The sequence below is a fragment of the Impatiens glandulifera genome, chromosome 5 (genome assembly GCF_907164915.1).
Source record: "Impatiens glandulifera chromosome 5, dImpGla2.1, whole genome shotgun sequence".
In the NCBI taxonomy this organism is placed as follows: domain Eukaryota; kingdom Viridiplantae; phylum Streptophyta; class Magnoliopsida; order Ericales; family Balsaminaceae; genus Impatiens; species Impatiens glandulifera.
In genome coordinates, this window is record NC_061866.1 from 39402689 (window position 1) to 39468993 (window position 66305).

General features: G+C 33.7%; 3 protein-coding genes across 3 annotated transcripts; all 3 read right to left on the minus strand.

Moving 5' to 3' along the window:
• Nucleotides 1-16080: 16080 nt before the first annotated feature.
• On the minus strand, nt 16081-17914 carry LOC124938477 (pentatricopeptide repeat-containing protein At5g43790). The gene has a single exon (XM_047478919.1). It carries the CDS (start codon nt 17900-17902, stop codon nt 16109-16111), a length of 1794 nt encoding a protein of 597 aa, XP_047334875.1. The 5' UTR covers nt 17903-17914; the 3' UTR covers nt 16081-16108.
• Nucleotides 17915-28956: 11042 nt separating this feature from the next.
• Nucleotides 28957-32214, minus strand: LOC124939912. The gene is made up of 6 exons (XM_047480373.1): nt 32034-32214; nt 30704-30777; nt 30438-30545; nt 29557-29627; nt 29424-29486; nt 28957-29353 (listed from the first exon to the last, which is right to left on the minus strand). The coding sequence occupies exons 2-6, from the start codon at nt 30765-30767 to the stop codon at nt 29108-29110; spliced, it is 552 nt and encodes a 183-aa protein (XP_047336329.1). The 5' UTR covers nt 30768-30777; nt 32034-32214; the 3' UTR covers nt 28957-29107.
• A 9675-nt stretch (nt 32215-41889) lies between these two features.
• On the minus strand, nt 41890-47278 carry LOC124938653 (pentatricopeptide repeat-containing protein At1g06710, mitochondrial). The gene is made up of 3 exons (XM_047479133.1): nt 44275-47278; nt 42366-42577; nt 41890-42119 (listed from the first exon to the last, which is right to left on the minus strand). Exons 1-2 carry the CDS (start codon nt 47254-47256, stop codon nt 42533-42535), a joined length of 3027 nt encoding a protein of 1008 aa, XP_047335089.1. The 5' UTR covers nt 47257-47278; the 3' UTR covers nt 41890-42119; nt 42366-42532.
• Between the last annotated feature and the right edge of the window lie 19027 nt (nt 47279-66305).

A 66305-nucleotide genomic window follows, 5' to 3' on the forward strand; every position in this document is an offset into this window, starting at 1 on the left:
CTCCCATTCCTCCGCTCTCCGCCACCGATTCCTCTGCAATCAGGTTAGTTCCTTCTCCTTTAAATCTTTCAATCTGCAATCAATTAGTTCTTCTATTTCAATCTTTGCAGAAATTTCTTTTTCAATATATTTCCATAAATCAGATTATTTCTATTTCAATCTTTGTAGAAATTTTAAGTTTTTGCCATGTTTGAAGTTGCCCTTGCCCCTACTGTCGCTGATTGTCTGTCGTCGATTCTCTTTCAAATCCAGTTTAGTTCTTCTTTAAAATTAATGTTAGATTGTAGATTGTTAGATTATAACATTGTTAGATTATTTGTATTTTAGGTTATTGATGTTAGGTTAATGGATTATTTGTATGTTAGGTTAGATTAGTTAGATTGTAAATTATTGTTAGATTATTTTATGTTAGGTTAGATGATTGATTGTTGGTTTATTTGATGTTAGATTAAGTTAAATTATTGGATTGTTAGATTAAGTTAGATTATTTGAATGTTAGATTATTGAATTGCTAGATTAAGTTAGATTATTTGAATGTTAGATTAATGGATTAGGTTAGATTTTGTTAGATTATGGGATTATTGAATTGTTTGATTATTGGATTGTCTATAATTGTATTTTAATATTAAGTTGTTGACTTTTAGGATCCTTTCGAGGTTGTGGGGAGGACATCAACACCTATCCCCGTCAAGGTCTACATCACGCAAAACAATTATGGGATAGATGGAGATGTCAATGGAACACCATGTACATTATAGCTCGCAATGGTGATGAGGCAACTATTATGGTCAATCCCCCTCCGGAGACCGCCCTCAGTGATTGACAGTATCTTCTCGATCGTCATTTTTTCACTTCGGAGTTCATGGGCGAGTCGTGGGTGTCACACCTACATCTTTTAGAGCAGATGCTTGTGGGGGTTCTAGCACACCGCGTAGTGACACACAATAGATCCGTGAAGAAAATCGGTCTTTACAAGAGGAGATGCAGAAAATGCGAGAGGAACGTGATGCTGAGAGACTCCAGTCACGGAGAGAGCGTGAGGAAGCACTAAAGGAGTGTGAGGAATCACTAATGGAGCGTGAGGAAGCACAAAGAGAGAGAGACAAAGATCAATGCAAGAGCGTGATCAACTGCGGAATGATATGATCGAGATGAAGGAGTAGATGACCTTCATATTATCCATGTATCCCGGTATTTCTCGCCCTCCACGTCTCCCTACACCTCCCACTAGAGATGATCCCACCACAGATGCCCCTCCCACTTGAGGAAATGATATGTGGTTTTTGAGTTCTGGTTAATTTATGGTTTATTTGGGTTGATGAATTGATAATTGTTGATTTATAATTATGGTTTTTGGATTGATGATTGTGGTTTATGAATTGATGATTGTGGTTTTTGGATTATATTAATGGTTTTGAATTATTATTGTCTATATAGGTACAAAATATGAAATATTTTAAAAAAAAACGATTATGTTTTTTAGTAATGGTATTAAGTTTGAAGAAATCGTTTCTAATATTATATCAGTAACAGTATTATGCATAAGAAAACCGTTACTAATACTTTATCAGTAACGATTTTAAGCTTAAGAAACCGTTACTATTAATTTATCAGTAATGGTATTAAACATAAGAAAATCGTTACTATTAATTTATCAGTAACGATATTAAACATAAGAAAACCGTTACTAATACTTTATCAGTAACGAATTTTACCTTTTTTAAAGTCTTATTGATGTTAATATAAGTAACAATTGTGTAGTCGTTACTAATATGAGTATCAGTAACAGTTTTCGAAAGCCCTTACTGATACTAGAAGAGTATCAATAACGCTCATTTCTGTAATTAATGATAACGATTATAAATGTCGTTACAAAAGATCATCAGTAGCGGTTATAGGGGCTTTCAGTAACGACTTTCGCCCTTACTAATGCCCTTTTTTTACTAGTGAATGTAACACATTTTGGTTTCATTTAGTACATACATAATAATAACAAAAAAAAACTATAATTTTAAATAATTGAACAATGACAGATAATTAGTAAAATTTAAATTCATACATTATCATTGTTATGTATTCCGACTTTTAAATGTTGTCATTAAGCTTAAAAATTATTTTTGTTTTAAATATTTTATTGAGGTATAAATTTAGATAAAATAATGTTATAGAATACCCTTTAATTATCTATATATTAACAAATTTAATAATATTTATTCGTTCCACCACACTCCAGCTCTCCAGGCGTTTTCAAATCGTCCACATAATTTTTTTTTCCTTTTAGAAGGTCAGCAATTACCTATCCAATTGAATTTTTTCTTTCTATATTCTCTCCTTCTTAATTTCCACGATTAATTCTTATGTTTTTTCGACATACTACCATACAATACATTCAATTTTAAAGACTGCAAACCAATATTACAAGAAAAATTCATAGAACAAACCATCACAAAGGAACAATATTAATTAAAAACAAATAAAATGTGCAAACCTACTAATAGTGATTCAAATTATGATGTAATTTAAATTGCTTCATTTGGTAAGAGAATGTAATTTTATTTATTTAGTCAGCCAATCTCTATTGAACCATTGTATGCTAAAGTTCGTTTGCCTTGACGTGTTTGTATCTGGTCGGTCTTGTTATATATCTACATGTCTATCTAATAATATTTACATCTTCCTAAATATCATCTTATTATTATTTGTTTCGATCTAACTTCTTAACTTTTCAGCATTAAAATAGATCAGACTCATAATTATAACAATGAACTCTAGCCTTTGTTGGATAATTAAAGTTTATAATAGATTAATTCAAAATACCTCACTAATGTTATTTTACGAATACGGTTGAACGTTAACGCCCCCATTTGGTAGGATCAAGACGGTAAACTTGAAGGCGCGACTTCGACAAAGGTTTTCAATCTCGTTAATTAATTAATTTATTTGTTTTATTATTTAATAAAAAATTTATCTTAAATATATATACTAATTAGTTATATATTTATTATAATTATATTATATCAACGGATTCTGCAATGGCTAATATTTTGTATTTTGTGATGGTAATTATTAAATATATTATTTATAAATTAATTAGAATAAAAATATATATAAAATTAATTTCAAATAAGCAAATTTTATTTGTTAGTTATATATTTAATTTATAATTATATTAGATAGTACCATTAATATTTAATGATTTTGTTGAGTTTAGCGTAATTACATGATTTTTCTTATAACAAAGTTGAGTATAACGTTGGAAATTTTCCACATTGAGGATAACGTCGAAAATTTGTCACGATCGAGAATAAGAATAATGTCGGATTTTGCCACGAATTTTCCAATCTAGGGTGAACAGAAATTTACCAATTAATTTAGCGTTGATTGACCACAAGAGTAAATATATTCGTAAATAAACAGAGAATGCTTTTCGCGTTTCAATTTGTCACAATATCCGTCGCATATTTCCGACGATAAATATCTATCGATAATTATTTGTTGCAATATCCGTCGCATATTTCCAACTATAAATCAAACGTTTTTGTGCAGTGATTAATGAGTTATATATAATAGTTTATAAATAATATTTTTAACAAGTTATTTTATTTCAAAATTTAATCAATAAAATTGAGATGCTTGTACACGATAAAAATCGTTCAACTTAGCTTTGGATTTTACACCGTTTTTTTGCTATTTTTATATTTTCGTGGAGAATTTATTCTTTTTAATGTGTGATTGAAAAAGTAAGACAACATAAACTAGACTCTATAGTTAATTATGTAACTAACTCTCACTGGTAAAAAAATGACCTTTACCGACGGTTTTTCCCGAAGGTTTTGTAAACCTCTCCTAAATACTCCCGAGAGGAACAAATCTTTCGCTATTAAAAATAGATTCCGAGAGGGGTGTAAAACCTTCGGGGTTATTCATTATTACCGAAAGTTTTACAAAGAACTTTCGGTTTTTACCTTCCCAAAAAACCAAAAAAATTCTAAGTGTTGGATGTGGGTTATTTGCGAAGGTTTTTGAAAAAACCTTCGGTTTTGAAATCCCTTGGTTTTTTAATTGCGAAGGTTATTCAAAGACCCTTCGGTTTTGCCTTTTTTGAAAATTTTATTTCCGAAAGTTTTACAAAGAACCTTCGGTTTTGCTCATTAAAAAAAATTATAATTTTTGAAATTGTTTTTTCCGAAGGTTTTTTAATAAACCCTCGGTTTTGACTAATGTCAAAACCGAAAGTTTTATGAAAACCTTCGGCCTCAACCTCTATAAATACAAACCCTAGCCCTTCTCTTTTCATTCCGCTCATCTCTCCTTTCTCTCTCTTCCGCCGCCGCCGCCGCCTGCCTCCTCCAAGCCGCGGGTTTTCTCCTCTCTTCAGGTAATTTGTTTGATTTGGTTTTTTTTGTTTTCTTTATTGTAAGATTTAGATTTCTTAAGTTTATATATATATATATATATTATATAGATCTAGATTTATGTTAGTTTACGTTATTTTGTTTGATTAATATATATATATATACATATATCTGAAATGCATTTAGGATATGGGTGATTCGACATTGAAGAGACTTCGGCGTACACCGGAGAAACTGCATCCGTGTTACCAGAATCTGATAACTCAATCAGAAATTGCGGCACGTGAGGAAGAGGTCAGAAAGATGACGCTGGAAATGGAACAAATCCGATTACGGGATGCCGAAAGAGGTCGTTTGCTCAGTGATATCAAAGCGGACCGGGCCGAAATGTCTCAGAGATTAGAGAATCTTGAACAGGAACTTGTCTTGTTGAGGAGTCGACTGAATCAACCACCCCCTCCTTCCACCCCATCTAATAATTAATTTCTAGATTTATTATGGATTTATTATGGGTTTATGACAGTTATGTTTTAATATTTATGAATTATTGTTATTATGTTTGTTTGGTTTAATATGTTTTAAATAATTATGTTTTGTTGACTTTTCACCTTTTTTTTAAAAAAAACCGCATCGTCAAAACCGAAGGTTTATTTGAAAACCTTCGGTTTTGACCCATTTTTTTTTAAATCTTGAGGTAAAAACCGAAGGTTTATTTGAAAACCTTCGGTTTTGACCCCTCTTTAAAAAAATCTGATTTTTTTCTAAGTATGGGGAAGGGTAAAAACCGAAGGTTTTCAAATAAACCTTCGGTTTTGACCCCTCTTTAAAAAAATATGATTTTTTTCTAAGTATGGGGAAGTGTAAAAACCGAAGGTTTATTTGAAAACCTTCGGTTTTGACCCCTGTTCAAAAAAATCTATAAAATTTCTAAGTATGGGGAAGGGTAAAAACCGAAGATTTTCAAATAAACCTTCGGTTTTGTCCCCTCTTTAAAAAAATCTGATTTTTTTCTAAGTATGGGGAAGGGTAAAAATCGAAGGTTTTCAAATAAACCTTCGGTTTTGACCCCTCTTTAAAAAAATCTGATTTTTTTCTAAGTATGGGGAAGGGTAAAAACCGAAGGTTTTCACATAAACCTTCGGTTTTGACCCCTGTTCAAAAAAATCTAAAAAATTTCTAAGTATGGGGAAGGATAAAAACCGAAGGTTTTCAAATAAACCTTCGGTTTTGTCCCCTCTTTAAAAAAATCTGATTTTTTTCTAAGTATGGGGAAGTGTAAAAACTGAAGGTTTATTTAAAAACCTTCGGTTTTGACCCCTGTTCAAAAAAATCTAAAAAATTTCTAAGTATGGGGAAGGGTAAAAACCGAAGGTTTTCAAATAAACCTTCGGTTTTGTCCCCTCTTTAAAAAAATCTGATTTTTTTCTAAGTATGGGGAAGTGTAAAAACCGAAGGTTTATTTGAAAACCTTCGGTTTTGACCCCTCTTTAAAAAAATATGATTTTTTTCTAAGTATGGGGAAGGGTAAAAACCGAAGGTTTTCAAATAAACCTTCGGTTTTGTCCCCTCTTTAAAAAAATCTGATTTTTTTTCTAAGTATGGGGAAGGGTAAAAACCGAAGACCTAGAAGACATCATTCTTAGTGCGGATATGAGCAAGAGAACCAAGATATATCATGAAACGCGAGGAGACAATTGGAACAAACTTAGCATTTTCTTCCGTCTGCCTTATTGGAAATCGTTATTATTGAGACATAATTTGGATGTGATGCATATTGAGAAAAATATTTGTGATAGCGTGTTGGGAACAATAATGAATGTGAAAGAGAAGACTAAGGATGATCCTAAAGCCCGTAAAGACTTAGAACTCTTAGGCATAAAATCATGGTTACATCCTATAAATGATGAAGGAGTTGTTCATTATCCAGAAGCGCCTTTCACTTTGACATCCGAAAATAAAATACGTCTTTGTAACTTCTTGAAAGATCTCAAGTTGCCTGATGGGTTCTGCTCAAATATCGGGGGTTGTGTAAATTTGGAAGAGAAAAAACTTTCGGGATTAAAGAGTCATGATTGTCACATTTTGTTGGAATATCTAATTCCTTTAGCAACTCGTGGATTGCTTCCAGAGTATGTGTATGATGCGTTAGTAAATTTGTCTCGTTTCTTTCGGTTGTTGTGCTTCAAACAGTTGATTCAAGAGGACCTGGAACAATTGTACATGGATATTACATTGACACTTTGCAAATTTGAAATGATTTTTCCGCCGTCAATCTTCGACATCATGATGCATCTCCCGGTTCACTTGTCATTTGAGGCTTTGCTTGGAGGACCTGTTCAGTATCGATGGATGTATCCCTTTGAACATTACATGGGTACAATGAAAAGATATTTACGGAATAATAACCACCCCGAAGCCTCTATAAGCGAGAGCTATCTTGTTAACGAAAGTATTAGTTTATGTGTCAGGTATATGGAGGAACAAGATCAAGAAAATGCACAACCTGAAATCTCGGGGATTTCAATATTTGCATCATTGGAAGACCTATCTAACGGAAAAGTATACAACTTGGATTATATCGATCGAGGTACAGCTCATTCTTACATTTTGAAAAATTGTCCCGAAGCAGAACCTTTTTACATGTAAGATTCAATGTTGCTGTTACTAATTAGCATTAAAGAGTGTGCTATTTAATATTCGATCTGTTTGCAGAGATTATAACAACGAGTTCAGTGGAGAAACGTTTGCAGCATATTTCAAGCATCGAGTGAGTAAATTACAAACCATATATCCTAACTCTTTTTATTCATATTAACAACTTCATTTCGGATATATAGGTCGCCCATTTAGTAGAAATAAACGACATATCAAGAGACCTCAAGATCTTAGGAGAAGGTCCAAGTATGTACTCGTCTATGTATGTTTGGTGTAAAGTAAACGGATTCAAATTCTGTACAGAAAAACACGACGAAGGTTTGACAACTCAAAATAGTGGGGTGGTTGTTGAGGGGTACAACGGATCTCAAACTATGTCATACTACGGAGTTTTGACGGATATAATCGAAGTACAATACTATTCTCACAAACGAGTTGTTTTATTCAAGTGTAAGTGGTTTGATACACACTCGGGGGAACTAGGAGTGAAAGTGGATAAATATGGCTTCGTAAGTGTAAATGTAAACCGAATTTTGAAAACCCAAAGTCAAGATCCGTATATATTGGCGAGTCAAGCAAAACAAGTATTCTACGCCCCTAATATGTCAGGCCGACCCGGTTGGAAGATTGTGACAAAAATAAAACTGCGGTTTACAAACATATAGTTCAGATTAATTAATTAGGTAGATTTAATTATGTTTTTAACTTTATATTCATTTTTATTACTACTTTATTTCAATTATTCACTCATTTTTATTAATGGTGTGAATTAAGAATGTCTGAAGGTCCTAAAACAACTTGGAAGAGTATGAGGAAGACACCCAAGAAATTGGATAAGAGTTACCAAAACCTACTTGCCCAATCCGAGTCGTTAAAGCGACGAGGATCGTCTTCTAGAGACCAACCATCGATTCCTGTGGTCCCGATAGCTACTGCGCCTTCCCGAACATACGAGACTGAAGACGATGATGACCTCCAAGAGTTTATAGAGAGCACATTCGCTGATAACCTGCCTAGCGATGAGGCTGAAGACGAGGGTCTTGAGGAGCCTATCGAGGAGCAGGATGACGAAGAGGAGCACGGGACCACTCCTGACCCATCATCGACAGGTATTTCGTTTACAAATTAGTTAGTGTTTCAATTGATTGACATATTTAATTAAGATTTTGATAATTTTGAAGAATCTTCTACCCGCAAGAGACGGGAGAAGAACAAGAATATTGCGCTGTCTAAGAGGCTAGCGGGGACGAGGATCCCTCTAACGTTTAGAGAGAAGGATGGGAGGCCAGGCGGTACAGACGTGGGAAGGACACGGTGGTCTAGACATGTGGGGTCGATTATCCGGGACCCCGCAGCCGTCTCACACCGTCTTCTCAAGTGGAAGGCTTTAAGTGCAGACCAATTGGATTCACTGTGGACTGCTATCAAGGTTAATAATTATTACTTGATTATACATTACGTCATTAAATAATTATTTTTAACATTTGGATGTTATTTTTTTCAGGATCCGTTCGAAGCGACTAATGGTGACATTGAGTCTTTTCGAAAGACGGGGTTGGGACACGCCAATCAGATATGGGATAGATGGCGGTTGGATTTGAACAAGAATTATATCCGCGTCCACAACGGAGACGAGGCGGCGGTACTGGCTAATCCTCCACCGGACTACGATCGAGATGATTGAGAGTTTGTGTGTCGCAACCATTTCTTCACAGAAACGTTTAAGGTACGGTTTCATAATTCAAATAAAAGTTGATATTAATTAATCTAACTTCATTTGTTATTTCAAATACAGAGACACAGTTCTACAAATATGAAGAACCGGAAGAATCTGAAATTCCCGCATCGAACGGGAAGTAGACCGTTTGCACAAATTGAAGACGAGTTGGTAAGTACATTATTTGTAATAACTTAATATAAAGATTGTTATTAATTATATAAATCATTTATTTCAACAGGCAATTGAAATGGGACGGCCACCGTCTGTAATTGAAGTATTCAAGAGGACCCGTACACCAAAACCGACACAAGAAAACCCAACACCCGTCCCGGACGAACACGTGCAAGAGAAAATTGTAAGTGAATTGAATATGCCTAGTTTTTTATTATAGAAATGATATTTTATTTGAATTGTGCAGGCTGAGATGGAAGAGGTTGTTAGTAACGAACCGGGAATATCGGATTTTGAATTGACGGAGAGGGTGTTCGGACAACAAAAACACGGGGTAGTGTTCGGAATGGGATCAGGCGTCCGGCCCACACACTTTCGTGAGGATCGTCGTAGTGGAAACAGTTCACAGCGAAACAATGAGCGATTGTTAGAAGAGAATCAAATAATGAAGCTCAAGCTGGAGGAACTGGAGAAGAGAGATGAAGAAAGAAGGCGCAAAATGGAAGAATTGCAATCAGAAAAGCAAGAAATTGTGGAAAGAATGGAGAGGGAGAAGTTAGAGATTACCGAAAAAATGGAGAGGGAGAAGTCAGAGATGAACGCAAGAATGAAGAGAATCGAATTATATATGAGGCAACAACCACCTCCTCCCCCCACAAGCTAAGATTGTTTCGATTATGAACATGTTTTCATTAGTAGTTGAATTTATAACAGATTGTTCGGAATATTAGTTTGGTTTCGAATTTTGTAATGTTCATGATCAATTAATGTGATCGTTTAATGTATGCTGCATTTCTTTTATATTAATATATTTGTTTGGCTGAACAGGTTTTGGTTGCGAGCAAAATAATCCGCACATTTTTAAAAATTTAGGGGAAAAAACCGAAAGTAATATTGAAATCTCTCGGATTTTCTCTTTTTGGAAAAAACGAGAGATATTAGAAAACTCTCGGTTTTTAGCCAAAGAGAAAACCGAGAGTTATATGACAAACCCTCGATTTTTATCCAAAAGAGGAAAACCGAGAGTTATTTACAAAACTTTCGGTTTTCCTCTTCGGGTAAAAACCGAGAGTTTTCATATAACTTTCGGTTTTCTTGAAAAGGAGAAAACCGAGAGTTATTGGAAAACTCTCGGTTTTTACCCGAAGAGGAAAACCGAAAGTTTTGTAAATAACTTTCGGTTTTTACCCGAAGAGGAAAACCGAAAATTTTGTAAATAACTCTCGGTTTTCCCACATAGAGAAAAATCGAAAGTTCTTTGCAAAACCCTCGGTTTTTCCACACAGAGAAAAACCGAAAGTTATTTGTAAAAAGAGGAAAACCGAAAGGTCTTTGTAAAACCCTCGGTTTTTCCACAAAAGAGGAAAACCGAAAGGTCTTTGTAAAACCCTCGGTTTTTCCACAAATAGAAAAATCGAAAGGTATTTGTAAAACCCTCGGTTTTCCGCAAAAAGAAAAACCCGAAAGTTTTCATATAACTCTCGGTTTTTCTCTTTATGGAAGTCCCGAGAGAGTCAATACCGAGGGATGGCGAGGGTAACTAAAACCTTCGGTAAGGTGTCTTCACCGAAAGTTATAGGGTTAAAACCGAGAGTTTTAACTCTCGGTTTTGACCCCTTTTTCACCAGTGTCTCCCGTCGAATCTCAACTGAGATTGGAAATTGACATATGTTTCTTTTAAATTTTGTTCAATTCAAAATAAACCTCATGATTAAAGAAACACCACCTAATTTTCTCGTAAAATTAGGAAAATAATTTAGGCGTATGAATGCAGTGATTGATATTTTACGTCGAATCGACAACTTGAAATTTTTTTTGGGCGTCACTATTTTTTTTTTACAAAATCACTAGTAGAAAAAGAGGTATCAGTAAGGGCGAAAACCGTTACTGAAAGCATCAAATGCCGTTATTGAAACATATATGTTACTAGCAGTCGTTACAGAAGACCTATTTTCTACTAGTGAGTGCATCGTTTGTAGAAAAAGTCAAATGTGAGAGGATTATTTTTAAGGTTTGAAAAATTAAAGTTTTAAAAAAATAAGGCTTTGTAGACAACTCCATAACTTACCATCCCGTCAAATTTGGAAGAGATTGTGATATTTAATGGGAAGTGTGTCATAGATCCACTTTAATTTTTTTCCAATTTTATTATCCTCGCGACTAGAGAGTCGTCACATAATTTATAAAAATTAGAAAATTAAGAGAAATAAGCACGACATTTGGTTACGTTGGGAAAAAGTTTTTTAGACGCAATGTCTCACAACGTCCCTAAGGTCTCTACGAATTAATTTTGACCGTTTTTTAAATTTCTTACGCTTTACAATGTTTAAATATTTATGCTACCCTAGGATCACAAAAGTCACAAATTACATAAATTAAAAAGACAACAAAATTTAATAAAGACCTAAAACTAGCACAAAACAAAAAAAAACATATGAAAAATACAAAGCAAAGGACCGTGGTTAGCCTCCACGGTCACAAAACCTGATTTCGGTCGAGGTATGAACCCAACTCGGTCGTCGGTGGAGAAAAGGAGCCAGCCTCAGTCGTGGTCCTCCTCTCAATCGAAATCAGCATCCTCGGTCAAACAACGCACAACAAGTCAGTTCTCGGTCCCCAGGTGCAACCAACATCGGTCCTCAGTCTCCAACAACAGCCATCATCAGTCTCCAACAGCAGCCATCATCAGTGTTGGGCTCATCGGGTGCAACAAACGTCGGTCACGAATTTCAGTAGCAATAGGTGAAGGCTCTCGGCCGCGGGTGTGCAACATCGTCCATCGGGTGTAGATTTTGTTGGTCCTAGCGTGCAGCGGCTTCCATCGGTCCCAGATGTGCAACATGTTATATTTTTTCGCTCCTAGGTGAGCATCGGGTGTAGAAAACGCAGTCAACATCAGATCCATTTTATCCCATTTTATCGGTCCTAAGTGAGCAACATGTGTAGAAAAAATAGCCAATAACATGTCCATGTTCTCAGTCATAGGTGAGCATCGAGTGTAGAAAGTACAACCAATAGGAGATCCATTTTCTCGATCCTAGGTGAGCATCAGGTCTCCACCGGGTCTAAAAGTATAGCACTAAGAGACTAACATAAGGGTGTGGAAAACGACAAAAGACAAAAATATATTAGTCTTGTTTGCTAAATGAAACTTAACCTATAGTTTCCATCATTCGGTCGGATGGAAAACGGCAGCAGCAGTCCTCGGGTGACGAGTCTTTAGTAGTCGGTGCACTCCTCGATCCTATGCGTTAGTAGGGGGAGTGGATGATTTTCTCAGTTGGGTGGAGTCCAATAGCGCACCCTAGGTCTGATTCATCGGTCCTAAGCGTCAGAAAAAACTAGTTCAAGTGCTGAGCCATGATAATTTTCTCGCGTCAGGAAATCTTCGGTCTTCGCGTGCAGAAATACTCTTCGGTCGGCTAGCATTCGCTCACGCTCCAGGTCTGTTCTTTTTGGTCTTGTGCGGGGTCTGCTCGCTCCAGGGTTCACAAAATCAAGAACACATCTCTTTTGTAAGTTCTTAATCTTTACCCTGTCTTTGTCTTTCTACATTAATATAATGTTTGTCTTTGCCTTTTCTATTATGTAATGTGATTGCATGTTTAAATAATTAGCTTAGGTTTTAATTATGTATCAATGTAAATATTTAAATAACATGACCATGTAAATAAATAATCACAAATAACAAAAAAAAAATGAAAGTTGAAAACTAAAAAAAAAAAATCAAAATTGAAAGTTTTTTTAGATCAAGATTAGTTTTGATAACCTTTTGGCCTAACCCCCTTAGATTTGTTTTGAACATGGGCAACTTAAAGCTTAAATGGTTTAACCTAATGTTAAAATCTTTTAGCTTTGAAAACCCATTAGCTTAATGATATATAGGGATACTTGGCTAAAAAAACCTTCAAACTAGCCCAAATCTAACCCTAAAAAATAAATAAATATCTCTTCATTCAATCGGATTGATTTTTTTTTTTATGAATGTTAGAATTAGGATTTTATCTTATATAAATGTTTATGTATGTGTTAATAATATATTTTTTTAGAATTTCTTGCAAGTTAGGATCCATTTGGATCACTAAAAGTCTACTTGGTTAGGGTTAGGTCGAAAGACGGAAGAACAACATGTATGTTGTCGTAGCGGCACTTAGGACCGAGACAGCGACCCCTGGAGCAAGCAGACCCCGCACAGGACCGAGAAGAACAGACCCTGGAGCGCGTGCAGAAAGGATCCTCGGTCGGCTAACATCCGCACACTCTAGGGTCTTTTCTTCCCGGTTCTATGCAGGGTCCCACATCTTATGTGTGGGAAAGGGCTAAAGGCGATATGTCCCACAATTCTTATCTAAAAGATAATCTTTAATTAATACTACAATTTTGGCTTTTTAAAAACATTCATTTAGACTTTGCATACTATTGATTTTCCTTTTATCATGTTTTAGTACTAAGTGTGATTGTCCACAGTTGTATGAATCTCTTTATTTTTTTGTTCACATGTCATACATACATATACAAGCATAAATAAAATATAAGAATTGCAAATCAACATATGTATAAGCATATATAAAATCTTGCAAAAGAGAAAAGTATTAGACAAAATATCACTACATTATACATCTCAAAATAAACATCCTTTAAACTCTTTTGAGAAAACGTTTTTGATCAATTAAAAATGTTTAGAAGATTTATAAAAATTGATTTGGGTAGGAAATATTTTGTGATTTTAAATACATCAATTCCATTTTTTTTTGTATGAGTAGTTTGAAAGGTATGATAATGCAATATTTTGGGGAAATAATGTTTTTCATGTTTTGGGTAAAAAAATCATTTTCATGCATTTTATTTTTTCTCGTTATTTTTATTTATTTTAGCAATTAATCAAAGCAATACAAATAAATAAAACACAAAAATAAACCAAGCACACACCAAACAACCAGCCTCAAAAGAAAATAAGTTGGTCGGGTCGGTTTTGACCGGATCTAGGTCGAAGACTAGACCATGGATCCAATTTTCAGTCGAAGGTGTGATTCCTCAGTCGGGTGCATGGATCAGCATGAAGAACACGGACAAGCTTCGAAAACACGGTCAAACACAAGAGGGAACACGACGAGATTCATGGAGAACCTCGGTCGGATACATGGGAAGTGACCCATTTTTTATCGGTTAGGCTGTCGGTTGGTTGGGAGGCTGGCTGACTTTTCCGGTCGGGCTCTCGGTCGGGCTCTCGGTCGGCCATAAGGCAGGCTGATTTTTCTAGATCGGGCTCTTAGTTGGCCATGAGGCTAGATGAACTGTTTTGGCCGGGCTCTCGGTTGACCATGAGGCTAACTGAGTTTTCTCGATCGACCTCTCGGTCGCTCCTCCAAAAACCGGTTAGTAAGTTAGCTAAGGATAACTTTGTTGTTGGTCGATCCTCAAGAACACACAAACATCAAGAACATGCACACCGAGAAAAAACAACCAAAAAAATAAAATATTTTGGACTCAAATGTTAATTTTAAATACAATATCACATCATCAATTGATCATACAAAAAAAATCACCAATATTCACTAAATAAGGTTCTTTTATTTTTTTAATCAAATCAAAGGTATTTTTAGGTACTCTAATTATTTTATTCATTTAATATACAACCTTAATCACCATTTATAATTTTTTTCCTTTTACATAATCAATTCATGAAAACTTTTTAATAAATTTAAGTCAATTTGAGGGTTTTCAATTTGATGTGAATTTGAATATTCTATTAATGCATTAATGTTCTAACATACTTTAATTTTCAGCTCACGTACCGCTTTAAGCTTTAATGTCACATTCACAACATCATTCTTGCATCATCAATGTTGAAAAATGATCGATTTGTCTTTTATTAAAATCGAAATTACAAATAACCTATTTAAGGATAAGATTCCTTATAGAGATTATGGATATCCTCATCAAGAAAGTCAACAATTTTCAAAACAAAGTAACCTATTTAAGGCACCAAGGAGACAAGGGGAGGTCTCGATGGTTCTAATTTTATAGAAGATAATTTGTTATATAAGAGCTACAGTAAAAAACAATAGGTCAACAACCCTAACCCAACTCTTAGAAACATATTTTTACTCCTTTGGGCCCAATTGCAATTTTGCACCGTTAGTGAATTCGTGGTTGTGCCCAGTCGAATTGGTTGGGGAATTCAAAATCTACTCTTCCATACCTTTCCAGAACACTTTATCAATTCAAAATCGAAGTTAAATTGAGGGAGAAAACCTGTTTTGAAGAAATAAAAATTTCTCCAGCAGTTTGACTAGGTTTTTCGGAAAACCTGTTGAAGATCTTGAAGCGCATGGCTCATTTTCTCGTATGAGCTTGATGGGACGTAAATAATTATTATTATTTTAATTCTCTTATTTTCTAAAAACATCTACAATTTTTTTAATAATAAATAAATAAATTAATCGAAATTAATTTATAACCGAAATTAATTTATAACCGAAATTAATTTTGTTCAGAGTCTGATTAAAACGAAAATTTCTCCAAAATTAATTATCTTGAATAGATTCAAATATATTAATAATAAATAATTTTTTTATAATTTAATTTATTATCATTTTAGAAATCGAAATTAATTATTTTTAGAGTTCAGTTGACACAATAATGACTCAAAAAAATAATTATTAATCAAATAATTCGTGTAATGAACCCATACATATTTTTTTTTACAACCATGTGCTCGAAATTTATTAAAATTAATCAACTATATACTAGATGAGTAAAAAGATGAATGCCTACTAATATTTCCATAGAACGGAACAAAAGGGTATTATAAATTCCTTATATTGAAAAGCGTGGGCATATGATGTTAATTTTATTTTTTAGTTTATTTTATTTATGATTGATATAGGTGATTTGGCTCACGTAGGCTATTTTTAACCATTACGAAAAATCATTTATATATGTTAATATGTTATAATTGTTGTTTTGATACATAGTTCATAATTGGTTTGTTTTTTGCAACAATTTGACCAAAAGTTTTTATCATATGTTCTATTTGATAGAGGTGGTATTCATATTCTCTTCTAATATCCATACTTAGTGTTGAATCGAAGCTTATGATAATCCTCAGCATCTACTATTAATTTTTGGCAATTGAAATTGAATATGTGATCATGAGCCTTCTTATAGATGCAACTCAAACCAACTAAATTTTATACAAGGATAATTACCAAAAATCTGAGCAAGAGCAGTTCCCCTCTTTGAAATGATGAAACCGAGTCCTGTCTCTAACAATGATCTCTCTATCGTAAATTCTTGAAATAACCTTAGTAATCGCATGACAATCGCTGCAAACCCGAAGATTTTTTATTATCCGAATAGGTGTTGAATAATCGCCTGCCTCGTCCGAAACAATAAGGGCAAAAGCAATAGCCAACCTTTCGCTATGGTAAGAAAGAGCATCTTCTTTCTCTTCTTCTTCGATCTCAAACAAAACTTCCTTGGTTTCTGCCTTATGTCCATACAATTTAACCTTACTAAATATCTCCTCAAGTTTCAAATATATATCAACTGACATCGAGTGCCTTCTATCGCCGGTTAAGAACTCATGCATCACGCCATTAATCTCAACCATACTAACTCCAGGCATTTTCTCAATCTTTCGATCTTTCATCAACTTCCTCAATCTATTCACATCATCCCATTTCCCAATTCTAGCGTATAGATTCGAGAGAAGCACGTAGTTCCCACTAGTCTCAGGATCTAATTCAATCAAATTCCTCAACGCAATTTCGCCACTTTCTAAATTACTATGGATTCTTGCAGCTGCCAATAATGATCTCCATATGATCTCATTGGGCTTCATTGGCATCCTCATAATCCTTTCCTCCGCTTCCTTAAACCGTCCAGCTCGTCCCAAAAGATCCACAAGACAACAGTAATGTTCAAGTCTCGGCTCAATCCCATGAATCTCCATCATTGAATCGAAAATTTCACAGCCTTTGTCTGTCAATCCGGAATGTGAACAGGCAGTTATTATCACAACGATAGTAGCTTCGTCGGGTGATAATTCTTCGTCTAGTTCCATTTCCTCGAATAGGTCAAGCGCTTGATGTCCATAACCATGAATAGCTAAACCCTTAATCATTGTATTGTAACAGAATGTGTCTCTTTCAGGCAATCTATCAAACAGTTGGCGTGCTAAATAAAGACAACCACAACTTACATACATGTCTATCAAGGAGGTACCCACAAACCGATTTAGGTCAAGTTTCTGTTTTAACACATAACCATGAGCCCAAATACCCTGCGAAAGAAGACCCAAATTGGCACAAGCAGTAATTAAAGCGACCAAGGTTAATTCATTGGGCATAACATGAGATATTTGCATTTCCTTAAACAAAACCAGGACTTCCAGAGAACAATTAGCATCACTATCAATACTAGAATATTTCCGGGTGTAAGCTGACAACATAGAGTTCCAAGTGACTAAATCTGGTTGGGTAATTCTATCAAACACCTTCCGTGCATTATCAACTCTTCCACACCTTGAATAGAAATCGACCAAGGAGGTTTGTATAAAACGGTCATAAGGTGGGTCAAGAAACTTGAAGACATGGGCATGGAGGGAACGGCCATGTGAAAGACAGAAAAGAGAGCCACATGCCTTGAAAAGAGAGGGATAGGTGTATTGATTTGGGTTATGAAGATGGGTGGAGATAACTTGGGTGTAAAGTGAGAAAGCAAGTTGAAGATGATGATTGGTGGCGAAAGAGGAGATAAGGGTGTTGAAGAGAAAGATTGATGGGGAATGGAATTGATAGAAGATGGTGAGAGTGTAGGTTATGGAGGCAATGGAGGAAGAGATGAGGAGAAGACGGCTGATTGGGTAAGTGTGGAGGATCAAACCCGTTGTGATGATTTGGGCGTGTGCTTGATTGAGAGAACGTAGGGTTTTGCATCGTTGTAGAAGATGAAGACTCCGGTGGTTGAAGATGGAATTTACAGGTGGTTTCAACATTGAAGAAATAGAGAAACATCCAGTTATACAAGTCTTTTATTAAATTGAAGTTCTATTTAATAATGTTAAAACAATTTAAAAAAATTAACAAGTTAAAATCGAAATTAAATTATAAAATTTTCTATAAACTAGCATTACTTATACTAGATTTTTCCGAAAGTTTTTTTAACCTATGGGTTAAGTAGCATCAGACACATAGGAGATGGACTGGGGGAGATGAAATGGAAAGAAGGGTTAGTTCGATGGGAGAAATTTGACTAGATGACCTTAAAGATTTGGGTATTTGACTTTTAGACTCCATAATAAAAAGCACTGATGACACTTTTATATTTTTTTTTTGGACGAAATTGCTCTGTCGCGAGACGTCTCGTTCGCGAGACGAATTTTTTTTTTTTTCAATTTATTTTTTCGTCTCATAATTGTCGGGTGTGTCTCGCAGGTGCGTCTCGCGAATGTTTGTTGCGAGATACAACCGGGATTGCGTCTCGCGATTGTAGACTTTTCACAAGGCATGGTCGACTTTTCACATGGCATCCGGTTGCGTCTTACGACAAGAGCAATTTCATAAAAAAAATATATAAAAATGTCATAAGTGTTTTTTATGAGGGTCAAAAAGTTAAATATCCCATTTTTAAGACCATTTAGTCAAATTTCCCAATACCTAATCTAATTACTAAATGACATATGTCAATCCTTATAATCATTTCTCTCACACTTAACTCATAAATTTAGCTTTGCTTGAGAATTTTAAAAATAAATAATATATTAAATTATTATATATTTTATTTTTCCTAAAAAATAATATAATCATCTTAAATTATTATTAATTATATATATATATATATATATTAAATTATTATTTATATATTTTTTATAAAAAATAACAAAATAATTTAAAAAAATTATTACTTGATATATATTTAATAACATACGATAAGATAATATTATTTTAATATATTTAATTAATAATAATTTAAAATTATTATGTTATTCCTCTTTAAAATATATATATATAATAATTTAATATATAATTTTCTCTTTTAAATTTTTAACAATATATTGATAATATTAATGTAATATATATTTAATTAATAAAAAATTAAAATTATTATATTATTTCTCCTAAAAAAATATATATAATAATTTTATATATAATTTTCTCTTTTAAATTCTCAATAACATATCATATCGATATTTAATTAATAATAATTTAAATGATTATATTATTTTTTTTAGTTAATATAAAATATATAATAATTAAATATATTATTTCTTCCTTTAAATTCTCAACTATAATTAAGTTTATGAGTTAATTGGGAGATAAAGGAATTTAAAGGTTGACATGTGTTAATTGGTAATTGGATTTAGACACTATCTGTATGGTAGCATCGAAACAAACCAGCCCTATTTGTTTGAATTCTTTTGGGGTTTGGGTATTCGTGCCTAAGACTTGTTTGTTTTGTTATATATATATATATATATATATTTTCAGAACCTGCAAAACCAAAAGACAAACCAAATTAATTAAAATTAAGATAAAATTCATTTAAATTCAATTTAATTTGTTTGGCTTATAAATAGTATTTAAGGAAATATATATATATATATATATATATATTTATATATATATAAATATATATAAATATATATATATTTATATATATATAAATATATATAAATATATATATATATATATATATATTATTCAAACCTGCAAAACAAAATTAATTAAAAGATATAAAGTGTCAATCTAAGAGATTTATGTAACTCATCAATGTAAGGTACAATTATATTGTAGGATAAAGTCCCATTCAAACTTCGTAATCTTTAAAATTCTTAATTGTAATTGGCATGCCTTTAATCAAATGATCAACTACCACTAACTCAACTAACATGTATTCCGTGTATTTGCACGAGTAATAATATAAAAAAACATAAAAAAATATTACGGTAAAAATATGATAACATTTTTAATTTTATTTTTAACTGTTTTAAGTTTATGGGCGAGTCAACTCACAATTCGACTCAAGTATTCATTTACTCTCACATTGCAGAACGATCTCTAAAACAATTGATACAGTTAGATTCTTCAACTCAATTAGTTTGACCTCTAGAGTTCATTTCTTCCTCATACTACGAGTGAAAGGGAAAATATAAAGACTATCATTAAAGTACCCCAGGAGAGACTTATTTTATCCATATGAATTATGTCTCCTATCTTTAAAAATATGAAGAGAGTCAAAAATGTGTCAAAAAGCCAATAGCAAGAACTATCAACGACGGCGAAAGAGGGAATGTCGTTGTTATTGATTAAATTATAAGCGACGGCGTAAGCACAATGTCGTCGCTATTATTGTTAATTATCAGTGACGGAATTCCCCATTCGTCGTCATTGATATTTTAATTATCAACGTCGGCCTATCGTTGTCGATAAAAGTCATTATCTTTAACAACGAACATTTTAGCGACGAATGGCGACGGTTTTGTTCGCCGACGCTAATATTTATTAGCGATGGCATTACGGGTTTTAGTGACGGTTTATGTCGTTGCTAATGATACATTTTCCACTAATGATAGTTTGTTTTTTCTCTTAAAAGTATCCCAACTTACAAAAAAGTGAAGCATTTTACGAGAAATATATTGAGGCCCCTTCCTCTTCTTGTGTTTCTTCTTCGGCCTCTTCCGCTCTTCCTCTATTAGGGATGAAGACTCTTAGGGTCTTGAGTTTTTGTTTTTCTGATCCTTGAGTTTTTGCTATTGTATAAATAATGCTCTTTGTAATTCAACTATGAACATATTTATCGTGTTTTTCCTTCTTTTATGAACACCACTACTTAGGTGAACATATTGGTCAAATTTCTTTGAATTTTTTTATATATTTATAGACACCTCATTTTTACACTCCAAAATTAAAACAAATGCTTTTTGGTCTAATATGATAATCATATTTGCTTATTGGACCGAGAGAACAAAAATTAGAAACACTTTTTAAAAATGCCTAGAAATGACCCTTGAAGAGCGGTCTAAACGTCAATTTTCAAATATACTCAGACTTTAGATGATCTAACACCTTCAGATAGACCGGTTTGAAAAATCATTAACTTTGAGTATAATATTGTTATTGGGCAAAATGTACATAACAACCATTTATAGGCATGTTCTTGCACCCTAACACTATTTTTCATTAAAAAAAGTTGGAATTCGAGAGATCTCATATGTTCATATTAATCGGTTTGAAATATTATGAATTTTGAGTATAATATTATTGTTTGCAACTTTGTGTAGAAGTCTTTTAAAAGGGCAAAAAAGTCAAAACCTAATCAAATTAGGCGGTCCAAAGCTAGGTCAACGCAGCACCCCGCATGCCCAGGATTTTCAAACGTGCGAGTGATGTCACCCCGACGTCAGCGCACGTTATTTGAAAAAATGTCCAAATCCCCTTTGATTTGGCATTGTTTTATTGAAGAAAGATCAGCAATGACCTTCAACTTCAAAATTCACCCAGATCGCTACACTCAATGATTTTGGATGATCTTGGATGTTTTGGAAATCTTGAAGAGTCCTTTACAAGGCCTTTTGAATCTTAATTCGAATCAAAGCTCTTAAACCCAAGAAATAGATGGTACAAGACAATGCGACCAAAATATGATCAATTTAGACATGTTTATGGTTAGAAATTCATAACTTGAGCCACAGGACTTCAAAATTAGATTGCTACATATGGTTGGAAAGCAAAGACATATCCCGATCGAATGGCACCTAATTTCACTTCAACGGTTAAGGTGGTCTGCAGCCCGACAACACGATGTAAGTACACCAACTTCAATCCTAGGGCGAACTAAAGTTATGTGTAAATTCATAAATTCATATCTTTCAACTCACTCAACCATTTGTTGAAAGTGAGCTACCATTGAAAAGATATTTGATTTGAATTTCTATTGGTAACAAGTAGCACTCATGGCTTGACCTACATCACACGCTAGGTTCTCGTAAGCCAGACTTTTCATTTCGCGGCCAATGTTGTTCCATCGCAAATTGCATGAACTTGTGGTATGTCTTGAACTTCATGGGCAAGACAAAATATTAAGCTAACCTCAATACCTTTCTAATGTACCCTAGATCAACCTCAGTGGTGATCTAAGTTAAAAATTATAGTCATTTGAAGTTTCGGTTTGAACAAGATGACTAAATACGAACACTGAAAATGTTTAACTTTAAAATTGTGTAACTTGGGCTACAGTAGACCATTTGGCTTGTTTCAAAGTTCATAGTGTAGCATGACCGATTACCTATAAGAAGGAACTCAGTCAATGCTCGGTTAAGTAAGGAAATAGGTCGTTTCAACTCAATAACTAAGTTACCTATTTCCAAAATTAAATGTTCCAAAGTTACCCTTGATCAAGGGTATATAAAATTCATTTGAGGCACGGTTAGCCATTTGCTAAAATTGGACTTAAGAGCTTAAGATACCTATTGAAGAACACTCCTAAGATGATTCCAGCGAGAACCTTGCTTCTCCGGCAAACTTAATTTCGGTGACTGTTTTTCTTCCTCTTCCTTGCTCCTTTAGGTAGGTTTCTCTCATTGTTTCCTCACTTGTACTTGTATAATTCACATTAATTGTTGAATGTATACATTCACGTTGAGTTCATTTCCAGTTCATTGATTACTTGAAATTAGTTGATTAATTGGTTATCACTAGCTGTTAGATGTTAAGTTAGTATTATTTGAGTCTAGATTAAGAAGATGATATGTCAATACTAACCTCAATCGTAATCAGCATCGATTCTTCAAACATTGGTCATCGAAGGAGAAATTGTCGAACTTTGCACTAGGTGAACTCTAGAATGCCTCCATGTGAACTCTAGAACGCCTCCAGGTCGTAGCAAAGTCTCATTCGTAGCTTGTAGACGTGAGGAAGACAACAACAAAGGCTAAAGAGAAGACGCATCGACCAAGGATGAACCGTAGGCGGAACCATCCTGATCCGCATGGGATTTCCGATTCCATTTCTCGTCCATTCTTTTCTAGTGAATCGCAACTCCAATTGATGATTCTCATTGCAACGACGAGTCTTTGAAGCGACGAACTTCGTAGCCTAAAGCAAAGGCGAAGCAAGATGAGGCGAGACGATTGGAGAATCGGATTTCATATCGGAAAATAGAGTAGTTATATGTTGTTAATTGTTGATTCCATTCGTCATCCTCCGAGAGCTAGACGACAGCGAACAACGGGGCAATTCCCGAGTAGAAGACATCCAATCCTCCATTGAACCTCTATAGAAGCTGTATCGGAACAAGCGACGAAGGAAGATTCCAAGCCGGAATGCGACAAAGTCCGGCTAACACATTTCCTGGGAATCCTCCTTTCCGAAATCCCAAACTATTGAGGAACATTCATTTTGGCCCTTAAAGTTTCCATTCTTTTAAAATTCCCTTGAAACTTTAATTCTTAAATAATTTAATTAATTATAGTTAAATTAGCCCTTTGACTTTACATCAATGTGCAATACGGTCCCTAGACTCTTCCAACGTCCAATTTCAATCCCAAACTTTAAATTTCGAATTATTTTCAATAATTCTAAAATATTTCGACCCTACGACTATTTGTTCAAGTCCAATTCGACCCTCAAACTTTTTATATATGTTTAATTTTTGCTATAAAGTTTCAATTTCATTTTTTTGAAATTCTGTATGGTTTGTTTGGTTTTTTTCACACCAAACCACCTTGTTTCATCAATTGGAGCCTCTAAATCACTTTTAAAAAATTCTAAAAATTCAAGGATGGTCAAAATATTATTTCCTCAAGAATAATATTTGTCCACAATTTTTAGGGTATGTTTGGAAAACGGCCTAATTTCAAATGCTCGTATATTAAGTTATACTACTCGAAAAATTACAAAAATTTTATAGCGGGTCTACAAAATTATTTTTGACCTCCACAAAAATTTTCAGAATTTTCGGAGCACGTTAAAAAAACACTAATTTTGGTAGCATCATATCGGGAGTCCTGTAGCGCTAAAAATTTCAAACTCAAGTTTAGTGTGCTCCTAAAAATATGTTTGACATGCACGAGAACTTTCAAAATAATTCAACATCTTTGTAAAAATTTCTTGATTTTGCTCGTTTCATAAACGGGGCTCCAATTCCTCTCAAATTCTTAATCTACATCCTCTTACACTCGTGAATTCGATTCTTACAAGGATTCACAGTTTGAACTCAATAAGTAAACTCTCAAGCAACATGCAAAGCAGGGAATTCACATTGTCGTTCACGTGTGCCCAAGGAACAATCAAGGTTTCATTATATCGTCTTTTGTCTAGAGAAAAATATAACGAGAGTTTAAAGTCATCTTTGAACTAAGAATAAGGTTATCCTTTTTAAATAGACTTAAGACCTGATAATGACAATCAAGAGAATTCGAGTGGTTTGATATCAACCTTTGTCTAAATCTAATTGAAATTTAGAGTCATCTTTGAGCATTGAGCATGGTCAATCCCTCAGATTAGACACAAGGTTAGAATATTCACAAACAAAATAATTTTGAACTCATAATGCATGTGTAACGAACCTTCACAAACACAATGACCAGCTACATTCGAGTAGAGACTATCCTTAAGACATGCACATAGGACATAGCGCTACGACCCTTTCTTAATGAGTAATCAAACACCGGACCCTTAATTCGTTAATACTCTAATTTTTTTATTTTAGTTTCTTTGTGTAGTAAACTAAAGTGGAGACTATTAAAGTCAATTAGATTATTATATTTTTATATGTACTAATCTAAAACATGTACGGACCAACCAAAAAGTCTATTTTATAGAACTCTACATTGGTTCCTCATCTCTAAGATAGGACAACATCCTTCATGGATAGTCTTCTTATCTATTTTGTGAGATTTAAGAGACATATAAGTCAATTGGTTCTATAACAAAACTCTTGTAGAAAAATATTTTCTAAAAAAAAGTGCACCGATTGCGTCTACCATTCAAGTCTTTTGTTGCATCTTCCATGGGTCGAACACTCGAATGAATAGGTAAGACATGGGATCAACCAATTTGGATCGCATCGATCGCCTTTAAAAAGCATTCGAATGGATAAGAAACTTAAACCCTTAAGAACTGGTCATTTCCTTCCCACCCATTAGAGCGAAAAGATCCACTAAAAAAAAGCCAAAGAAACGAAAGGAGCGACAAAAACAGACAAAAACAGCGTAAAAGAATATTTAATTATTTTTCATATCTTAAATTTAACGTCTCATTCTTAAACCGGTTATGTTCTTTTTGTGGTTAACAACTATGATGACCCAAAACCATTATTATAAACTTCATTAATATGCATAACAATTGGAGTTGAATTAATTAAAATATGTTCAAACAAATTATGGAGTCAAATCTAGTAATATATATAGCTTATATTACATGACTACAAGTTTAATTATTATTAGTTGGTTAGTTGATATAATGAAACTATACTTATTTGAATTAGGTATTTGTTCTTTCAACCATAGGTAGAATTCATATAATATTTTATTTACCAGATATCTTATAATAATTTGAATACAAAAATCTTGTTTACATTCATTTTGCGTTTCCTATATAACTTTTCAAAACTAGGATTTAGTGTTAACAAAATCTTGTTTACATTCATTTTGCGTTTCCTATATAACTTTTCAAAACTAGGATTTAGTGTTAACAAATAAGATTATTTATCATTTTGGGAAATGGGAGACTAACATGTGTTTATACTTGATTTTAGTTTTGACTTATAAAACTTATTAAAATTAGTACAACTTGTCTACAATTCCCAAAATAATAAATAATCTAATTTGTTAATTCTAAATTTTGAATTTAGTATATTATATAAATTTTGTATATGATTATGATTGAAAAAATAATACATAATTTATACCACCAAATTGTATATAAGTTAACCACAAAATCATAACTAAACTTCTAGTTATGTAATTTAAGCTATGTTTACTTGATTTGAATCCATAAAAATGAACATATTTTAATCAACCCAACTTCAATTGTCATACATATTAATGAATGTGTAACATGTTAGTTATGCTATTATAATTGTCATTCATACCATATTAAGGACATACACCGATTAAAAATGACACTTTAAATTTAAAATTTAATGAGAAATAATTAAGTTGATAAAATAAAAATAACATAGAAGTCTTACCAATGAACAAGAAGTGTAATCAAGTTGAATAATCTTTAATCATGTCATGCACCAAACAACAAGACAAAACGATACAAAATAGTATAATTAATATAACTGAGTCCGTTTGACATATAAAATATTATATTTGTTGATTGGATCAACTAGAAGCTCTAATAAGAAACCATTAAGGAAAACATATTAACACTCATTACATAATGATTACACAATCACTGAAATGATATATTGTCATTGAGTATATTATTATTATTATTTGAAAAGTGAGATATTTTTTAACTACTTACTTTATTAATTTTGAACATAGTGGTGTAAGGACATTATATTATATTATAAATCAAATCAATTTGTAAAAAAATAAATTAACTTAGGTCTTGTTCGCCCAACTCACTCAAACATCTTTTCACTCCCCCTTTCATCAATAACATCACACCATTCATTATCCAAAATACTAAAATACCTTTTATTTTAAATTATTATTTATTATTTTATTATTATATATCAATACCTTTTAAGTAATTTTACCAAAAATATTCTCATCTCCTCAAAATCATCGCCCGTCATTACTCATTTTCCCCCTCTAGGTTATTACAATAACCCCAATCCGAACAAGGCCTTAATTGTATATCAATGAAAATGAACAAAAAATAATTTTTTTTTTTTATTCCAACATGTAATTTAGTCAATTACCAAAAAAAATTGAACAACTATATGTAAAAAATAAATTGAGTCATTTTTAACTAAAAATAAAATAAGAAAGACTTACCCATTTTAGGGTCCACATAAAGATGTGGATTTTTGTATGATATTGAATGATGCCACAGCTTTTTGACCCATTCAATTGAACAACTAACAACTCCTCCCATAAAAGACGAGTCAGATCTGATGTACCAGTGCATGTTTCATTTGCTGAACCACCTTTTAAAAATAACAATAAAATTTACTTATTTATTTATTTATTTATAATGTATAGTTTATTTGTTTTTGAACGGTGGTTTAGCAAATAAAAACATGGAATGATTCAGGCAGATCTGACTCCCATAACTCCCATAAAAGATGGAGAGGGAATTTGTTTTTCCACAACATGGATCCTTGCCTGTTCCACAAGTTAAGAAGAGAGAGAAGTGTTAAGGTTGAGAGAAAAGAGAAAAGACACACACGTATTTATTAATTTTCAATGAAAATCGACTTAAACGAAACGCTTAACTTTGACATAATGCAAAGCAACGGGCAATTTGTATTGACCTATATCCAATTCAGGAAAAGAAATAAGATCTTTTTTCTATCCATCCAACATGTAATAGAAGAAAAAACAGTCTTCTTTACATTAAGAAATAGGAAAATACTTTTCTACTAGCTAGCTAGCTAGTCTTTTGAGGAAGATAGAAATTAAGTTAATTACTTTGAAAAGAGGTGGGTAAAAATAAAATTATATAGGGTGTTTATGATCTCGTGATAATTAGGAGGAGCGTGGATAGTGAGGCTAGCTCTAGTTCTGGTCAATATATAGACTGGTCGGTCGGTCGGTCGGTCATAGGTGGAATGGCCGTGCGAATCTCCTAAAGTTTCATGCATGCATGGAGCATGACTTTCTCAAGTACTGGCTCCTTTAATTTCATGAATAATTAATGAAACAATTAAATTATTTATATAAATTATTTATATTTTTATTTCAATATATTTAACCCATTAAAGGAATAAATAATACATTAAATTATTATTAATTAAATATATATAAATTAATATTATTAGTACTATAACATTTATATATATATTTATAATAATTAAAATTCTAATGATGAAGATCAACAATCTTGTAATTTCTTGAGGGTGACGAACAAACTAATTAAACGGTGTCGGAAGAATCTTAATTTACAAAATATTATTAGCGGTATTGAATTTTGTTCTTGACCGAGCGTTGGTAATTAACGGCGAAAAACATATACGTACATATATATGGTAAAAAATGATAAACTCGTAGAAATAATAATAGGATGCCCGACTGAAAGATCTTATTCGTTAACTCTTTATTGGAAAAATAAGAAAATAACTTCAAATTCGGTAACTTCATTTCTTTTGTTGATAAAAAATGGACGGATACGTACTCGAAAAACATTACCAACACAATAAAATTGTATAAATGGTAAATGATCCATCGAAAATTGAAAGAATTATTCGAATCACAAAAATACGGGATAAAAAATTGGATCGTGAAAAAAAAAAGTACCTCACAAATTAATTGAAAAGGGTAAGAGGAGTATATTTTTAATTTTATTTTTTTCATTAGATAGAGAAAAAACTAAATATTGTTGAGAATTCAAAAGAGAAATTGTACATTAAATCTTATATATATATTTATTTATTTATTTATGAGAAATAACATAATAATTTTAAATTAAATATATATCACATTAATGTTATAAAATTTAAAAAATATATATAACATTAGTGTGATTAATAAATAATATGAATGTGATAGGTATTTAATTAATAATATTTTTTTAAAATTATTATGTTATTCCTCGAAAAAAAATATATATATTATAATAATTTATAAAGGAATGTTTTATAAGTTTTGTACATTAAAATAATAACATAAAAATATAGAGTAGAATTAAAAAGAAAATACTTTTTACATAAGTAATATGTATTAATTGATTTTTTAAATATATATATATAATTAAAAAAAACTTTGATATAATTTATAACCAAGTCCTATAATTTAGGTTTATATTTAAATATTAAACGAATTAACCCAATTCATGTTAGATAAGATCAAAATTAATAAGTCAATTTAAAATTAAGTATTTGAAGAATACAATTTATATCTAGATTTTAGGCTTCTTTTTTCATACCTTTAGAAAAAACAACTCCAATCTATAACAACTTCATAAAACACAAAGAACGCATGAAATGCTATGAGTATTGAGTACATAGGTTCAATTAACCATGACATCTAACTTAAATAAAAAGAAAACTCTTCTTACTTCAATCTTTAGTTGATGAATCGTGTTCATGAGAGCTCAACAATCTTCTTCTGTTTCTTGTTATCAGACGGCTTCTTCCTCTTCTTACTCGAGGACTTATCCTCCTCTTTTCCATCAACAACAATATCATCGTTTTCTTCATCACTCTCAGAACCGCTGCTATCATCATCAGAATCTTCTAACGAAATCACCTGTTGACCACTAGCAATGGCAGCCTCGGCTGCAGCAATAGCCTCTGGAGTATGCAGATCCGCAACACCCAACATCAAATCCTATATTATTATTCTTATTATTATTAGAACTAATCAAACATCGATAGAAGTTGCTAATTTACCATTTTACCATTTCAATGTACTCGGTTTCGTTGCCATTGAGCATTTCAATATTGAAGTCCTTAGCATTGTCCTGAATACAAAATGAGTCAGAATTCTAGAAAACGCATATTAATAATAATAATAATAACACTTCCACAAACCTTTGCGCTTTTCTCTAGCATTTTGTTTGACTCTGACATGATACCCAGGAAATCTTTCACCTTTCCCAGAACTGCCATATTCAACCCGAGATATCGTTAGAGATAATTCAGATTAGTGGCTAAATCCGAGTTAAGGATAACTATCTTCTTAAGAGATATATAACTATCCTAGATTATTAACACATAATTATAATAGGAAGTGGCATTCTCTCGAGTATTCATTATCTCATTTTATGCTCTGGAGTAATATTAAATATATTGACACTTTATAGTTAATAGTTGAAGAAACACTATCAATCCTAATTCAAAATATGTATGGATATATATTGAAGGTGTTATTTACCCGCTATTCAATAAAACTAAATAACCATTGCTGAGGAAGAGAAAATTTTAAAATCCAAAATTCAATGAGCATCTGGATTTGTAAATGATATAAATGAATTTTGTGAAATCTATATGGATTTATTGAAGGTATTATTTACCCATTATTCAATAAAACTAAATAACCATAGACAATATAAAATTTTTACAACCATGGATTGAATGTCTATCTTTGTAAATGATATTTCAACAATCATGGATTTGGCGACATTGTTGGTTGTTCCTCTTCATCACGAGATTTGTGTAAACAGAATCATTGTTTACATTAACAAATCCAATATAATTTAAATAATGATTGGTTTTCACATCATTAATACAAGTTTATGAGTAATCTTACTCTTTGATTAGTACATGTGCATTTTTGCCAGGTTGAAAATTTTCATGTATAAACTTGCTTTTTTTATGTGTCATACCATTTTAATTTGGGAACTAAATTATTGTTTTTTTGAATTATAAAAGAAACAAAAGGCAAAATATTATGAAAATTGGCTCATGAGTACCTTGACTTGTGGGAACAGAAGAAGTTTTAGACTCGCCACCATGGCATTTTGATTCTGAGATTTGGCCTTTGCTAGATCCATCTTTTTTGCACACTAGAAGAAGAGATTCTGAAAAACCACATTCATAAGAAGATTTATCAAAGTAATCACACATGGGGCAACAATAGTTAAACAAAGAATAACAGACACAAAAAGTACAGGAAGATCAACTTGAGATCTAAAGAAGGAATAAGGTATGTCTGATAATAGGGAGGACAGGAAAATACCTACAGTTGAAGTAGAAGAATTACGAGTCTCCAACTCCAAAAGATCTTTGCTGCTTTCAGCCATCTCTCAGTTCCTGTGATAACAAGTAGAGGTACACAATTTGAGGGGAAAAGACAAACAGAGGAACACGATTTTGTTTACTTTTCTTCTTCAAGCATCTAAAAGTTATGGAAAATAAGATTTGTCTACTTTATTTGAAAAAAAACGTATTGCCTAAAAGGTTGTTTGAGCAAACTACCACAAAAGCATCGGAAAAATAAACAGCTGAACAACAGAAGCCAAAAGGCCAAAAATGAGAAGGACAGCAAAAACTATCAAAACACAAAAACAATCAAAACTGTCCCACAGTGCCAAAACCATAACAAAATATACCGAACTATCAGATCCTCAAGAAGATCAACTATTTCGCGTGCAGAAGAAACCAGAGAACTCGAGCAAACCTCAGCCAGGATCATAAAGATGGAACTCATGATCAAATGCGCACGGCAAGTCATGTTATAAAAAGTTCTCCTGTTTCTTAACTTTTTATTCTCAACCCAATTTTTTCAACCATGAGAACAAGGTATACCTTAGAATGCATTTGAGAAGAACTGTCTAGATTTATTTAAATTCAGTCATAATAACAAGGATTTTGCACCAACATGAACTAGAGCTGATTTTATAAGATCTAAATTAATTTTCTCACATATATGTGAAGAAAGAACCAACTTCCATTCAAGCTTATGGTCCATACTAGGCTTCAAATAACATAAGCTTAACTACTAACAATGGTGAACTACCAAAACATAACAGAAAGATGATATATATAACGCGCTTGAGTGAAATACACATGTTCACAAAAGGTTTTAAGAAGTACTTTAAGCAGATAAATAACATATCCAAAGATCTTATGTATAATAAATTAATAATAGAAGAGAAACACCAGATTTTGTTCATAAGAGTATATCTCAAGAGAGTGCAATGCAAACAGCCAAAAAAATCCTACAAGCAGGAAACATAACCTTTAACTTCAACTGTGGAAGAACATGTATCAAGAAGGATGTAGAATGAGATACAACTGTATCCCTCTCAATTGCTAGTTCTGGCTTGGTGTTTTATTCAACTAATGCAAATTGACAAACTCTCAATATACAATACATAACATAAGAAAACCTAAAATGTCATACTCACTATTTTCATATTTCCTTAAAATTGATACAACCATAAGAATCCAAACTTTAGTGACAGAGAAAACTAAGCTAGACATTCAATCCACTTAAATCACTATGTTAACCTAGGTTTTTTCTACGAAATCGGCAGATAGAACATAGTGAGGGAAAACAGACTAACCTGTACGGATGAAGGAAGATATCGGCTGAAGAACACAGTTGAAGCTTCACTATTCGGATGTGCTTGTGGCAGAATAGATGGATTTCGGCGTTCAGAGGAGCAATATCGGACGGCTACTGACGTTCGTTAATGGCGTCACCGATAGGGCTGCGTTTTATAGCCGCGATTTAAAATTTGTGCGGCCTGGTTCTATTTGGACAACATCAATTTTTCAAATAATCAAATTCTTAACAATTATATATTTCATCAACAAAAATAATAAAATACCTTTATTTTAAATTATAATTTTTTATTTTATTTATATATATTAATAATTTTAATTCTTTTTATTAAAAATAATTATTATTTTATTAAAATCATCGATAATCATTAATTTTATTTCCCGTTTAAGTTTTTTTTACTTTTAAATCAGAATTATATTTATATTTTAATAAAAGAAAATTGATATTTAGTAATGTACATTATATTTTATTTGAAATATATTATGATAAAACTTTGTATTGTTTCTTTCTTCTATACTAACTTCATGTATAAACTTCTTTATATATTTATTTTTATTTGATTTTACACCTTTATTATCTTTATTATTGAAACTTTCAAAATTTGTTTACAGCTAGAGATATTACTTGGCATTTCAATTTTTTTTAATTACAAACAAAATATTATTAAATATAAATAAAATTATTTTTTATTTTTAATTATTTTGTTTCTTCATTTTTTATCTAATTTTATTTAATTATTAAATTAAATAAAAATCCAAATAATTTATTTTGTTTTTATTGGACAAATTCTCAAAACATTCCAATAAAAATCAAGATCAAACAACTTCTAATATATGTAACTTTTTTTTAAATAATAAAATATTTATATAAAACTAAACTTTTAATATTCATATCAATCGTATACTTTTTATTATTATTTTTTTATTATTAAAACTTGTAGAAACTAATCAATTTATATAATTTGTTTTTTAATATTGAAATAAATATATTTTTTAATTTATTAAAAATAAGTTAAAATATTTTGAGATGGTAAATAATAATAAGAATAATCAAAATAAATTTTGGCAGGATTGAGTGACTGAAGTTTAAGTCAGATTCTAACTATTAAGCTTTTTAGATAATTCAAAAAGAACTTAGAAAGAGAAAGAGTTTGAGAATAAGAATTGTATTGATATAATATTTAGTAATTATAATTTAATATCTTTGAGATATTTATAGTATTTATGGCATACTAATTTAAGAATCACATCACAATTACAATTTATTTACATTAGGATATTTATTCCTTGACTAGAATATTCATTCCTTAACTAGAATATACTTTCTTAAATTAGAACATTCTTTCTTAAATTAAAATATTTCTTCTTTAACTAAAATATCTCTACTTAAATTAGAATATCTTCCTTAACTAGAATATTCTTTGAGTTGGGTCTACTTAGGCGATTGGGCCTCCTCTTGGGCTAGGAAGATTAGTGCAATGTGAGGCCAAGACTTTAATGAGCCTTGACATTCTCTTGAATGGGCCGTGACACTAATGGGTCGTAACATTCTACCTCACCTAAGTCGTGGTCGTCCTCGGCTTGACCTTGAACTAGTACTCTTCAATCTTCTACTTGAATTGCCATAAGTGATCATCTTTTTCTCAGCATCGGGTAGACCTTCCCCCCACGCCGTTCGATTTTAAACGGTCTCTCGTATATACGCACAAGAACCTTGAGAAAATATTGTAGAAACTTACATTGTTGCGGGAGTAATTTCCCCATTCCTCAGCCCCCTCCTTGAACCCGATTGCACGCCTCTTCAGATCTGTCCATTTCTTCATATTTTTGGTGTCTTCGTCCAAAGATGCCTGATCAAGATTTGTTTCCTCTCCTAAGGATTTGGCGAGAGTGAAGGTGAACTGACTTTGATCAACGTAACATGTGGTCAAACATTGTGGAGTAGATGGTTGTGTGGTGTATTTGGCCTTGAGCCCTCAAAGGCCTCCCCATACGCTATCTAGACTTCATCGGGTACTTCCTCTTTTCCCTTGGACCCGCCCCTATCATCCATCCTAGCAAAAGTGGAAAATATCTCATTCCCAAGTTTGCGACCTTAGCTGAACCGCATTGCCGAGAGCATGCTCATTCCCTCTAATTCTCTTCTTGTTTGTATCACACTAGTCTTCCCGTGATCCAAAATAATTAAGGAATTTGAATAAGGCATAATACAAGAACATATTTGATCGGACCATTTTAATCCCAACACTACATTATAGTCATCCATAGGGGCTAACATAAATGAGACTATTCCCTTCCAAACGTTGGTCTTGGTGTGCACTCCCCTAGCTTTTAAGGTGTGGTTCTCCTAGGAGTTGTTACATTGGTATCAGAGCGGGCCTCCGCGTTGAAACGTTTGTGCCTGGTTATGCGAGGGAGTTTCCTGGAACCTTGGCAGTTACTAGCGACTCAGCCTATGAATGTCGGGCGGCTAAGCGTGGGATCTCTAGGAGATTTTCGGGACCTTGTCCGCGTGGACGTTGGGTGGCTAAACATGGAGGATTGCAATTATTCTAAATGTTAAGGAATGGGACTTGAATCCCACATTGAAATTATGGGGTTCCTATGTGTGGCCCTATGACAAGTGGTATCAGAGCAAGGTTGTGTTTCCGCATTCAAGCTGGAAGAGATGGATTCATGTACTTAGGGGTGTCAAAAATGAACTCGACCCGCCAACCCGACACGAGTCGACCCGAAGAATATTGGGTTAGGGTTGGGGGTTTTCGGGTTTGAATCATTTCGGGTCAGACCTAAAATATAACCTGAAAAAGAAAATTGGGTTGGGTTGGGTTAACCCGGTTTGACCTGAATTAAAAAATCAGGTCACTCATCAACCCGAACCCACCCACCCAACCCGACCCACCTAATATATTAATAAAAAATAACTTGCCTACCTTACAAAAACCCTAACGGGCCTAACCCATATCCTTAATTTCTATTCATTTTCTTCCTTCCGTCTTTCTCACTATTCCTTTTCTTCCATCTTTCTCACTTCTCTTCAATATACATTCCTTCTCTAATTTTCATCTTTTTTAATCTCTTGAACTCCGCTAGTATCCAGCAATAAAATGAGTTCACAAATTAATCTTGATCTTGAGGAGGATAGTGTGGAGGGTTCACTTATGACAAATTTAGATGCAAATAAAGAAATGTGCATTGATTCCCAATATCAAGCCTCCAAAATTGGTATTGGTAAACGAAAGAGACCATTAAAATCAAAGTGGTGGCAGTATTTTGATATGCTTCCTAAAATAGAGGGAGAAGATTTGCGATGTAAATGTAAAGCATGTGGAATTACATATAAAGCTGATAGTAGCATGAGAATATGTAATCTTCGCTGTCATATCCTTAATCAATGTTCTAGATAGAAAACTCGTGATATTGCTTAAGCTTTGTTAGAACAAGGGAATAAAAGTCTTATTTCGGGTTAGTCAGGTTAGTCGGGTTGGTCGGGTTCGTCTGGGTTCGGGTTCGGGTTTGTTGTTTTCAGGTTGGTTCAGGTTTGGGTCGGGTTCGGGTTGAATTTTTTTTTATAATGCACCTCCTTCAACCCGACTCGAACCCACCCGACCCACCTGAATTGACACCCCTACATGTACTACCATCATTAAGGTTTCGACCGGCCAATATAAGGACAAGGGATCCAAGAGGGATAAGTCCGTCGAGAGAGGTGTTGTCATTAAAGCACGTCTGACTTGGCTTGAAAAAGGCATTAGCGAGCACCAAGAAGCTCTCGAAGTGTTTAGCGCGGTGTCCAATAGAGTGACGATGTTGGATGAGAAAAGTAAAAAGTTGGAGAATGAGGTCATGGGGATCATTAACAATTCGAATCGTAGCATTCGTGACGAAGTAATGGAATCGATTCTAGGGGAGATTAATGATATCCGACAGAAAGTACTTGAGACAATCCAAGGAGAAGCCCATGCGATAATCGAGGCACTCCGAAGGGAACTGATGGGGAGGCTCGATGCGATGGAAGGTCGGATTGGGTGGAATGGAAGGAAAATTCGAGGTGTGGCACCTCATTGAATGGATGTTCCCAAGCCAACTTCGTTCAAAGGCTCGAGGACTACAAAGGAAGTTGAGGACTTCCTTTGGAACATGAACGGTATTTTTGGGCATCAAACATCCTTGATGATCGCACCAAGTTATAGACGACCCCTTTCTTCCTAATAAAAATGGAGCTATTGTGGTGGAGAAGGTGTAAAGTAGACATTGAACGAGGTACGTTGGGATGGAAACATGGGAAAACTTCAAGACCAAGTTCAAGCGCCCCTAGAGAGCGTCGATTTTGAAGCACAGAAGCGGCTAAGTCAACTTGTGCACAACATGACCATCAAGAAGTATGTAAAAGAGTTCCAAGAATTGATGCTCGAGTTACCTAGTCTAACAGAACATGAGGCTCTGTTCACGTTTGTTAACGGCTTAAAAACTTGGGCACAGTTAGAATTAGAAAGAGCCAAGGTGCAAAACATCTCTGAGGCAATTGCGGTTGCTAAGAGGGTGATCGAGCTCAAGGTGTCTGTGGACAGGCCGAAGTTCATCAGAGATGATAAGGAGAAAAGTGGGGGAGACCGCCCACATGATAAGGAGAAAGGTGGGGGAGACCGCCCATCCAAGAAGTGGCAGCCAAACAACAATTTGAGAAGACAAACCGATAAATCGGGTAAGTCAAGAACTTGTCACATTTGTGGTGCTACCAACCAGATAAAGTTCATGTGCCCGTTCAAAAGTAAAAAGGTTACGGCAGTTTGAGAAACTGAGTCCTCCGATGAGGAAGAAGGAACTCAAATAAGACCCTTAAGACTACTCAATGTTGTGAAGGTTAGTATTGCGGAACCGATCCAGGAAACAAAGAGGGGCTCGATGTTCGTGGATGCCTTAATTGGGAGAAGGCACATCAAAGCACTAGTGGAATTGGAGCTACCCATAACTTCAGGCGTGAAGGAGTGGCTAAGGCGTTGGGTCTTCGCATCAACCCAACGAGAAGGACGATCAAGTATGTAAATACAACAGTCAAGTCGGTGGTCGGGGAGGCTAAGGAAGTGCACACAAGGATCAGAGACTGGAAGGGAACAATCTCGTTTACGTTAGTCCTTATGAATAACTGCGATGTAGTGTTGGGACTACAATGGTTCGATCATGTACGTGTTTGTATAATGCCTTATTCAGAATCCTTAATTATTTTGGATCACTGGAAGACTAGTGTGATACCAACAAGAAAAGAATTAGAGGGAATGGACATGCTCTCGGCAATGTGGTTCAGTCGGGGTCGCAAACGTGGGAATGAGACATTTTCCCTTCCATTCTCCGATCCTGGTGTGCACTCCCCTAGCCTCTCTGGCCACCAGCTTGACTGTTGTATTCATAGACTTGACCGTCCCTCTCGTTGGGTTGATGTAAAGACCCAACGCCTTAGCCACTTTTTCACGCATGAAGTTGTGGGTAGCTCCAGTATCCACTAGTACTTTGATGTGCCTTCTCCCAATCAAGACATCCACAAACATCAAGCCCCTTTTTGTTCCCTTGATCAGTTCCGCAATACTAGCCTTCAAAACATTAAGTAGTCTTAAGGATCCTATTTGAGTCATTTCTTCCTCATCGGAGGACTTAGTTTCTCGAACTATCGCAACATTCTTACTTGTGAACGGGCACATGAATTGTATGTGGTTGGTAGCACCACAAATGTGACAAGTTCTTGGCTTACTCGATTCGTCGATTTGTCTTCCTGATTTGTTGTTTGGCTGTCACTTATTGGGTGCGCGGTCTCCCCCACCTTTCTCCTTATCATGTGGGCAATCTCCCATACTTTTCTCCTCATCATCTATGATGAACTTTGGCTTGTTCACGGACACCTTGAGCTCGATCAACCTCTCTGCAACCATAATTATCTCGGAGACGTTCTGCACATTGGCAAGTTTTTAAACCGTTAACAAACGCGAATAGAGGCTCCTGTTTCGTTAAACTAAGTAACTCGAGCATCAATTCTTAGAACTCCTTCACATACTCCTTGATGGTTCTGTTGTGCATAAGTTGACTTAGCCGCTTCCGTGCTTCAAAATCGGCATTTTCTAAGAAGAATTGGCGCTTGAACTCAGTCTTGAAGTTTTCTCATGTTTCCATCCTCAACGTACCTCGTTCAATGTCTGATTCACGACTTCTCCACCACAATATCGTCATCTTTATCAAGAAAAAAAGGGTTGTTTGTAACTTGGTGCGATCATCAAGTATGCTTGATGCCCGGAAATATTGTTCCATGTTTCAAAGGAAGTGCTCAACTTCCCTTGCACTCCTCGAGCCTTTGAATTGAGTTGGCTTGGGAACATTCATTCGATGAGGTGTCGCACCTCGAAGTTCCCCTCCATTCCACCCAATCCCACCTTCCATCGCATCGAGTCTCCCCATCATTTTCCTTTGGAGGGCGTCGATTATCGCATGGGCTTCTCCTCGGATTGTCTCAAGTAATTCCTGCCGAATATCATTAATCTCCTTTCGAACCTATCCCAACACTTCGTCACGAATGCTACGATTCGAATTGTTAATAATCCCCATGACCTCATTCTCTAACTTTTCACTTTTCTCATCCAACATCGTCACTCTATCGACCATTGCGCTAAACACTTCATGAGCTTCTTGGTGCTCGCTCATGTCTTCTTTAAGTCGGGTCACCTGCGCTTCCATGGCAGCACCTCTCTCGACGTACTTATCCCTCTTGGTTCTCTTGTTCTTATGTTGGTCGATCGGAACCTTAGTGATGGTAGTACGTGAATTCATCTCTTTTAGTTTGAATGTGGAAGCACAACCTTGCTCTAATACCACTTGTCATTGGCTGAAATTCGACCCGTGTGGCACTAGGCTAGATCGACTCAGATTCTAGCTAGTAAGTCTCTTTAGACAATGCGAGAAGAACTTAGAGGGAGAAATAGTTTGAGAGTAAGAATTGTATTGATATAATATTTATTAATTACAATGTAATATCTTTGAGGTATTTATATGACTTATGACGTACTAATTTAGGAATTGTATTCCAATTACAAATTAATTACATTAATTTAGGATATATCTTCTTAACCTAGAATATCTCTTCCTTAACTAGAATATTTCTTCTTAAATTAGAATATCACTTCTTAAATTAGAATATTCATTTGTTAACAAAAATATATTTCTTTTTAAATTAAATATTTCTTCCTTAACTAGAATATTTTTTGGGTTGGATTACTTAGGCGATTGGGCCTCCCCTTGGACTAAGAAGATTAACGCATTGTGAAGGCCCAAATTTTAATGAGCCTCGACATTCTTTTGAATGGGTCGTGACACTAATGGGTCGTAACATTACGTTTTAAATTTTATTTAAAATTATTAGCCTCATCATCTTTTATATTTTAATAAAAATATATATTTTTTTTTTAAAATACAAAATAAATTTATAAAATTTTATCAAACAAATTAGTGTATAAAAAGATATTTTAAATGAAATATAATGTACAATAAACAAATCCTTAAAAGTTATACATTCTAAACAATGAATTCATGCTCAAAAGAATACCTAAATCTAAAACATATCTTATTGTCAAATTATTAAGTGTGTTAATTGACCTAATTTTTAAAAAAGAATATTGATTCTTGTTAATAATATTTTTGAAGTTACAAAAAAAAATCTTATTTTTAACAAAAAGATTAATTAATTTATAATGTATGTGTTTTCTAAAAACCAACCACATTAATATATACTTTTGTCAAGGAAAAAAAAACTTACATTTTTAAAAAAATATAGTTTTAATATGAAAATTTTATTTCTACAACTATCTTGATTTAATTAATTTATTTGTATGTTACATATAACATCATATTTGGGTCAAAATTTGATAAAAAGAAGTTAGAGAATCGAAAATAATTAAAAATAATGTTTTAACAAATCAAAGTCTATAGTCAAAATTTAACTCAAAATTAAATTAAAGAATTATTTTAAACAAATAAAAAAGTGAGAAAAATAAAAATAAACAGTCAAATAAAAAAAATATATATGTATAACAAAAAGAAAAAGTAAAAATAAAAATAGTTGTAAATTTGACAAATATATTATAGGGAGTTATAAATATATGTATGGTATTTACCTGAAACAAATCTCATTTATTCAATGAAATTCAATTGATTATACATATTTGACCAAATACTTTGAAAGTAAAATTATAGTAACTTTTCCTGTTTATGGTGAAATTTATAATCAGCCACAAGACAAGGTAACTCAAACTCACGGGTAAGTATCGACTCACGTTTAACCAGTTGCTTGGTCAAATCCATGAACATAACCCACATTAGACTATCTGGGGTTTAATGGTATTCATCCTAGTTGATCCTCTGAATAGGGATTCTTTAGATATGATCTTTAGAAATAATACTCGACGCAAGTAAACCTTCATAGTGAACTGGAACCTTCTTCGATTTGTTTGAGGTATTTCTTGTCTAAATGATGCAGTCCGAGCCTGTCTTCTTCATCCTTAATCAACTTTGTTCTCGTGATTCATCATATTCTAGTCGGGTCATTAATCCTGCCAAAACATTATGATTTACAAGAGATTCTCATAGAAAAGGCTCCAACTAGCTTACAACATGAGGTTCAGTAAAATAAATGATTTCCTATTTAAAGATGCATAATTCAAGAAATGATAATAATAATCAAGTATAAAGTTTGTATAGGAGCTTGTTTGAGGTGGGATTAAGCCACTATCCAATTTACTATCACATCATTCAAATCATCAACTAAATTACCCTTGATTTTTTATACCATTTAAAAATATTAAATAATAAAGATATTTTGATCATTTTACCCAAATAATCCACTCTAAAACCAAACAAAGTTATTAAAAATAACTAATTCAAATAATCCCAGATCAAACAAGGCCTCTTAATAAATTACATATGTTTTAGACCCCTTATTTAATTGGATGTTAAATGGTAAAGATCTACTCTAACCCTACTTGTTTTGATTTTATGATAAAATCTTTAAAATCAACCACATTAGAAAGAAGATATCTAATTGTTTTACTAAAACTACTTAAGAGGTCAGTATCGCTCGCCATTATGTATCAAAATCAGACTGGAAATTAAATGACAGCAAATCAGTTGGCTAAAAAGAAATATGAAATGGGCTATAGCCATAGATCTAACTAGCATTATCCTATAAATGCTAGATTGGTCTCATAGAAGGAACAACTAAATTTCTTTATTCTAAGACTTGATAATCAGACATGAAATCTGTGTAGCAAAGGAGTACACAGACAAACTAATAAACATTTCAAATTGCTATTCCAAGAAGAAGAAAAAAAAGGAAAGAACACTAGGGTAAATACAAAGGGAAACATGATACAAAGTCTTTCCCTATCTTCTCTAAAGTCTACAAACCCAATTTAGGGTCAGCATCACATTCATTTTAGGGTAACATGATATGTAGCAATAAAATAGGAAAAACATGAATCATAGAACTCTTACTTTGGCCAAACAAAGCAATAACAATATTCATCTAATGAGCTGCAATGACGCCTACAAAAGGAGAAAGGAAGAAATGGTTAATTGATGCATAAGAAACAGCCAAAGTCAACTACATCACTGAAAACATGCAAAAGCATAAAACAATACTGGAGATGTAAAAGTATCAGAGGAAGTTGGAAGCAAATAGATGGTGAGGTATACCAAGAAGAGTCTGAATCAAGCACAAGTTATTCCGGCCAATGACAAACTGACACGTGTCATTCAGCAAGAAACACAGGAATACTTTTCTTCAATTATCAGTGAAGTATGCTCTTTTCGATGTACTTGAGATTATGATCTGGGGATCCATTTCTGCTAGTACTTGATCTAATTGCTGTTGGTATCATGCATCACCATAATGGTCATGTGAGGCTTTTCACTTCCCAGTTTCAGACCCCAGAATGTCACATGATCTAAGAAATGGATGCCATAACCAGAGAATAGTGGAGAAATCCAGTGCAAATGTAACTTTCTCACTAGGGAAAAAGATTTCCAGACTTCGCCCATGGAGCCAAAACCTGCATCATACATGAAGCAACATAAGTTGCACATAAAGGGCTGTTTTGGTAATACCATTTTTTTCATGTTGACCATAATCCTGAAAAATCAACATCTTTTATGTTCGCGAAAAACTACAATGATCTAGAAAATAATTTGTTTCATGATCTAAAAAATAATTTGACCATGATGTAGAAAGAAATCTATTTGACAAATGCAGTACTAGATAATTACGCAGTCCATCTGCAAGAATGTTAATCATTTACCTTGTGCCACAACTTTTATCAGGAAAATAATTACTCATTAAGGTTCAAGCAAATGCCAGCAAAAATGGATGACCACTTCCATGTCAGTCTCCCAAAAACCATTGTGTGAGCATCTAGGAGCACTTCATTGTATTGGAGGTCCCAACTCCCAACTGCATTATAATGATTTAGGCATCCTTTAATGCAGCTTCACTCGAAACCCAGACAATATCCTGCACAATGAATCACCATTAACCAATAAGACAAATAAATATCAGGCACAAAGAAGAAATTTTGAAACAGGAAAAAAAAGTATTAACTTTTTTTCATTTTCAATAGTTCAACTGATAGTTTTGTTGCAGTATTAATTGACAACAGATATACATTCAATATGATGCAAACCATATTTAAAGAATCACGCCTACAAAAAAAACACGTAACAGATGAGAAAACCAAGTGGAGAAAGGCCTTCAGCAAAGAAAACCATTGTCAACAATGAAGTAGTAGAACTTCATAACAATAAATAGAATGATTCTGGTCGTGGGTTTGAGTCTTCATGACCATTTTCAAACAAAAATTAAATGCAGTGATCCTACTCGCCTAAAGTATCCAAAGTAGCTTTAAGATTCCTCCAACAACCAGACAAGATTCTCTTCCAACCTTCCAATGATGCTCATTTTATACAATAGCGTGGTTGGAAAGAAATCATAGTTTTAATAGTAATTTTCTATCATATTTTTTTGTTTAAAGGCATATTAACAATGCATATTGTAATTCATGACCTAGTTTTTTTATGTTCCTATACGCTATTAAGCAAGGTATTTAAATCAGATGACTAACCACCAACAATTTACACTATTAGAGCTAAAGCCTTGTGTGTTTGTCTCCCTCCTTCACCACTCTATTACTGCCACATAGTAAGAACATAGGATATGTTCCTTAGAACTTATGTAAAGTTTCAAGGACAAACCATCTAAATCACATATAAACTCATAGGGCCTCTAAGTAATATGGTCAAATTGTGTACCTATAAAATTATTTCTACGTAAAATGGTCCAAATTGTATACCTCTAAAACTCATAAGATTCGTCTTGATGTGTTCTCTCTCCATCTTTACTATTACAGCATGTAAAGGTTTCAGAACATCAGTGTAAAGCTTCTAGGAAACACGGAATAAAGAAAAGAAGAAAAAAAATAAGAGACAAAGGTCATTTTCTGCCCGAAGAATGAACTTTAAGACAGACTCAAAGGTCATTATCCCTTTTTTCTCAAGCTAGTATCCTACATAACCCTTAAACTCAGAGTAATTAGAAGGAAATAAAGTTCAGATATGATTTGAGATTTCATAACTAATGATAGTGTTATTTGAATTTAATTATTCAAGTGGTCTTACTTTAAATTGCTATAATCTGTTCCAATGAATGAGTGGATTGTGACAGTTCAAGGAAACAATCTATATTTCCTAGTTTTTTCCATTACCTCTATGTTGGCTTTGTTTTTTCTCCCTAACCAAATCCACAAATCATAACATGGTTTTCGCCAAATTTCCAGGACAAAAGGACATAAAAACAGAACAAAATAATCCACTTAAATGTATCAATCAACCGAATTTAGAATCAGAATCCTAGTGAGAAATGCACACATTGTCTATTAAAATATAAGCAAATAAGAATAATGAAGAAAAGTTAATCATTTAAAATAAATGATTAATAAAAGTAATGTTAGTGCAGAGTTCAGATGTATGCAGTTATTACGCAACAAACCCGTCAAGGGATATTTCATCATTGAGTGAATGCAAAAAGGAATCAAGTATGTATGGATGAGTCCATCTTATTTAAACTTATTGCAATAAGCTTGAATCATAAGAACATTATTGCCCTCAATTGTTCATTGACATTTTTACATACTTGATGAGATTGAAGTTACATACCATATGGCAAAGGCTATCTGAAAGCTGCAGTGCTTCCTCCCACATATTTGCATTAGCAAGTCCTTTAATCAGGTGGAAAAAGATACTCAAATCTGGTATACCACCCTTCCTTATCATATCGCTGTACAACTCGAACGCCCTATCAATCTTGCATGAGAGTGAGAGGCTCTCAATTAAAGATGAATACAGTTTCCTCTCAGCAGATGAGCAAACTTGAGAATTTGAAATTTCTCTATACAGCTCTAGAGCAACTTCCAGTCTTCCAGCTTTGCAAAAGCTGTCTATCAGTATACTATAAACCGAACTAAAAGCAAGAGAATAGGTCTTACCTATCTCATCTAAAAGCCCAAGATTAGCAATGAAATCTTGACTAAAACCTTCTATGACCTTACAATAGTTTGTCACATTTATAGGCCAGTAAGTTTGTTTCATCTCCTTTAGTAGTTGGTAAGCCTCATCAAGAAGGCCATTGGCACAACAATGTTTTATGAGGACATGATAAGTCACATGATTAGGAGCACAACCTTTATCGCTCATCTGTCTCAAGATTTCAATGCATTTATCCACTTCACCGATTTTTCCATAGCCATCGATCATGGCAGTGTAAGTCACGACATTCGGATTGCACCCTTTTTCTTCCATCATATTCATAAGTTTAAAAGCTTCGTTAGTTTTTCCAGATTTACATAAGCCATCTATCATTTCTGTATAAACAATAACATTGGGAGGACATGAATTATCCAGCATGTTAGATATAACATCCAAAGCCATTTCTATCTTCTTGTCCTTAAACAATTTATCAAGTATAGAGCTGTATGTATATATATTCGGACTATAACCATATTCCGACATTTTATAAAAGAATTCTCGGGCTTCATCTAGCTTCCCAGCCTTACAAAATCCATCAATTAGAGCATCAAATACAATATGGTTCGGTTCACACCCAGCAGCAGACATCGCATCTAACAAATTCCTTGCCTCTTCAACCTTATGAGCTTTGCACAAACCATCCACCAATGCTCCGTAAGTGATAACATTAGGTTCCCCACCGCTTTCATCACCAACAAAGTATAAATTTACATCCGAAATTCCCTTATTTCCCCTCATTCTTTCATAAATCTGGCAAGCTCTTTCAAGATGGCCAGCTTTGCAAAGACCATCAATTAACGCGGAATATGTAACAACATTTGGCATGCAACCTTCTGATAACATGCTTAAGAAAAGCTCGTTGGCATCCATAATCTTCATTGCTTTCAAGTAACCATGAATAAGAGCAGTATACGTAACCACATTAGGTATAGAACCAGCCTTTCTCATTTCATCTAGCAAGTTGCGAGCTTGTTGGATTAGACCTGCTTTGCAGAAACTATCGATTAAGATGGTATATGTATAGATGTCTGGAGTAACACCATTCCTTTTCATTTCTTCAAATAATAAGAAGGCCTTCTCTATTTTTGACGCGTGGCATAGAAAACCAATAACTTTGGAGTATGTACTACTGTCCGGTACAAAACCCTTCTTCATCATTTCATGAATAATCTTGTAAGATTTCTCAAATTTTCCAGCACTACACAGGCATCTTGCAAAACTGACAACATTTACTTTATTTAACGTTAAACCAGAAGCAAACATTTCACTATAAGCAATTTCAGCTAATTCTAATGCATCCGAGCTTGGTAACTCCTCATTGCCGCATATGCCACCAACAAAGATGTTGTAAACAACATAACCCGGCTTGCAATCACATGCTAACATTTTTTTAATCAACTTATAGGCATATGAATAGTCCCTGGATTGACAGTAAGCATGAACAAGAGAATTAAATAGTTTAGGACTTGGGTAACATCCTTCTGTAATCATCATCTTCACAATTCTCTTACATCTACTTAGCTGTTTTTTATTCAAACAACCACAAAGTAAAGTCCTATATGTTATAACATTGGGAACACAAGAATTTACCCGCATTATGTTCATAATTTCCATTGCCTCTTTAAAAAGAGAAGCTTCGCATAATCCAGATATCATGGTTGTGTAAATGACAGTATTTGGACCAATCTTTTCCTTCTCAATTAAATCAAGTGCTTCTCTCCACTTACCTGCTCTGCATTGAGTGTGTACATAGCAACCCATTGTTTGATCATCCATCCTAAAACCCTTCTCCGACATCTCTCTGTAGACTAAATATGCTGTGTCCAACCTCTCTGCCTTCAGGAAAACCTGAATTAAACAATTATAGGTCCCTCGTGAAGGTGTATAACCAAGGTCCTTAAGCCTTCCCAGCTCTTCCAAAGCGATATTCCACATCCCATTTTTGCAGAAGTTCCGAATCATCAAATTTAGTAACTTCACAAGTAACACTTCATCATCGTCCTTAATTTCCCTGACCAAATGGTCAGGCATCTTGTTGTTCCTTTCACACCCTATCAGTTCTATCAATGCGTTATACACAGGCAATGTATGTTGATAACCAATCTGCCGACCAACCCACAGGAAGAACTTCACACCCAAGTCAGCATTTTTAATAAGCTTCAACACATCTACAGCCAATGCCTCATTTAACTTCCCTCTGAATTGCCTAAGAAAATTCTGGGTTCCGATTCCAAAACCATCGGTACTGTTCTTAATCGCATTAGACATCAGGACAGCATCAGTTGAGGACTTACAAGACTCTAACTTTTCTTCCGAATGACTGCATTCAGCAACTGAACCCATCAAAGAGTCACGAAGAAAGGCATAACCGTCAGACCTGAATCTTCCATCTGACCCAGATTGTTCTTCTCCGGGAAGATGGAGGTCTGGATGGATTAAACCTTCGAGGTTGTCGGGCGAGGAATCGCTAATGAATCTTGGAAAGCATAGGAAAAGTTGGCGAGCAAAAGTGGAAGAGTGAGAAGAGAAAGGCGTTGGGCGACTGTGGGAGTGAAGGTAATCCGATCGAGAAGAGCCTACGGAGAGAGCGAGTCTCAGTCCTCGCCTGCTCATTTGAAACTCTACTAGTTGAGAGGAAGAATCATTTCAGGGTTTTAACCGGCGGCAGATATATAGCCTATATAATCTAAGACTTATACGATTTTTAAATTTAATGCCTCACTTTTTCTTTCTTAATTTGATAGGATTCAATAACAATTTCATTCGATAATAAATAATAAGTTTGCAACAAATTTTGTGAATCAAATATTTTATTTACATGTTAATGTTCAAAATTGAATTTCTCTATCTAGAAAAATAAAATTGAAATTATTATTTATTTTCCATTAAATGAATTTTTTAAATTAGAAGATGTCTTGTTTTTCTCTTCATCACTCAAATTTAAGTTGATATTGCGTTTTTTTGTTCAGCATCCTCATTTGGAAGATTGGATTTTTTGTCTCGGATTTTTATAATCCGAATAATACTATCAATCATTATTGGGTCGTTTGTAACTCGTACCTTTTAATTGTGTTGATAATCATTTCTCGAATTCGTGTTTTTCCACTTTATTAGCAGGTGGATTCAACAATGTTGTCCAAGGAAGAGGAGGAACAAGAGAAAAACAAGTAGTTAGATTCGATGGGACTGCCCGAGGAGGAGGAGAAACACAGTGAGCGAGAATCGACTGTACTGTCCGAGAAGGAACACGAGCAATTGAATTCGATAAGGTTGTCCGAGAAGGATGATGAGGAACACAAGGAGAAAATTTTGATAGTATTGTCTGAGATTTAACATGAGCAATTAGATTCAATGGGGTTGCCCGAAGAGGAGGAACACGAGTAGACATTTGTTGTGCACTCATACTTGTGGCAGTCGTTAACCTTCTCTTTTTAGATGAAATTCTTAAATTTACAATGATATTTGAACCACTGGACCTCTTTATTAGCAATCAATAAATTAAACGATATATAATCAACAAGCTATATCTTTATAATCATCAAAAATTCATCTTATATAATCAAAAAGTTACACCCTTATAATCATCATATATCAGAATATCAAATTATCTAACTATACTATTATAAAATTATCATCCATATGTAACTACCAGGATCACTCTCATTAATATATTTTCAACTAATCTTCACTCACTTCACTATCATTTCCATTCTCATGAAAGAGGTTTTCACAATTTTTCTCATATGGAATTATTCTTAAACCTTGAACTTTATCGAAGAGATTTTTCTCTTCCACCTTCATCTTCCTCTTCACGAATCTATTCTTCTACAATTTTAACATCTTCATCAATATTATGTTGATTTTTTTTATTATATTTTCTTAAAACGCTGGGTTCCGATTCTCTTTTGGAGTGAGACTAATTCTCACGGGTTAAACATAACTCACAAACATACTTAACTGATTAATCAAACGAGTGAAACTTATCGCTTGACGGACTCGAACTCAGGACCTCAAAGAGGCTGTAGATATCCACATCTTGTTATCGCTATGCTAAAAGAGGGGATGACGTTTGTTTTATCAACACCTTCTATTTGAATAACATAATATTCCTCTTCACTAATCTCTTCTTCTCTATGTTCAACATCTTCATCAATATTATGTTGATTCTCATCAACACCCTATTTTTCAGCAACGAAATTTTGCTCTTTATTTCCAACTTCAACCATTTCTTCAATATTAAGTTCAAATTCTCATATATATTCTCTTTAAAATCTTTAAACATTTATCTTGTAAATTTTCTTCTACCTTTAACATTTTAAGTTCAGATTCTCATATAGCCCTTTAAAATCTTTATAATATATATATATATATATATATATATATATATATATATTTCTTTTATGAAATTTTTTTAATTTTCATTATTTTAAATAAGGAGTTACATATCTAAAATTAAATTGCAAAATAATATCAACATAATCAAAACAACTACATAAAAATTTATGTGTTAAATAATATGACATATTTACAATAATTAAAATTTTAATGACGAAGATCGACCAATTTTATAATTTCTTGAGGGTGACTCTAAATATCCGTAACGACAAGTGATGAAGTACAACAAATCAAACAAGGAAATTAAATAGTGTAGGAAGAATTTCTACCAAAAATTTTGAGCGATAGTAAATTTTGTCCTTGACCAATTTTTGATAAGTAATGTCGGAAAAGGTTCTGCCAAGTGACAATTAATCATCTACATATATGGTAAAAAAAAGTGAGAAATCCATAGAAATAATGAGAGGAAACCTGTAGGAGGGCCTTCGACTGAAAAAAATATATATTTTAGTGACTCTTAATTAGAGAATTAGAAAACTACTACAAATCCGATAATTTTATCTCCTTTGTTGCTAAGAATGTGACGATACGGACTCCAGAAATGATCACTAAGACATTGGAGGGTATGAGTAATAAAAATTCTAATTTGATATATTTATATATATATATATATATATATATATATATATATCCTACGCTTTAACGTTCTTCCCCCCAAATATGTTTTGTTATCATTTAATTGCATAAGTTTTGGGGCTCCGATATGAAGATAGTATAAGAGATACGCCATTGGACGAAGTCTAGACATCTATTGATTACGTGCTAGGATTCTCAATGAGAAATGAAAGTAACAACTCGTCTTTGAGGCTTTTGTGTGATTTTGTTCGATGAGTATAAACGTAGGAAAAAAACTCGGATTAATCATTTCTTCCCTTCGTGGATCCCTGTTAGATAAATTAAACCGGTTAAATAAGAACTTAACAAAACAAACTTCCTGTGCAAGAACGATTAAAGAACCAAGATCGGTCAAGTAATCCAACCGGTCAAGTAATCCAACCGGTCAAGTAATCCAACCGATCAAGAAGACAAGACCGGTTAGAAGACAAGGCAAAAGATGTAACCAAAAACCGGAAGTCATCTAGTTAACCTGAAGCTATGAAAAACCTGAAGTCATCTGGTTAACCTAAACAACCGGTAGACATCCTAAACCGAAATGCATCCAACCGGAAAACCGATGAAGAAGCTACTTAGAGAAAGAAGCCAAGAACATCAAACTAAGTACAATCTACAAATCGGTGCAAACAAATATTTTGAGTATCTGCGGAAGACGATACTAAAGGAACAGACTGTAACATTGCCACATCCATACAAGTCTGAGGATACTCTGCAGGTTGTAGAAGACTGCCTGAAGAGATCTTTCCATTCCGGGATAAGTCATAGGCGCAACCTTCCAGGTGCAGGTAACTGCCAAGCCGACGGTTGCTACATTAAGTAAAAGACAAACCTAGCCGGTTTGACCTACGCACTGGAAACCTAAACCGCCAGGTCTGAATCACTGAACCTCTACTCAACCAATTAGATTCAAGGAGATGAAATGTGACCGTTGACATATTTCACCTATAAAAGAAGGAGCTGAAGAGGAGTAAATGCAGTTACAAGTTACAAGAGACAACAATTAAGAGTTACAACAACCCAAGTTATAAGATGCGTTTATCTCTCTAAGATTAAAGAGCTTAAGTGTGCATTTGAAGTGAGATTACAATTTCGGTGAAAATTGTACGAGTGTTTATCGAGCAACAAATAAGTCTCGATCGGATATTGTGTTTGTGTATTCCTTAGTGAATATCCTTCTCGCGGTTTCGAGAGGAAGGGGTGACGTAGGAGTTTTATCTCCGAACATCCATAAAAACCTGTCTTGTTCTTTACTTTCTGTCGGCTCTACATTCTAACCGATTTATACTAACTGACTCATCGCCCTAACCGATTAAACTTTACTTAAACCGATTTACTGAATCTCAAACCGACTCCACCCAAATCCGGCCTTATTCATCCTGTGTGCGTGTTGCTTCAACCTGAAACAAACCACTTCTGCACTTGAACTCGGTTCAAGGGTTTGTGACAGTTTGTGTAGTATTGAAACCCCGGTGTTAATCTCTAACCGGATTAAACACCAACCGTTAAGTGAAAGGTGCTAACCGGCCAGACCCCGGTCCACTATCAACGACCTAGATCCTAACAATCCCCCTACTTTGAAAATGAGGGATTTATGATTGACGGTGAGGGGTACACAATAGCACCCCTCTCTATTAATTCTTGTCAAACTATATAACAAAAATCCCTAATTCATTTCTACCAAGTCGTTGACTTGTCATGCCCGAGCAACAAAGTCACGTCCGTAAGCCTTTTGGTTTGTTATGTGACTATTATATATATGAATACGTGTAAACATATAGTCTTATATAGAGGCAATAAAGTACATTCTACCTATTTAATAAAAGATAATATGCAAAGAAATGAGAGATTGTGCTCAATAAAGATAAAATCCAGCAAACCAATACCCAATTGAATGTACACTACCTTAAGGATTGGAATTTACTGAAGAAGGAAGAGTATGAAAAGATAGTTAACTGGTCTTTGGAAATAATGAGAGAACCGATAAAGTTCCCAAAATCAAAGACATATACTATTAGGAGAATTTCTAGTTGGAAGGTAAATTAAGTCTGGAAAAAATGCAGAAAAAAGTAGAGGAACATGCATACAAATGTCAAATCTACTTGGGTGAGTTTAAAACAAAAGTCGAGATTCTCAACTCTCCTTTTGAATTTAAATTTCCCACTGAAGTGGAGGAGAAATGCGTCAAAGAATGAAAAAATGTAATTGCTGGGAACTACATAGGAAAGAACCATGTATCTTTCCCAGTCACCAAGGAAGCACTAATGAAACATTGGGAGTAGAATGGACTGAAGAAGGTTTCTCCAAATATCTATGATCTCTATTTTCTACAATTCAAAAAGGGAACAAACTTGAATGATGTTCTAAAAATTGGGCATACTTATATTAAATCCAACTGTATGAAATTGCATATATGGTCTGAAGAATTGAGTCTTCTAAGCAAGTCAAAGGAAACAACCCAAACATGGTTCAAGCTTAGGAACATCCCAGCACACATGTAATACAGAAACTCTAAGTCACTTTGCTAGTCTATTGGGAAAATCATTATATATAGACCCAATTATAAAGGGAGGAGAGAACCTTACTTTTGCTAGAATAAGCATTGAAGTGCATCCTCAAAGTACACTTCCAAAGAATATGATAGTTGTTGATAGGAAGGGAAAACCCACAATCATGGAAATGTCATATGAATGGAGGCCAAACATGTGTGTTTTCTGCAATACTTTACAACATGTTAGTATTAAATGTGCAAAAACAATTGAGGAAGAGCATAAAATTCTGAAAGCCTAAGGAGCGAAAAAGAATAAAAATGAAACAGAAAAATCAAGAATGGAATAGTATATTGTGGAAGTCAATGATAGTGATAAAGAAGACAAAATGAAGAAAATACATAGGAAGAAAGCAAGGAAGATCAGAGAAAGAAGAAGGCAATAAAATTAAAGAAATAGAGGATGATGAAGAAGTTTAATCTGAAGACAAAGAAAAGGAACAAACAAAAGAAGAAAGCAAAGAAATAATAGAGGAGAAGAGTGAGGAGGAAACTAGGGTTGTTGATCCTCAAACTCGCAAAACTGAAGTAGAGAAAAACATTGATAAAAGCTTTGAAATTCTTTAAAAGAATTCAGTTTATCATATCAGTACAGGTTCATATAGAGGTAGGCTAAACAATGAGAGTAGACAAACATCATCATCTTCTACAATTCAATCACCTTTCGTGAAGTATGAGCGGGGAAGGGGCATGGAAGAAAACAACATGGCCTACAATGCGAATATGGAAATAACAAAAAAGATTGTGAATGTTAATTGTAATCGTTGATTGTACTGTTGTTTGATTTCTACCATTCAGAAACTTCAAGGTCGTTTGTTTGTTATCTTATAATCAAAGCTAGGTTTGTCTAATTTTTATTCTCGACTCTCCATTTTTTGGGCTTCTTAATGAAATGATTTTAAACCGTTTTTCAAAAAAAAAATAATAAAAAAATACAAAAGAGAAAAAGTCTAAAAAAATCTAAAAAATAAATAATAAAAAAGTAAAAAATAAAGTTTAGAGAGAAAAAATATAACTTAACTAGTTCGTGTTTTGTGTTGTTAGTTCATAGATTATTAGCATAATGACTCTAGATACTAAGTTAATAAGTAGATCGAGGAATCCAAAGATAGATGTTTTATCGTAGCATGTGCGGAATGAGCGACATCCTTTGATTTCGAGACACACGAGTGCACAAAGAAGAGACGTGAAGTCAAGAAAGCTAGGAGGAAGAATAAGACTTAGATTAGATTTCTTGATCTTTTGTATTTTCTTTCATTTAATTTTTCTTTTGAATTTTTGAGCGACTTTTCATTGTAAACGTGAGGATGAGGGATGTATGTGTTTGTGATTGGATTTGGTTTTATCCACATCTCTAAATAAAACGTAACTCCTTTTAACACACTTAGTTCTTTTATGAATAGAAAATGAGTGTTTATACTTTGATCCTAGGATATACGTGCATTTAAGTAAACAAGTTACTTTTATTTCTAAAGATCTCAAACTCACTTCGTTTTCTTGACATAGAGTCAATGTTCGCCATGAGGACTTTATGTGATCTAATATCCGACCGCTTCACTAGGGCAATGTCTGATGACAAAGCATACAATTCTTCTCCAAGATGAAGGCCGACTAGATTCACGACCATCAAAGTTAAAGCGATGGCTACTAAGGTCGATTTAAAGGCCATCGAGGACAAGATAACTAGCTTCATGGATCAATTCGCATCGATGGTACCCCTTTTGGTTCTCAACCACCACTATTTTCATCCTCTCATCTACCACCATTTCCATCCTCTCAACCACTACCATCTTCTCAAACACCAGTTCAGTCACCTACTTATGGTACTTCCTACCTCAATCCTCTATTCCCACATAAGAGAACTCTTAGTAATACTAAAAGAGTTGAAGCTAAAAAATTATATGATTTAGATGAAAAAGTCAATACTGAGGGAGATAGACAGTTAGCATAAATCAATTAGATTAGAGAAGGGGAAAGGGTAGTAGCAGATGCTGAGACTAGAGAGGTAATGAGGAAGCAAATGCGACAAGACAGTTTAGAAGAAAGAATTTTGGAACTAGAGCCTTTGGGTCTACGGATGGATAGGCTGGTTTAGGAAAGGCTTATGATCCTTTTGAAGAGGTAGCTAGAGGAACCATCGATTAGAGGCACCTCTTGGGCCACTAAGACGTGGAGATACCGATTGGAAGTGGCTAGGAGAGCTACTATACCACACAAACTAAAACTGCCCTTAGTATTCCTATGTACACATGAAAGAATAATCCTTTGGCCTTTATGAACGAATACATCACAAACATCATGCCATATTAGCTTAGGGAGGCCACAATGACTCAACATTTCCCTAGATACTTGGCAGATACCACTTTAGAGTGGCATACTCATCAGTACAATGCTCAATATCAGATTGTAGAAGAGCTAACAAAAGTGTTCCAAAGTCGTTTCTCTATGTTTGTTAAAGTTGATAAGTTAGAGAGAAAACTATGTACGATCCGATAAGGCCCAGTGAATCGTTTGAAAGCTACTCGAGTAGATGGAAAGATATCACATCGGAAGTGGACGAATTGTCCAACAAATAGGCTCAAGTTGACATGTTGTATATCAACATGAGCGTGCAATATACAAATAAATTATATGGAATCAAATATCGGTATTTGGAAGACCTCATCGGTGCTGGAGAATGCTAAATATGATGCCCTCAAAGAAGAGTCAGAAGAAGGAAAGAAACCCTACTAAGCTGCTTCTAAATATAACTAGAAGAAGAATCCAGAAGTTGGTCACGTTGCTAGTATTTGAGAAGATAAGAATACAATGCCATGATGCCTACCAAGGTAGTCGATCCCTCCTAAACAAGCTCAGTCTCCTCCAAAACAAAGGATCGTCACTACCTATGGTACTCGTAGAAGGTTTGATGATGTGTGGATGTCACTATCAAAAGTTCTAGAAGTATTATTACAAAGGAATTTGGTCCAATTAGTAACGTCAACGCGAGGGAGAGAAGTAATAGACAAGTACATGAATGAGTGGTGCCAATATCATTAGGTTAAGGGGCACCTCTACCGATCATTGTTTTTTTATCAAGATTTATGAAAATGATTCAATTTTTTGTTATGTTACATTATTTATAATAATATACAACATACAAGAATATAGTATCTTTTCAACCCCTAAACCATAAACAAATGAGTATATTTTTAACCCCTAAACAATATATAAATAATTGAGTATCTTTTCAGCCCCTAAATAATATACAAATCTGGTATCTTATCAACCTAAAACAATATAAATGAATAGCAACAATCATCCATTAAAGAAATTTTAAAAGACAATTTAAAGAACCATAAATCACACAACCACAATAAAAGCAAAACAATGCAAATTTTATTAAGAATTGAAGGAAATTGAGAAAAGGATAAAGATTCTTACAAATATTCTTGGAATTTTGAAAATACCAAATCTAAGAAATACAAAACCAAAATTTGGAACTTACTAACAAGATAGATTTTCGGTTTTGAAGAGATTAAAAAATCAAGAGGGTTTGCCTAGGTATAAAGTGAAGTTCTCTAGATTTTGGCTATTGAAGAGGTGCTTAAGGTCTTGTAGAATGGGTACCTTAAACAATGACATGGGGTGGATATATTTATAAGATAGGTCAAGGAAACTCTAGGGCCAAGCTCATGCTAACTTCCTTTACCTATTCTTGAGGAGGTTATCTAAGACTTCTTCTAAGTTGAGAACTCTCCAAGGACTAGATTTTGAATTTTAATTCAAGTTGGCCCCAGTTAGACTTTGGCGTGACCAAGTCTTGGAACATTTATTGAAGACCAAGTCAAAGGGCATCCAATTCTTGAATTCTTGGTCGAGCTCTCGGACTCTAGACCGGGCTTTCAAATTCTTTTGTTTCAAAATTCATCCCTCGATTTCAAAAAACTACTAAATGAAAAAAAAAATTATAAAATCAAATCAGGTCAAGAATCAATTATAACTAACTACTAATTAAAAGAAAAAGACTTTTAGTTTCTTTCTAAAACAAATACAACAAATTTATTTTTAGGAAAAATCAAGTAAACATTAGTGTAACCCCTGAAAAACTCTTTGGTATCTAGAGCAAACTCGAAGTTCGAGAAATTTTAACATCGGTTTGCGTGTCAAAAATCTTCTTTAAAATAAAATATTATTTTTAAAAGATTTTTAAATGATTCCTGACCGCTTTAAAATTAATTATAAGAATATTATCTAGAAATTTGCATTTAATCAAATGATAATTTGATTTTCTAGAAATCCATTGTTTAAATTAATTAAAAATAATTAATTTAAATAAGATTATTTATTTAAAAATAGAGTCGCCAATTGATTTTTAAAAATCAATAAAAATGGCATACGTATACAAACGTGTTGGCCATATGTTCTTTTAGTTCGTAGTTTAGTGATACTCGAAAAAGGGCTTTCGTGCTTCATTCTCCGTACCCGTTTAAAAAACAGTCTTTACTTATAAATTTGGCTTTTGAAAATCGGTTTGTATAATGTTTATTTTTACCGATTATTCTTTTGGTCCTAAGCATGCATACGATTTGTGCGTTATTTAAAAAATTGTAAAAACAATTATTTAAATGCTAATACATGTTGATGATGATAACTTAGGGAGGAAAACACTTGAAGAACATTAGTCATTTAAATACATTAGGGTTTAAACATAAATCTCAAACAAGCCATTATCAATATATATTTTGTGGAAATATCCCAAAAATATTTTGAAATCATTTTCTAATTTTTTCTGGGATTTTTAGAAAATGGTTTGATGTTCCAAAATTACAAAAATAATTTTGGAATTTTGAAAAGGGAACCAAACAGGCCTTAGGATCAGTGTTCTAAGCCTTGGGTTCATTTTCATTGGTCGGGGTCGAGGACCCTCAGTCGGACCCATCGGTTCGGGCTAAGAAGCCTTAGTCGAAGTGCTAAGGACTATCGGTCCTTAGCTGGGATTATAGGTCGGGTGTACAAACCGCTGTCCTAGGTTATCCCTGAGCTAATTTTATCGGTCCAAGGTTTGGGGATTCTCGATCGAGGTCGAGATTCCTCGGTCTTAGGTGACCTCTTGGTCCTAAGTGGAAGCCATCAGTCTTAGGTTCAGAGTTCTCAGTCCTAGGTCTGACCTCTCGGTCGGATATAAAAATACTCAGTGGACCTCTTGGTTCTAGCTGGAGAACATCGATTAGACCTCTCGGTCTTGGCTAACAAGCCTTGGTCGGACCTCTCGGTCATAGGTTAGGTTTTCTCGGTTGGACCTACCATCCTAAAGAACATCAAAATTGCAAGTTTTATAATTTTGATGAGGGCTTGGAATCTTCAATTCAAGGGCCTGGGTAACTTCACAAAACTCTCAGGAACATTTAAAATATTATCCCAATGTATCAATCGACTTGGGTGATAATCAATTTGTTGAAAATAATTTATTTTTTTTGGAAAACGACTTAGTGCAATTTCATTAAAAAAAACCCAGAAGAGAGAAAAAAATACAAAAGTTTAATATCAGATCTAGACAATTTCTAGATTTGACAATAAAATAATAATTGAATTACAGACAACAACAACAACAATCAATTAGCGCCTATAGCATTTTTACTTTGATTCTACTATGACATTCTCAAACGAAATATTCCATATCTGACAGATCTTTTTATTCTCTTCATTCTTTTCGATTCTTCTCCAGGATTGAATGAGTTCATTTCCATCTGAAGTTATATCTCCCCAAATATCTTCAACAGTTCTACTTCTTCCACTGTGAGTTCTTGAATTTCTTTCTTTCTAGATATTATAAATTACTGTTCCAAAGTAGCATTTCAGCATACTTACATAGAAGGATCTTCCTTTTACTTTATTTTTCATCCACTCTTGGATTTCTTTCCATGTTCTTGGAAAGTTGATGATGTTCATGTTTATAACATACCTCCTCCAAATTTGTATTACAAAAGAGCATTCCCCAAATAAATGGTTTATATTTTCCTCAACTCTCAAACATAGGACACAGTTGATATTATGAATGTTTATATATTTCCGAATTCTGTCTTTTGTTGTCAACATTTTCATGTATACCAACTAGAGAATAAATTAGTGACGAGAAATAATCTTTGGAGACCATACCACATTATGTCAATCTACATTCTGTCCTCTTGTTCTAATTATTTCTCATGCCTTTCTTGTAATTACTTCTCGTTGCTTTCTGTTTTCCAGCATATTTCATCATTTTTTTCATTGAATTGCTTCTATCTCATTAGGTTTAGGATTCTATCACCTTTTAGAATACGCCTCAGAAGTGAATCACATTTACCTTGCATTTCTTCTTTGAATATAATGGGAATATCATCCGGCCAAAGATCATGTCAGAATAGTACCCCTCTTCCATTTCTAATTGTGGTTTGCATCACACATTTTTTCTTGTTTTTAGGATCTTCTTCAATGACCATGACATACTTTCATTGATGCTTCGTGTCCAGATACTCTGCTCTTTTTTCATAAATCTTGTATGTACCCATTTGACCCATAGGGAGTCCGCTTTCTTCTCCAACTCCCATAAGCTCATATTGGTGAGGGCTTTGTTCCATTCAACACAACTTTTTATTCCTAGTTCGCCTTCTTCTATGGGAGTGCAAACATCCTCCCATTTGACTTTTTTGCCTCATCTGTCTTGTGTTTCCCAGATGTAATCTCTCATGATTCTATCGAGTTCAGTCATTACTTTCTTTGGGATGACTATTTGTTGTGCCTAGTAGCCAATAATTCCAAAGATGACTCTTTTAACGAGCTTGATTCTACCTACATAAGATAGTTTTTTCATGGCCAAACCCAAGACATAATTTCTAACCTTTTCTACCCGTTGTCTAAAGTGATTATATCGGAGTTGTTTTGATGACAAGGGTACTCCAAGGTATTTCACTAGTAGTTCACCTTCCTTGATTCCCATAATATTGAATATGTTTTCCTTCATTTCTTCATTAACCCTCCATAGAAAGTCGGCCTTTTGTCCTCATTAATGTATAAACCCGTAATACTCGAAAAGATTGTTAAAGCTTTTTTGATTATACTAACAGATTCAACATCCGAATAAGCTATAAAAAAATAGATCATCTACAAAACATATATGGGTTATTGCTTCTTCTTTGCAGTACAGGTGAAATTTAAAATGATGACTTCTCATCATAAGTATTTTAAAAATGTAGTCAAGAATTTCCATTATTAAGACGAATAGGTAAGGAGATATAAGGTCTCATTGCCTTACTCCCCTTTCACCCTTGAAAAAGTCTCCATGAATACCATTCACGCTCACAACAAAGTGAGGAGTGGAAACACATTGCATAATTCAATCAATGAAAATGATTGGAAAACTTGCAGCAAAGAGGAATTCATGGATTGATTCCCATTTGATCGAGTCAAAAACTTTTCTAATGTCAATTTTGAAAGTCACACGTGGCGATATGTTTTTCTTTCCATATCCATTCAATAAGCTCTACATGAGTAGAATGTTATGGAAAATATATCGTTTAGGAATAAATGTTTATTGCCATAATCCTACAAGCTTATCAATAACTCTTTTTCAAATGTTGCGAAAGAATTTTGTAAATAACATTGCAGCATGAAATAGGACGAAAGTCCTGAATTTTTTTCCAAAATTGAATTCTTAGGATTCAAATTCAACACTATGACGTTCCATTGCTTCAACATTTTCCTATTTTAGAAGAATTCCAAAACCCCTTCGCTTACATATTTATCCACTATTTCCCAGTTTACTTTGAAGAAATTCGCGTTGAAACCATCTGGCCCTAGGCTTTTATCCCCTTTCATCGAAAACACTACTTTTCTGACTTCTTCCATACTAACTCTTGTAATCAATTAGTTACCACTTTCTTCATTGATTTTATTTTGCACAATTTGTTGAAGCAATCTTCGGATGTCCTCTATTATTGTGCTCGTTTTTGTTCCAATTAGCTCTTTGTAGAAATTTATCGATTCCTCGTGAACTGTCTTTTGTCCCTATAAAACATCTTCATTTGAGTTTGTGATCCTTATGACCTGATTTCTGAAACTCCTTGATGAATATTTTTTATAGAAGAAAGAAATATTCTTGTCTCCTAATGAAAACCAATTTTCTTTAGATTTTTTCTTAGCAAAGCTTTCCTATTTAGAATAGAGGTCTCTGAATCGCGTAAGAGCCTCTTTTTCCCCTTCCTTATTATAAGGTAGATTCGGGGCTCTTAGTGCCTTGCTTTGTATTTCCTCCAGTTTTGTTCTAGCTTCCTCTACAATTTTAGAAATCCCACTATATTTTTTCTAGTCTAGCTTATTCAGCTTTCCTTTCAGTAATCTTAGTTTCTCACAAACTCTGAACATCTTTGTTTAATTAATTTTGATGTTCCAAGTTTCATTAAAGATTTCATTAAATTCTTCATCTTTCATCCAGAAGTTGAAGAACTTAATGGGTCTTTTCTGTTTTTTCTCCCTCTCCTAAAAGAATTTCAAAGGGTAGTGATCAGAGATATCTGGCTGCAAAACCTAGATTTGGCTTCTTGGGTAAAACTCCACCCATTTTTCATTTACTAGGCCTCTATCAATTCTACTCTTTCTCATGTTGTCTTCTCCTCTTGAAGTTGACCATGAAAATAGATTACCCGAGGAAGGCGGTTCAATGCAGCTTATGTCTCGAATGCATTCATTGAAATCTTGCATGTCTTGTGTTATGTCTGTCTAAGGCTCCCTTTCATTCTTAAATCTTGTAACATTAAAATCTCCCATAATAACCCACGATTCGTCGTCTGTAATGCTTCTTCTCAAATCATTCCAAAGTGTTTTCATCTCTGTCCCAGAGTTGCTTGCATAGACTACCACAAAGAAGATTTTTACTCTTGTCACTAGATTGATAACCTCTGACAAAATAACTTGTTCTCTTTCAAAAAAAATCTTGATTTCAACCCTTCTTTTATCTCATCCTACCCAGATTATGTTTTAACCCCATCAGAGTTATGAATAAATTATCATTTTTCTTTGAAGCAACCCTGTACAACGTTCTTTATTTGACTTTGTCTGACTTTTGTTTCAATAATTCCAAATACTGTGATTTCATTCCTTTCTACTATTCTTCTAACCTCTCTTCTCTTTATAGGGTCATTTAACCCTCTAATATTCTATGTCATTAAGTTCATTAATGAAAAGAAGATGTTCCAACTTTTCTTCCCATTCTTTTACCTTTTCTTCCTTTCTGTTTTTCCCATATAGCAGGGCTATAAGGAATTGTATTTTCCTTTATTTGCTTACCTTTCTGTTTTGGGATTTTCGTGTTTCTCTGATAAATTTTCTTTTGAATTGAAGATTGCATAGTTTCACCTAATTCAGTTGCCTCTGTTTTCTCTTTCCCATTTCCTTCTCACTTCCCCTTTCTTGCTTTCTCCCACGCTTTCCCTTTCCACAACCTCTTCGGTATTGATTCTTGCATTTGGGTCAAGTTTCTTTGTTACCTCTTCATTCTTAGACTTTGATTCTGAATCTCTTATCACTCTATCTTCCTTCTCATGTTTTTCAAAATCTTGTTCTGAATTTCCCTACTTATTTTGGTCCTTCTACTTACTCAATACTAATTCTTTAGTAACCTCTTTCTACCTTTCATTCTCAGCCTTTTCTTTTTCTTTTTCCAACCTTTCTTGTTCTTCTTTCTGTTTTTTTGTCTCTTGCTCGATCTTCTTCTTCCTTTCTTCTTCAATCTTTTTCGGGCACTTGTAACAGATATGTTCGAATGTGTTACAGTCAAAGCATCTATTAGACATCCACTCATATGAGATTCTCATAATTGTGGGTACGCCTTTTCTGTCTGTTACCGTCATCTAGTATGAAAGATTTGATCTCGGGTGTATCTCAATGCACATCCTAACATAAGTCATATGCTCACCTTTTTTTGTAGTTGGGTCCATGTATATTGGACTCCTCAATAGGCTCGCAAAGTGACTTGATGTTTCAGGATTATACATGTGGGGAGGGATGTTGCGCAATTGGAACCAGATTTATGCAGTTTCTTTGGGTTTGCTGAAGAGGTTCATACCTTATACTCATTCTTCGAGTTTCATGCAGTTTTTCTCAACAAATGTGTGCACGTTGATCAGAATACTTTCGAGATTTGATCCTTCTTTGAATATGAGAAAGTACAAGTTATGAATGTTTGATGTTACCTAGTCTAGACCATTTTCCCCCATTGTTCCATTAGGATTTTTTGGTTACTAGAAATGGCACCTTGTTTATTCCAATGAAGTTGCCCACTATGACATTCTTCCATGACTTTACATAGCTTTCATCAACTTCTTGGGGGTAGTTTGAATTCAAACGGGGAACCGGTAATTTCAACCTTTGGCTTAAATGTTCCAAGGAAAAATTTTCCCCTTTCTTGAACTGGGTTATCAGCTTTTGTTTCTCCTTTGTTCTTCTGCCCTGCATTCTGTTTTTATTGTTCATTCTGCTCGTTACTTTGATTTTTCCTATTTTCAGATCTTTACTCTACTTTTGCTCTGTTTTCTAATCTTTCCCTTGAGTTTTGCTCTGTTCTTTAGCTTTCTTCCAAACCTGGTCTACATTCCAATTAGAATTGTTCTTGATGAAGTAGACTCTGATTTTGGGACATTTAGAGAGCTCTCTCAAAATTTCAACAGACCAACTCACAATAGTATCGTATTCCTCGTTTTTTAGGAGATTTTAGTCTTGCAGGTAATGCAGGTGGAGTTGTTCTGTGTACTATTGGATTTTCTCTTTGCTTAAAATGATTTGTTCTTTCTTGCCCAGTATCTATAATTTCGTTATCTGATTTCTAAGCCCTTTCAAGTTGGCCCTTTCATTAAAACCGACCCTCCATTTCCTCGGGTCTGTTTCTTTACCCAATGCTTTCGCTGCCGTTCTCTGCATTTTTCCTGTTTCGCACAGATTTTTTGCATTAATTCTTTCTCTTTTCAATTCTTTCTGGATTACTTTCCCCGCTTCTTCATCTGAGTTAGGTATCTCAATAGTCTCAAGTTGAATTTGATTCACATTGGAATCCGAGTTAATAACATGTGTATTTTTATTTCCTAGACTATTTTCAGAACTACTCTATTTTTTCCTAGAGCATGTCCTAGACTATCACAATCTAAGCTATTAGCATGTATTCTACTAACTGTTCTATTATCATTTGCATTCATCTCATGAGTGTTATTGGGATTGGTAGAAAACATACATGACGTGTTGACTGTAAAGTCCTCATCATTTCTCTTACTCACGTTAGTCTGATTTCCACCTTTTCCTCCTTGGCTTTGCGGATCTATGATTTTTAAGGAGGATATTCGTGAGATTCTCTCCTGAGCCTTTGTGGAGGTTAGTTGCATTCGAATTTTCTGTCTTAGAATTAGGGGAGCAGGTGTTGGATTCACCCATTACCCGATTAAGAGAGTTGGTCAGGCTTGTACTAACTGTTGACAAAGAGGGAATTTCTCGTATTGCTAAAGCTACGATATTTTCAAAAGTCATATTTAAAGTGGTCGACACGGATGGATTCGTGTCAGCGAAGCTTTTAATAACTTTACAGTACACATAGATTTGAAATTTGTAGAATTTCAAGGAAATTGATTCCTAATATACTATAGTATTGACCGAGAATGGTATCAATTGTCAATCGAGAGTAATCGATGAGGAGATTTAGTAATTTTCTGCGAAAAGATGACCCTTCCGACCGAGAGATGAAATCTCGACGCACACGGCACACGGATCGCACATATCGCACATATGACACAATTCACATGACAACGAACGTTGTGTGATTTCTTTGCGATTGCGACTGAAGGTTTCTTCAACGACGATTATTACCACAACAATATTGTCGGCATATCGCGGCGCACACGACACACTAATCGCACAGATCGCACAGTTCGCACTTCACTTAGGGTTTTGTCTTCCTGATAGTGTCAAAATCTTTACTTTTTGTTGAAAATAATTTGTAGCCAAAAATCAGGTTTTTGGTTTTAAAGTTGTTTTGAAGTGTAAGGAGCGAGCCAATAACTTCCTTATACTCCATATACTTAATTGGTACAAAAACAAGAGCACTAGTTGTTCGTTTGGACAATTTCAAGACTAAAAAACATCAATTATTTTGAAAATTTTATTTTTGATAAAACATGATCCAAACAGTTGCCCAACATTATTACAATCATGATGAGAAGTTTTCTGGGCTGTGATCCTCAAGGATTAGCCCAAGAACAACAAACCCATATTTTTGATTTCTTAAATTTAAATTTGGGTTTTTCTTTTTAAGACCGATTGATTAGTTCTAGCTTTCACAAAATCTCATAAATGATCATAAGATCGATTTCTAATCATCAAATTCAAGAATAAGACAATATACAAGCTTATGAAACTGAAATATAAAAATTTCAATTTCAAACTAGAAGTATGAACTAAAGGATGATTAGAAACTTACCAAGTATTGGAGAACACTCCTTAGACCTTAGGGAAGCTTTTGAGATGTCTGGATCCAAATTTTAGAACCTCATACAGAAAATTCGAAAAATCTAAAGCTTTGAACTTCAATGGCAGAGTTTTGATTCTTTTGATTTGAGGCTTGAGATGTTATCTCTTGCCTTTAGAAGTATTGATGGAGGCTATTATCCCACTTGCTGGAATAGGGATCGAATTAGTGGAAAAGTCATAAATGGTGTTTTTGTTGTTCTTCATCCCACTTGCTGGAAAAGGGATGAATTATCCCCATTAATGTAGAGAAAATGATCATCGTGGTAGGGTGATCATTTCACCCTTCGAATTAGCCGATTGGTTGTTTGTGGAGAAAGTTTTATCTTTTAAAAATCAAAGATGGGACTTCATGCTTATCTTTCTAGAGATTGTGATGAAGGAGACGGTGGAAGCCAAAACAACGTCGTTTCGAGGCTATCTGGTGAACGTGGGATGCACCATTGGCGTTCCATCAAGTCGCGGGCATTCCGTTGCGTTTTGATGGACGGAGCTAACGTCCGCATTAGCTGATCCTATGCATCTCGGGCACGTGCATCTCTGACTACAACGGGCTACTCGCGCGTGTCTGGGCGTTAGATGAAAATACAGTGCTGATCCAATAGGTGCGGTCGTGGTTGTAGCTTTATCTCCTGATTTTAGCTACACCCGATTACTGATTTTATTTTTTATTTTAAAACCTTAAGAGTTTGTTTGAAATTGATTTTTCTTTCACCATTTGGGCTTTAATTTTGATCCTTTTAAATACACAAAATATTAAAATAAATATGGCAAATATTTTACCATTTTATTTTATTTCATATTTCAGGGTTAAATAAATAATTTTTCATCCTTAATTATTTATTTTAATCCCTTGATTTTTTATAAAATTAATTTAAAATAAAATAAGTACAACATTTATCTCAAATAATTTTATTTTTTATTTTGAAAATTTTCCATAATTAATTGGTTTTTAATTATTCCAATAATTAATCTAATTAATTATTTAATTAAGTTTTGGCGTTGAATTTAATTATTTTGATTTTATTTATTTAAAAATAAATCAAAATAATTATTTTAATATAATAAATTAATGTTTAGATTTTGAGTGCTTACCATTAGTTTTATAAAATTAGTTGGTTGGTTTAACTCTTCTTTATTTTATTTAAAAAGAATAAAACTTAGTCTTATTCTCCTATATCTTTTATAATTTTTTCAAGTGATTAACAATTAACCCCAATATAAATCATTTAATTTAAAAAATGAAAGACCAAGTCAACTTTTATTAAAATCAACTTAAACTAAGGATTTCATTTTTTCTTCTTTTCTTAAAATCTGTTTTAACAATTAAAGACAATTTTTACAATAACTAATTAAGTGTCTTAAAAAGATATTAAGTATAATAATATCACAAATTATTTCAATTTAGACTATTATTACCTTATTTTATTAAAAGTCCGAAATCGATTATTTTTTAAATCTAATTGACACATCAATTTCTCAAAAAGTAATTGTGCATTTATTAATCCGTGCAATGAACTCGTAAATGGATTTTTATAACAATAAGTCCGAGATTTATTAAAAATATAATTATATAATTGGAGAG

Coding starts and splice junctions, on each gene's coding strand:
- LOC124939912 (XM_047480373.1), bottom strand. CDS start 30,767: ATGGCTGAAAGCAGCAAAGATCTTTTGGAGTTGGAGACTCGTAATTCT. Junction 30,546..30,703: donor TTCTTCTACTTCAACTGTAG/GTATTTTCCTGT, acceptor GTGGTTTTTCAG/AATCTCTTCTTCTAGTGTGC. Junction 29,487..29,556: donor TGCTAGAGAAAAGCGCAAAG/GTTTGTGGAAGT, acceptor TTTTGTATTCAG/GACAATGCTAAGGACTTCAA.
- LOC124938477 (XM_047478919.1), bottom strand. CDS start 17,902: ATGTTGAAACCACCTGTAAATTCCATCTTCAACCACCGGAGTCTTCAT.
- LOC124938653 (XM_047479133.1), bottom strand. CDS start 47,256: ATGAGCAGGCGAGGACTGAGACTCGCTCTCTCCGTAGGCTCTTCTCGA. Junction 42,578..44,274: donor CAGATAGCCTTTGCCATATG/GTATGTAACTTC, acceptor TTCATTGTGCAG/GATATTGTCTGGGTTTCGAG.